Below are 72089 nucleotides of genomic sequence, written 5' to 3' on the forward strand. Positions count from 1 at the left end.
TGGATTTGAGATACAGAAAACAAATAACAAGAATATGAAACCAACAGATTAATATAAGAATTACGTTTCACATTCCAAACTTCAGTAACAAACAAACAATGCTGCTTAAACTGTGAGAATAAATACAAATAAGATAAATATTTCTGTTATAAATACACAGGGCAAAGAGAGACAAGCTGAATGTTTTCTCTCTCAGATTAGAGAGAAGGTGCACAGCAGTTCTCGCATGTGCATTATAATCAATACAAGAGGGTGCCAAACCCAAACAAAGCAAGCAGGCAATTTCAATTCTAAAATACGACAAGAATGTAGATAAATACTAAAATGATGTGGGGATGTGAAACCCATATCTGCTGCTCGATACTGGAGACTTAATAACAAAGTCAGACCAAAACTTTCATTAATAATTTATCACAAACAGAAGTGCTGAGAACAAAACAAATATTTACGAGACACAAACGGATGTGTGTGTGAGACGGATAATTTTATCATTCAACCCACAAGAGTACATGTTGTCTGACCCGGGACAAACTGTAACACCAGAGTCACAAACGATGCGTCTGACGGATAAAATACAGTGAGATTTGACATTTTTTTTACTCAGAAGATCATCTGGAATTATTTTAAAACTGACATAGTAACACACGGCCGATGGAGTGAACGCCGTGTCGTCGATGAACCTTGTGTGTGTGTGTTACTGCTCGTAGAACGTGGGTCCGGGCGAGGCGATGATGTCATCATAAGGCGCGCTCTGCTGCAGCTGGATCGAGTTCTGTTTCTTCAGAACCAGGAAGCAGAAGAAGGTCGTGGCCGCCTGGAAACGAGAGCGTCCTTTACACAACGCCTGGAGACTGAAGAGGGAGGATCTGCTGCTCTGGATCCACACACACACACACACACACACACACACACACACACATATAAAGAGACAGGCACACACACACACAAATAGTCATAGGCACACACACGCACACACAGTCATACACACACAAGCATAGACTCAGGCACACACAGACAGGCACAAATAGACACACACACACACACATACAGACACAAACAAACAGGCAGGCATAAATACACAGACAGTCATAGACATATACACACACAGAGCCACACAAATAGAGACAGGCACAAACAGACACAGACACAGACACAGACACACACACACACACACACACACACACACACACACACACACACACACACACACACACACACACACACACACACACACACACACACCACACACACACACACACACACACACACACACACCACACACACACACACACACACACACACACACACACACACACACACACACTTCAATGTTAAACAGAGCAGAGGACGAGGGCCATGAGAGGTTAACAATATAATAAATAATAATGTGGAGCTGGAGACAGTTTGGTAAAATTCTGAGAAAAACTCAGAAAAAACTAGAATACTTTCACAGATAATGAGTTGAATAATCTCTTGGATTAAAGCGGTACATTTTCAGGGGGAAATAAATCTGAATTCACTAAAGAAACATTTACAAAAGAAAACTTTAACATTTTCTGAGATTATAAAGCTCCAAAGAAATAACTAGATATTCTCTGCAATCAAGTCGTACTTTTCCTAGGAACCAAAAGGCTTCACTTTGTAAGATTGCTTGTTGTTTTTAATGCTATCCCAATCTGTGTTCTTAATACAAGGGCATTTTGTACATAAATATATATATATATATACATTTGAATTATATATACAGCTCTGAAAAAAGAATTAAGATACCACTGCAGCATTATCAGTTTTATTTATAGGTTATATATATATATTTTATATACAACACATATCCATAAAATAGATGTTTTGTTATTTAAAATAGCTAATTCAGAAAGAATACTAGTACAAAAATCCAACTTTCCATATCTTAGCATTTTTAGACTTTAAGACTTAACACCAGTTAAGGCCTTATTCTTTAGAGCAGGGGTGGGGGACCTACGGCCCGCGAGACCATTTGGTACGGCCCTCGAGGTAATTTATAAACACACGCAAACATTTTTTTTTTTACAGAAATCTAGACCGTAAAGAATTAAACAAGCGAGTGCCTGTTTTTCCTGGCCAAGGTCAGGGTCCTTGAACACAACACGAGCCTAACGTGTCATCACGTGGTATATGTCTCGTCTGACAGGGGTGTAGTGACAGGAGCATGCCCCCCGGAGCATGCCCCCCCTAGAGGATGTTAGGTCCCCCCCCCACTTAAATCATGTCCACATGGATAGGAAACTAAATACATATGCACACATCTTGTGTCCATATCTTTCTGTGGTGGGGGTCCTGCCACACCGTGCACGTGCATGCATGCCACACCGTGCACGTGCATGCATGCGCGAGTCATGGTAAGATATCTGGATTGAGAGGTTGCTTTTTCTTTGCACAGCAAGAAAGAAAGGTGAAATGAATGGGCTGTGATTTTAGTATTTTTAAGCAGAGGTCAATAATTTGTACGGCCCTCGGAAGATGTTGAAAATGGCCCTTGAGAGGAAAAAGGTTCCCCACCCCTGATGGGATAGTTGGTGTTACTGGTGTTACTGTGGGATAGTTGGTGTTACTGTTGGTGTTACTGTGGGATAGTTGGTGTTACTGTGGGATAGTTGGTGTTACTGTTGGTGTTACTGTGGGATAGTTAGTGTTACTGTGGGATAGTTGGTGTTACTGTTGGTGTTACTGTGGGATAGTTAGTGTTACTGTGGGATAGTTGGTGTTACTGTGGGATAGTTGGTGTTACTGTGGGATAGTTGGTGTTACTGTTGGTGTTACTGTGGGATAGTTGGTGTTACTGTGGGATAGTTGGTGTTACTGTTGGTGTTACTGTGGGATAGTTAGTGTTACTGTGGGATAGTTGGTGTTACTGTGGGATAGTTGGTGTTACTGTGGGATAGTTGGTGTTACTGTTGGTGTTACTGTGGGATAGTTGGTGTTACTGTGGGATAGTTGGTGTTACTGTGGGATAGTTGGTGTTACTGTGGGATAGTTGGTGTTACTGTTGGTGTTACTGTGGGATAGTTGGTGTTACTGTGGGATAGTTGGTGTTACTGTTGGTGTTACTGTGGGATAGTTAGTGTTACTGTGGGATAGTTGGTGTTACTGTTGGTGTTACTGTGGGATAGTTAGTGTTACTGTGGGATAGTTGGTGTTACTGTGGGATAGTTGGTGTTACTGTGGGATAGTTGGTGTTACTGTGGGATAGTTGGTGTTACTGTGGGATAGTTGGTGTTACGGGCCGTCTCCACGGCAGCGTTAAAAAATCTTGAAACGCTTCTGCCCATTCACTTTGAATGGGGTGACGTCACTTTTTTTCGCTTTCGCCGAAATGCATTGTGGGCAGGCGAGCGGAGATTCTCAGGATTTTCAAGATCCAAAGTTGAACAATGTTCAACTTTTGAAGCTGAGGAGGAAGCGTCAGCCAATCAAATCCCGTGTATGCAAATCTGACAGTTCAAGCTCTAGCCAATCAAACGGCGTGTATGCTGGGAGAGATATCCCGCAGATCATTTCCTCATATTCCAAAAAATGGAGGAGAAATTAGCGGTAGGGAATCACCCGGTGCTTTATGACCAGACCTACCGGGATATAAACCGGAGGAGCCAGGCATGGAGGGAGGTGGCAGAGACAGTGGTATGTTTTCGCCTGTTTTGGGGAGTTTATATCCAGTTTACTTCGGGCTTTTTGGCTTCGTATGTCGCGGGCGGGAGATTCATGTGATTGGTTGATCGCAAAAAAATCCCCAAGCTTCAGATACGCCCACCTCCAAGATTTTTTTAACGCTGCCGTGGAGACGGCCCGTTACTGTGGGATAGTTGGTGTTACTGTGGGATAGTTGGTGTTACTGTGGGATAGTTGGTGTTACTGTGGGATAGTTGGTGTTACTGTGGGATAGTTGGTGTTACTGTGCTTCTAATACCTCAAGTTTATCCTTACCTTTAGTGCGTGGAGGACGTTCTGAGTGCGTCTGGTCAGCTTCTTCTCCTCGAGGTCCTGGCTCTCCAGCAGAGACTGCAGGCACAAAGAGAAGAACACCTTTCAGTCAGTGGAGCCGGGAACACCTCCAGCAAGGCATCATGGGAAATTAAACCTTGCCATCTGGCAAACGCTGATAGATTTGCCTTTTTTACGAGTTCTTAGGTTTGTCGTTCAATTTGCTCCGAGTAACGTGGAAGCATTTTCTTTGTTCAAATGTAAGGACTTTTCAAGGATTTTACAATTCCTTAAAATACAAGGAGCCAACATTAAAACTAACATCTAATCAAGTACAAGATCGGAGTACTTCTACTTTTACTCAAGTACAAGATCTGAGTACTTCTACTTTTACTCAAGAACAAGATCTGAGTACTTCTACATTGACTCAAGTACAAGACCTGAGTACTTCTACTTTGACTCAAGTACAAGATCTGAGTACTTCTACTTTTACTCAAGTACAAGATCTGAGTACTTCTACTTTTACTCAAGTACAAGATCTGAGTACTTCTACTTTGACTCAAGTACAATATCTGAGTACTTCTACTTTGACTCAAGTACAAGATCTGAGTACTTCTACTTTTACTCAATTACAAGATCTGAGTACTTCTACATTGACTCAAGTACAAGACCTGAGTACTTCTACTTTGACTCAAGTACAAGATCTGAGTACTTCTACTTTTACTCAAGAACAAGATCTGAGTACTTCTACTTTTACTCAAGAACAAGATCTGAGTACTTCTACTTTGACTCAAGTACAAGACCTGAGTACTTCTACTTTTACTCAAGAACAAGATCTGAGTACTTCTACTTTTACTCAAGGTGTGATAGGTGGGTCGCGAATGGACGCGATGAACGGGAGATTATTATTATTTTTAATTTTTTGGACGTCAGGTCGGAATCGAACCTGGGTCCTCGCGGGCAGTAGTGGACTGTTACAGCCGGAGACTCGCAACGGCAGTGGACTTTCACAGCGCCGCTGCGCCGGACCCGCCGGAGCCTCGCAACAGCGGGTGTTTGCGGTGGCGGATGCGGTACCGGCGCTGTGAAAGTCCACGGCCCACCTATGCCAGAGCCAGCGGCCCACCGAAGGCAGCAGCCCACCGGGAAAAGTCCCGAATCTCCCGATGGCCAATCCGAGCCTGCTCACACACACACAACTGAAACCAAAATCATTTACAGACATAAATTATGCAAACATCTCACACACTCTCACACACACACACAAGCAATGTGGAGCGGCACCTCACCGCTTCATAAGGAGTTTAACCGTGACACTTTTCGAAATCCCGTTTGAGTCCCCCCACTTTACAAATAGGCCTATGTTTATTATTATTTTTCAACGCAAGCCGTCATCGCCACGGAGGAGCACACAGCCTCTGTGAGCGAGCGAGACAGAGAGCGAGAGAGCATACCTTTATCTATTTAATATAGCCTAGAAATCATTCCAATGTGTACTATAGGACAGTAACAAAAAAACAGTTTGAAAGGGGAGTGATTAGTAAAATATGCATAAATAAAAAGAAAGAATGCAGACTAGGTAACATAAGATAAGAATAAACCAGTTTAAATGATTTGTTATTATCATATTCTAAAGATGTTTGGATTATTGAAAAGTATACAGCTCTCTTTCATCTGAGTGTTGAGAGCTGTTTCCATCAATTCATGTTGTGCTCAAAGTGCTTTTATTTTTTGAAAGTAGCCCTCATCCTAAAAAAGGTTGGAGACCCCTGATATAGAACGATACATTTGACAATTTTAAGCTTGGCCTACCATTTTATTGGAGCGATATGCCTTAACCCCGGACCTTATATGCTCTAAATCCGCACCTTATCAAAATTCATTTATTCATATTTATACACATTGATCTGATATGAGACTTTATTGAAGCCTCGTGCACTCGCTGGTTGGATGCATTTCATTGTCCTCTGTGCAATGCCAATAAAGTTGTATCTAATCTAATATGTTGTGTGTGTTCAGGCACCTGAGTGTGGAGGGAGGAGGACTGAGTCTGCAGGCAGGACGGATGGACAAACATGGAGTCTTCTGAGGGAAGTTCAGGATGAGTGAAGTCCGACATGTTCCCATCCTGACAGACACGAGGAACACACGATGAACCACACAGAGAAACGGTCAAATGGCACCATGAACGAATGAATTTAAATCCTGACTTACTTCTCGGAGCTCAAAGTTATTCTGCCCTTGATTATCAGTCATGTGACCGAGGTCGCTCACATCCGTGTTGTAAGTTGTTTCCTGATCTATCGATGAATCTACGACGGTGATGTCCCTCTGAGCTGTACGTCATCAAATAAAGCAGATTACATTAAAAAAAAAAAGAACAGAGGACAACGCCATTGATAAAAAACAATCAAATTAGATTTGAAGTTCCAACCATCTCTTCCATCCTTGCGCATCACCTCGACCTCCTGATGCACAACTGAGAGTTTCACCTGGAAAATAGTCTTGGCAAAGAGCTGCAAAAGTAAAACTAGATCAGATGGCAGTCATTTCACTTCAAAGGAAATGTTTACTATTTCTTGTTTAATTGGGCCTCCTTAACCAACCTTAACAAATGTCTTCGTAAAACCCACTTTTGCTATAATACGTTTTCTTTAGGGATGCTCCGATCGAACGGCCGCCGATTGATATCGGCCGATACTCACTCTCTGCCGATCGATCGGTGCTCTCTATAAATGCCGATCAGGAGAGCCGATCGCATGACGTAAAATACATGACACTTTTCTCAGTGCGCGGCAAAACAAGCTCGCCAAATTTTAAGGTGTCCGAAAAAGACAATAAAATAGCGGTATGCAACGTGTGTGTGAAGCAGAAATCCTGCAGCTCCGCCCACTGTGACGGACCGGTGAGCGGAGCAGAACACACATTAAAGAGTTAGACCCAACACGCTAAGAGTTAGACCTAACACGCTAAGAGTTAGACCCAACACGCTAAGAGTTAGACCCAACACGCTAAGAGTTAGACCCAACACGCTAAGAGTTAGACCTAACACGCTAAGAGTTAGACCTAACACGCTAAGAGTTAGACCTAACACACTAAGAGTTAGACCTAACACACTAAGAGTTAGACCTAACACGCTAAGAGTTAGACCTAACACGCTAAGAGTTAGACCTAACACACTAAGAGTTAGACCTAACACACTTAGAGTTAGACCTAACACACTTAGAGTTAGACCTAACACGCTAAGAGTTAGACCTAACACGCTAAGAGTTAGACCTAACACACTTAGAGTTAGACCTAACACGCTTAGAGTTAGACCTAACACACTAAGAGTTAGACCTAACACACTTAGAGTTAGACCTAACACACTTAGAGTTAGACCTAACACGCTAAGAGTTAGACCCAACACACTAAGAGTTAGACCTAACACACTAAGAGTTAGACCTAACACACTAAGAGTTAGACTTAACACACTTAGAGTTAGACCTAACACACTTAGAGTTAGACCTAACACACTAAGAGTTAGACCTAACACACTAAGAGTTAGACCCAACACACTAAGAGTTAGACCTAACACACTAAGAGTTAGACCTAACACACTTAGAGTTAGACCTAACACACTAAGAGTTAGACCTAACACACTAAGAGTTAGACCCAACACACTAAGAGTTAGACCTAACACGCTAAGAGTTAGACCTAACACACTAAGAGTTAGACCCAACACACTAAGAGTTAGACCTAACACACTAAGAGTTAGACTTAACACACTAAGAGTTAGACTTAACACACTAAGAGTTAGACCTAACACACTAAGAGTTAGACTTAACACACTTAGAGTTAGACCTAACACACTTAACACACTAAGAGTTAGACCTAACACACTAAGAGTTAGACCTAACACACTAAGAGTTAGACCTAACACACTAAGAGTTAGACCTAACACACTAAGAGTTAGACCTAACACACTTAGAGTTAGACCTAACACACTTAGAGTTAGACCTAACACACTAAGAGTTAGACCTAACACACTAAGAGTTAGACCTAACACACTAAGAGTTAGACCTAACACACTTAGAGTTAGACCTAACACACTAAGAGTTAGACCTAACACACTAAGAGTTAGACCTAACACACTAAGAGTTAGACCTAACACACTAAGAGTTAGACTTAACACACTAAGAGTTAGACTTAACACACTAAGAGTTAGACCTAACACACTAAGAGTTAGACTTAACACACTTAGAGTTAGACCTAACACACTTAACACACTAAGAGTTAGACCTAACACACTAAGAGTTAGACCTAACACACTAAGAGTTAGACCTAACCACACTAAGAGTTAGACCTAACACACTAGAGTTAGACCTAACACACTAAGAGTTAGACCTAACACACTTAGAGTTAGACCTAACACACTTAGAGTTAGACCTAACACACTAAGAGTTAGACCTAACACACTAAGAGTTAGACCTAACACACCTAAGAGTTAGACCTAACACACTTAGAGTTAGACCTAACACACTAAGAGTTAGACCTAACACACTAAGAGTTTAGACCTAACACACTAAGAGTTAGACCTAACACACTTAGAGTTAGACCTAACACACTAAGAGTTAGACCTAACACACTAAGAGTTAGACCTAACACACTAAGAGTTAGACCTAACACACTTAGAGTTAGACCTAACACACTTAGAGTTAGACCTAACACACTAAGAGTTAGACCTAACACACTTAGAGTTAGACCTAACACACTTAGAGTTAGACCTAACACACTTAGAGTTAGACCTAACACACTTAGAGTTAGACGATGACAGGCTGTCAGGAGAGAGAGAGAGGGAGAGAGGAAAAGAGAGCGCGTCCGCTCATTTCTCCCGTGTTATTCTCCAAAGTGAATGTAAACTTGAATAATGTACTTCATTTGAATGTAATAATGATGTTGGTTGTTGTTTGTGGAAGCGCCATTAACTGAGCCCCATTAACTGAGTTTTAAACATCACTTTAAATGGAAGATCCCCATAGGCCCCGCCCACTCGATCGGATCGGCGATCGGCCCCAAAATTGGCGATCGGAGCATCCCTAATTTTCTTACTTCTGCTTTTGTTCAATGACATATCCACTACGCTGCAGAAGTCACTAAACATATATTTCTTTTAGAGATATTACATTTGTAGCTCCATTCTAAACAGCTGAAGTAAGACAGGAAAGGGAAAGAGAGGCAGGTACATGGGGCTCTTGATTGAATTCTCTCATCTTTCCTTTGTTTAGTGTGTTTCATGGGGACTACGTTAGCGGTGTTAGCGTCAACTGGCTTGCACTTTAAAGTTTTTATTTACGTGGACAATGAGATTCATCATTTTAAGAAAACAGGCATGAACAATTCGGTTTGAGAAAACTTCCTGAATCTGATGCAGACTTTTTACTTTAAAGGGGACCTATCATGCAAAATGCACTTTTGTACGTCTTTTCTACATGAATATGTGTCCCCGGTGTTCCAGGGAACTCACCAAGTGTCAGAAACACAACCCTCTCTATTTTCCTCCATACCCAAATCTCTAAAAAAGGGGCTGCAACGGATCTGATAAAAACTGATCCAGATTTGAACACTGTCCTGACGTCAGGACGGTGGCGCTACGGCTATTGGGCCAACTCTCCACCTATCAGGGGAATGTGGGGTTGGGCCACGGCCGGCCATTGCCGCTCGAAAGCGCTGGAGACGCTGTAGTACATATGCCAGGCCTGTAAGTTGCGCTGTAGTCTGCCACAAAAGCAGCGAAGAAGACTTCCCGCCCATAGTTACCATGGTTACCCTTCTGTTTATTCTCCGCTGTGGCTTTTTTTCTCCCTCCCCGAGGCAAGCGTTTGCTCCCGCTGCTTTAATTCAATGCAATCCCTCCCCGTCGAGGCAAGCACTGTAATTCTCTCCGGTTAGTCCACCAGCAGATGACAAACACCCACCTCTCCGCCTCTTCCAAGGAACGAGGGGACCGTGCGGCAGAGTTTCAGTTTCAGTTTGTTTCGCCGGTCAAGATGTCCGTTAAAGTTTCAATCTTCCGGACAAAATTAGAAAAGTGCCGATCAAAGGTCTTCTTTGTTATTTATTGAGCTTTAAAACAAATGAATAACGACTCTATATAATAAAACACGGAGGACGGAGATCTCTTTTTCTCCCCCTCTTCTGACAGCCCAGCAGCTGATCAGAGCACGGCTCCCCTCTCCTGCAGGGGGGCGTGGTCAGCAGAATCAGCCCCGTAGACAGCAAACAGCACATAGAGCGAAATGAGGCATGGCTAAAATGCATGATCTGTTTGGTATTTTGAAAACAGAAACGTATAAATATACCTTATATAGGTATGGCCCTACAATATATCATTTAAATATAGCATGATAGGTCCACTTTAAGTAAACAATTAACAAGGCACATAGATACTGTTATTTTGTATGTATTGATTGTTGTGGTTTTATTTATGTCATGATGTGTGCATATGTATAAATGTGTCTATGGATTGTGTATATATAGGATATACATATTTTTATATATATTTGTATTCTGGATTGTGGGAAACGGTATTTCCATCTCTCTGTCTGTACACACAAACTGAAAGATGGACAATCAAGTTGACTTTGAGATATTGGTGAGACAACATCGCAGGTGTTTGTTCATGTTACCTTCTTTATCTGCGGCGCTGCTACAGTTGAACACAGCTGAGCAAACAGTTTGTCTGCCCTGCCGCTCTCCTTCCACTGCATGAGCTGCAGGGTCGGGGGGGGCCATGTCCAGAGGAGCGATCAGATCTGAGCAGTTTGAGAGCTGCTCTCTGATCGACTCGTTGCTCAGCTCTTTGCTCTGATCCACCACCAGCCTACGTTTCCTCTTCCCCCTCCTCTTCTCAGAGTTTGCTGAAAACAGACAGTAGAGGGTCGAGGATCAAAAAGACCGTTTGCAGAGATGGCAAAAGTACACACGTCCTTTAGGCTGGCGTCACACTGTCCCGAAATTGACACCACATGGACACACGAATATGGAATTGTGAATTTCGCACAAAAAATGTGAACAGTATGTTTTTAACAGTTGATTACCCAGAACTTTAAGTATAATTCAACTGAAAAAACAATTAAAAAAATCAATACATTTATTTTTTTATTATTTAGATTATGTTGTTTTCATAATCGTTGCAAGCCAAAATCATAATTGCGATTAAAATACGATTAATTGAGCAGTCCTACCCACCGTGTGTCTTGTTTCCTTTTCTGCCGATAAATACTAATCTATCCAGGAATAGAGTCCTAAAACCAGGAAGTGAGTCAGCATTTCTCCACTTCCTGTTCCCTCGTCTCAGAGCCAATGGGATCTCTCCATAGGATTTAGGAAAATATCTGAAATAAGGTCTGTGGTTGAGACACATTGAAGAGACGGATCACGTTTTGTTCTACGACATTAAATCCATCAGCAGTGACCCCACTGGTGATTTCTGAAGAGTTGACGTGTCTGAAAAACGATGGTTGTTACCAAGTGGCTGAATAGGACTACAGAAGTTGTCGAGGTCGTTGTACGTCATTACGCCGAACACGTGAACACTCCTCTAAGTTAGTTTGCCCTGTTCTGCTTGAAAGCAAGTACCTGCCTCCTGCAAAGTGTTCAAACAAACGCTTCAACTCGTACCATTTAGAATCTGTGTGTTTGAATATGGATCTGAAGTTGGCGTGACGTTGAAGTCGTGCTGCTGTACTCGCCTGTAGTTCCTTTATAGCATCACGTTAGCATTTTGCTTCTGGACATTAGATTTATGATTCGAACATTATAAAAGTAGACATGTGGAGATTATCTGGCTGAACAGAACGTGCATTTATCAAACAGGTTCGTTTCCACAGATCTTATTTTGAGCTATTTTCCAAAATACTATGTAGAGATCCCATTGCTTTTTGTGGAGGGAACCAGCAGCTTACTTCAGGGTAAAGTAAACCTCTCAAAATGAAAACAAAAGACAGATATTACTAAGTGTTTGTGGGTTTTTGTCGTTGTGGGTAAAGGAGCTTAATAGCAGGTGGTTTCAGGTGTGTGTGCATAAAATATGTGAAGTGCAGGAACACAGCTTGAGAGGTGTGTGATTGTTCCTACGAGTGACTGCCACAGGGTCCAGTGCGAAGCCCTCCTTCTCGTTGGTCAGCAGCGTGGTCTCGTCTTGAGTCGGGGTCACCACCTCTGTCCAATCAGGGTCTAGAAAACACACGGGGTTTGTTTTTTAGTTTGAAAACAACTCAAACACCACTGATGCAGCAGCTGTATCATTTAACAAAACCCCACTGATAAATGCAGCACTTATAATATCGTAGCATAGCATTACACAAATTAAAAAGCACTACACAATACATAGCACTAATAATTATTGAACTATTCAGTACGTGTTAACACAGGGTTCCCACACCTTCTTAAACATTACCTTTCAGGTCCAATGCCTTCAAAATGATGGATCAAATAGTTTTTTGGATGTATTAACTGTCTAATTGTTGAAATAGTATAGTAATAAATAAAATAAATAAAATAAATAAAATAAATAAAATAAATAAAATAAATAAAATAAATAAAATAAAATAAATAAAATAAGATGTTATTTGAACAAAGGCTCAAGCTAACTTGCTGTAACAATTAAATATTTAAAATGAGACCTAGCGTTAATGAAGCACTTCACAACATATCAATTCAAGCCCATTGAATAAGCCATGTCGACTTTCAAGACCTTCATTTGACCCAAACTTCTTAGGATGTCAAGGCCCTGTGGGAGCCATGATGTTAACATGAACGTTATGAGAAGACCAACGTATTTATCGTGACGATGCATCACCTCGTTGATCCTCGAGTGTTGAGATGTGTGTGTTTTCAGGCTCTTCTGGGTTGAGCTCAGACGACTCGGGGTTTTCACTGTTTGTCAGAAAGTCTTCAGAACCGTAAGAAAAAGAGAAAGGATGGTCGATCTTCAATTTGACAGCAAAGGAAAAATCACAGTTAACATATTCAGATTTAGGTTAGGATTATAACGTAATCTGTAGCAGCAGCTTGCTCCAAAGCGTCATGACTGGGTGCAGAGAGAGTCTTTTTATTTTGATGAGATAATGAGAACTGTGTTTCAGATGCTGTTGGGAAAACACTGAATGTACTCTTCCAACATGAGAGTCACATGATAACAAAGGTATCCCAACTGTAGCTGTGAACATGACAGGATGTATGATTACCTAGAAGAGCATCAGGACTGTTTGAGGCATATGATAGCTATGTGATTAACATGATGATTCAGCCTCTATGGAGATAGACATATGACAAGCATGCTCATTTCTGACGTGGAGCTAATCTGAAGTAAACATTGAATACTGCTTTCTATTCCTCCATCTTGTGACTGTGTAACTCCCTCTCTTGGATATCAGCATGTGAAGGACACTGTTCAGGAACTAGTTGATGCTCTGTATGTGATGACTACTTCCATTCTGGAGAGGATCACAGATACATGGATCCTGAGATTGAAGCTCAAGCCAGTGACAAGTGATTATTAACATTTTAAGTATTCAGAAAAAGTCAGAATTTTGAGAAAAAAGTCAGAATTTTGAGATTTTGAGAAAAATGTCAGAATTTTGAGATTTTGAGAAAAATGTCAGAATTTTGACTAAAAAGAAAAAATACATAATGTTTTGATTTTTTAAAAGAATACATAAATTATTTTAAATTTTGAGAAAAAGTCAACATTTTTGAGATTTTCAGAAGAAGAAAAAAACATTTTGAGAAAAAGCTCATGTGTTGTGTCCGTGACAGGATGTATGATTACCTAGACCAGTGGTTCTCAACTGGTCAGGCCTCGGGACCCACTTTTTCCTTAGTCAATAAATCGCGACCCGACATTTTTGAACCACTCAAATCTATTCAACAAAATATCGTGCAGTAATATATATATACACTTTTCAGCATACATTATTAAAGTGAAGTACAGTGCATCCCTTATATCCCTTCACAGAACTAAAGAATGCTTTAAAAAAGGTTTAATGAGATGATGGAATCGAAGCTGAACTGTATAACATGAAAAGGCACCTATGCTGAAAACCCATCCCCAGCAGGGGGTCTGGGGGGATTCTCCCCCAGGAGATTTTTAGAAATACTAACATAAACTACGCATTCTGGTACACTCTGGGAAGAAAATAAATACATCTATTACTACCCGACATATTAATAATATTTTATGCCATTGTTTGTTTTTCACTTTGTTCTGAAGCTGAACTTGCTGCTCCTCACAGAGAGAAGAGCAAAGAGGAGAGAGTCTGTGTGAACTACTTTAAATTGTGGGTAAGGGTAGATAGCCCCCATTGTTCTGTGACCTGTCAATCATCAAACCGGGGGTCATATTTCATTATGTGTTCATTTTTATCTGAAGTTGTACCCATGGATGTATAAAGAATAGTTCTACCGCAAAGTTATTCTCCGTGGGGACTTCCGGCAACACTCTTGATTCTGATTGGCCAGAAGACTCGAAAAAACATCAGCAAAGATGTTTTATTGAGAAGATGATCACTACGTGACAGAAGTTTTCAAAACCGTTTATGGTCTCCGGTACTTCCAGTCCAACGCCTTACTGCATGCTCAGCGTTAGAAAATCGGGCCTTCAAAATAAAAGTTTGACTTTTTTCCCCCCAAAAAAAAGGGAATGTTTTGGGGGTTCTCCACCAGTTGAGAACCACTGACCTAGACTACCTTGTGACTGTGTAACTCCCTCTCTTGGATATCAGCATGTGAAGGACACTGTTCAGGAACTAGTTGATGCTCTGTATGTGATGACTACTTCCATTCTGGAGAGGATCACAAATACATGGATCCTGAGATTGAAGCTCAAGCCGGGGACCAGGGAGATTTTTCCTAACAGATGCCATTTATTCTTTGTGTCACACGTCAGAGGCTGGATCTTCAAAAGACGTGAAAGGCTGCTTCACAGACACTAATCCTAACGGTGCAACTGTGAAATGACCATCGTGACTTCAAATACATCACAGTCATTTATTGCTCCTAAAATGCTGACAAAGTGTAAAAAAACCACTGGGGTAAGGATGCCTTCAAATGAGTGAAGAGCACATTTCATGACATAATAGCTGACTGTTACATTTCACCAGATTAACTGCAAATATATTTCATTTGATTTGCCTTCAATGCCTCCTCATCCATGACATATTCAGGCTCAAGAACAGACTGTGGGGAAATCCTTTTAACCGTGCTAGGACACAATTGGTCTTCAAAGGCTGACCTTGGAGTAATAAGTCCCTGAATTTGGAAAAGCGATCTGGTGAGTTGGGTTTACTCAAGTCCTTTTACATGTGTCAACTTATGACAGTGTATGACTAGTTTGCTGTAAATTGGTATTTCAACATGTACATTTTCTACTTTAAAAGAAAATGCTGTTTTATATCCATATTGTGATGTTTTTACATTTTTTAATTGTTTATTTCCACTCTTTTAATGCCTTGTTTTTTAAGCTGCTGCAACGCAAACATTTTCCAACTTGGGATCTATTGGGAAGTGCATCTTATCTTATCTTGTGAACACGTTTTTACTCATACATTTTAGACTTGAAAATCTCAGAAAATAGAGTTTATTTCTTGTAAAGTCAGATTTTTTTCTTGGAAGATAACTTAATTTGTCTTTTACCTTTTCGCTTAATCTGCTGTTGTTCAGTCTTCTATAATTTTATATATATTTATCTAATTCTGTAAAAAGTGCAGTCTTTTCTGACAGGGTACTTGCTGAATAAGTTATGTAATACCTTTTAAGACCTTTTTTAAGACCCTTTCCATACATTTTAAGACCTCATCGCCACTTCGAGTTTTAACCGGTTACCTTGACGACACACTTTACCTCACATTGACTATATACAGTATTGATTGTCCTTCCTCCTTATAGAGAGGCGAAGTCCCGCCCATCTACTTCCGACCCATGGGACCTTATTTCGGAAAAAGTATGTATTGAAGTCAATGGAGAGAGAAAGATTATCTCTCGATCCCGTTTGAATTGTGCCACAAATTACACATATGATGTTTGTCAATCTTAAAAAATAATTTCCATGTCAGAAAAGTCACAGTTTGTCGTAAAACTGTTGAAATATAAGACTATGAAAAATACTTAACTAGAAAGACTACAAATCCCAGAGTCCCGGTGCCGCATGCTGGCTCTTAGGAACCGACTAACTCCCCTTGTGTGTATGTACAGCTCTCAACATGCCCAGACTTGGAGTGATTTTCACCTCTTTTAATACTTTCCGCCTCATTCTGAAAGAAAGAAGTGAAATGTGCCAACGTGACGGCCGTCTGGGTGTGTGGTGCGAGACGGGAGATGTAGTTCATTGAGCGGTTTCACACCAAAAAAAGTGTTACTTCACAGTTTTACGACATATTTGTATTTTTTTGACTTGCAAAATTATCTTTTAAAATTGACAAACATCATGTGTGTAATTCGTGGCACAATTCAAACGGAATTGAAAGATAACGTTTCTCTCGCCATTGACTTCAATACACATTTGGACGCAAACTTGCATTTCCCCATAACGATGTTGCTTAGCAACCGGCGTAAACGGGCCTTCGCGCGCTATCAAGCAGTGAGCGTGCGATGTCCTGTTCAGATGACGTCAAATCCAACGGGATGCCATAAATGAACTACACAGAATCACACTACGCACCTACGCAATGATTACATTCAGGCAGACTGTAGAATACAACCTCTTTGGACAATTCATATACTTATTGGAAACAAGCTACAAAATGTAATACCTTGGGAAATGCCGTTTCATACTTTTTAATTTTCGCTAAATTGATTGATCAACTTTTAATACTTTTTAAGACCCCGCGGACCCCCTGTTAAAATGAAAATGGTCAAAAGGCCATTATCAACAGTAAAGGAATTCTGCTTTGTTTGTGTGCATGATGTTCTTTAGAGTAATATATGGCAAAGATATATCCTGACCGATTCACAATCATTACCCAGGAAGCCTCCTGCTCTGTCCTCGTCCCCAAAAGCGTCTCCCTGTTGAGAGAAGCCCTGGAAGTCCAGCAGCCCAGCGCTGATGCTCTGGGAATCGTTCCCTACACATCAGAGCACACCAAGGGAGGAAAAGGTACATTTCAAGGTTGTTCATTTTTGTTATTGTCAACAAATCCCCCCCCAAAAAACCTACTCCCACAGTCACTCATATGTTCAAACTTCCCTATCTCAAGCACATTCAATGCAGCAGATGTGAATCTTGGAAGCAGGTCATGAATACATCATTTCATTTCATTTTCTTAAAAAGCTGGGGGCTGTGGTGTTTACTAAACGTCTCTCAGTCAGGGTGTGTAACTTATTCATCTGGGACTCTTTTCAGCTTTGGATTTGGTGTGATGGCAAGGTTTTTGCTGTCAGTTTCTTAACCCTTAGATGCCCGAGTGACTCGACCCTACACTCTTGGTGGGTCAAAAAGGACCCGTATTAGAATAATATGTGTTTTTATGCCATTTTTGGTTAAGAAAAATCACTTGTATAATATTTAGTATTATATTTTGGTTCACACTAGAAATATTTTATATTTAATTTTTCACTATTTATAATTTTAGACATTTTAGACAACGTTTTGAACATATCGATGCAAAGACCTCCGCTATTCTGAGACCCTCACAGTATTCCAGTCCCTTTTCAAAACTCATCTCTTCTCCTCTTGTCTACTCATAGCCCACCCCCCATCAATCCATGCCGGTTGATCAAGTTTGATAGTCCTATACCCCCCACCCTAACCTTCCCTTATATTGTAAAGCGATTTTGAGTCCTTGAAAAGCCCTATAAAAATATAATGTATTATTATTATTATTATTATTATACTGACAGGTTTCAGATCTGGCTGTGTAAAATAATCTTCCTGAGAGGTGTCACTTGTGATGTAGTCTGTGTCCTACAGTGAATGTAGTCCTGACAGCAACAGGTGATAAGAATCAAAGGTTCCCATAGGATCCCATAGGAAATGCATGCGGGTCACTTTTGACCCACTTATGGAAGCTTGGGGTAGAAATACAAAAACTACAATTTCTTAAAATGTATCAAATGTAAATTTAAAATGTGAATGGCATGATATCCAAAACATGTTTTTTGAGGAATAGCTGGAATATGAAATGATAAAAAAAATGTAATTACAAAGATACTTCAAGAAAACCACCTCACCGGGTCACAAAAGACCCACTTATGCATCTAAGGGTTAAGAGACAAACGGCTCATTTATGTGTTTTTAATAGTCTTTGGTCTATAGTAGAGCTCTCTGGCAGAGAAGAATAAGATATATCGAGCTTTCAATTTGGATAATACTTGTAATAATGATCAGCTCATCGTTGGTTTTGTTCTTTAAAAGGATTTGTTCACAATAAACAACAGAATATAATCAGTATTTAATTTCTCTGCTCGACACAACCAAGGCAAATCGTTCTTACCGAAATCTATCAAATTCAGAAAGCCACTTCCAATATCCTCTTTCAACGTGATGTCCTCTGAGCGACACTGGTTCAGTGAGAAGTGGTCGATGTTACTGTTGTCCCCGTGTGAAGAGAGGATAGTGTTAACACAGACAGAACACTCAATCATTAGAAGGTGGTCCAAATATTTAACAAAAGGGTTAGCCCTGTTTCTATCATTCAAAACATGTTATATTGTAACACTGTTGTCTCTGTCACCATCATTGATCCACTTCTTATAACATGACAGGCTATTCTGTATCCTGAGTAAATCAATCATATCCGCTGTATACACACGTCAGGGAGAGGAAACAGTGGCACCTTGGATGTGGCAGCTGGGTATCAAAGTCGGGGAAATCTTCATTCAAGGTGATTGCCTTCAGCGTTGCCTCGAGCCCCTCGTCGGGCAAATCTGTCTGACCTGATGTGTGGAGAGAGAAACACAATATGTACTGCATTTAGAAATACAAGAGAGCAGAACAACACTCAGTGATTTCACCTCTCAAACTCCTTTTTGAGTGCGTGTTATACATTTGTATTTGTATGTGTAAGTCTGTGAAGTGAGAGACTTCCATTGAGCTTACCTCCCAAAATAATAAAATAATAATGTCTACGTCACCCTCTGGTGGTCGTCCTCAATGCGAATGGTGATTATTAACCTGTGTTAACACTCAGTTGCAAGTTATAATGCACATTTTAGTTAAACTGTTTATGTGTTGATTTAACTGTATGATAATTTATCATTTTAACAAAACAGAATAAGCAAAATCTCTAAACAAGAGGATAATAAAAGCACATTTTCTGCCATTTTTGCAAGAAGAAATACTTTAAATGAGTTATAATTTCATGTTTGCGTGTTTCTATTTGTTATTTTTATCAAGGTTAGAATCTTCTTGTGAGCCTCTGGTCTATTTCTTATGTTCAAACTAATAAAAAAGATTATCAAAAGTGTTGCTGATGAATCATCACATCTTTTCCCCTGTTAATATTTCAGAAAGCCACAACCCTTTCAAACCCTGTGGAGCCTAACTGTGTCTTTAAAATGTAACAACCATTGACAGACAAGACAAACAGGATGTGCTACCTGGCCTGAATGCAAATTTAATTTTAACCAGGGCGTCAGTGGAGTCTGCGAGGAGATATTTCGCTTTCTTGGAGTAGATCCTGACCACACCAACGAGCAGGTGACCAGAGGTCCGCAGACCGATCTTCATCTACAAAGACAAACAGATTCAGATTCAGTGTATTACAGTAGTCACAGTATATGGGATGTATTGTTGACTTTCTCTTTTACCTCTGGGGAGATGATGTCTTTGATAGTTGTTTCTAAATTACACTCAAATACTTGGGCCTTTGTGAGTTTCCTTTCCCAGTGTGCTGCAAGCCAGATTTTGGCAAGGGGTCCTCGCTTGGAGGTGAAGAGTTGAGTGTAGAAGATCATGTTGGAGAAGCGAAGTCAGCTGTCACCTGTGAAAAAACACAACAATGATTGTTTATGTTAAATTCGGCAATGTTAATTTAGCTGATATTATATATATATATATATATAGTAGTGGAATTAGCAGTCAGCTGTTTATTCAGCCCCCAGTCCAACGTCCTGTTATCCCGACAACAAAAGCCCACTTCTGTTTATTTTATCTATAACAGAATACCTGTTAATATATCAGCCAAAATAGAAAGTGTTTACTATAGAATAATACAAAACACAGAGGTGGAAGAAGTACTAAGATCGTGCAGTTGAGTAAAAGTAGAAGTATACAGGTCTTGGTACTTGAGTAAAAGTAGAAGTACTCAGATCTGGTACTTGAGTAAAAGTAGAAGTACTCAGATCTTGTACTTGAGTAAAAGTAGAAGTACCAGAGTGTAGGAATACTCTGTTACAGTAAAAGTCCTGCATTCAAAAAGTTCCTCAAGTAAAAGTAGAAAAGTATTCTCATCAAAATATAGTTAAAGTAGCGACAGTAAAAGTAGTCATTGTGCAGATTGGTCCATTTCAGAATAATATATATGATATGTTTTATAATGATTGATCATGAAAGTGTTCTCAAAGCTGGTAAAGGTGCAGCTAGTTTGAATGACTTTGTATACTGCAGGGTAGCTTGTGGATTTACTCCAGGTGGAACTAAAGTCTGATTTAACACTTGATTATCAGGGTTCATACACTTTTTCACCAATGACTTTTCAATGACTTCTCCAGGACCTTTACCTAATTTTCCATGACCAAAAAAATGACTCTTTCTCAGCGGTACCACTGAAAATGGTTTATTTTAACATGGAACAGGAAAATAAGGTCCGCATATGAAACATGTTGTGCCTATCTAAAACAAATCAAATAAGCTTACTAGCTTCTACACGCTAAAGCAACTAAAATCTCTCACCAGCAAAATACCTCCACAGTTAAATGCCATTTTACGTTTCATTACTATACGATACAGTATTTATTATCATTATAGTATTACTATTTCGGCGATTAGATAAAATATAAATGATATTTGATGCAACTTTAGTTACATTTCCATGACTTTTCCAAAACTTTGGGAAAGATATTGTTTTCCATAACTTTTCCAGGGCCTGGAATTAGCATTTTGAATTTCCATGACTTTTCCAGGTTTTTAATGACCGTAAGAGCCCTGGATTATATTTCACATCATTCATCCACATCTGTAAAGTAACTAAAGGTATTACAAATTCCACTTCTTATAATTGTATTCATCACAGACGACCTACATGATAAGTTGTGAAGTAAGTCATTAAAACGTTATCTGTTAAATAAAGCAATATGTCAACAAGTATGTTGTCACTGAACTTAAACTCTAAAACCATCTTGACCGTGGGGCAGAAGGCTTTTGTTTGTATTATAACCAGCGTCGGACTTTCGGTACTATTTTTATAAACTATTGTGGTTTTGTAAAAAAAAATTCAGCTATGTCTTTGCGGTAAAAGTTGGCTAACTAGCATTGCGTTAGCTAGGTGCTATCACTAAGCTAAAAATGCTAAGGGAGGCTAGTGTTTTAGTTGTCGAAATAATGGTGGAAATATTTAAACAATTTACATGTAAAAAGTAAAACTTGCTTATATAATTCAACATGTTTGTACAGCTAGTAGTCCGTTAATTCAGCTTCAACTTACCTTAACTTTGAAACTGCCGCGTTTTGACATCTGACATCTGACATTTGGAACGTGCACATTACCGCGAGGACGTCACGTAAACAAATTTAGAATCTGTCACGTAACCAAGCAGCGACTTCCGGTCAAACAAACAAAAAAAAAGCCACCGAAAGAGATTTATATGTATTTGTATTATTCATATTTTGGTTTGGTGAGGTTAAAACTCGCCCATTTATTTCGATAAATGATGAAGATTAATACATATATTGTTTTATTTTGTATCTCTCAATAACGAACCGTTGACGTTGCGTCACCACGGTTTGAATCTGACGGTTGGCACCGCGGTGAAGTTAGTTTTAGGTTGGATATTCGACGGACATTCGCGGACCAGCAAGGAGCGTCAGTTTCCCCTGCTGCTGGCTGTATTACGACGGGGAGATCTTCTGTGCGAAACGAGGCTTTCACTTAGGGACCATCAACAAATGACTTTTCAATTACACAAGAAAAATGTTGTTTTTAATAAATCGACAGCTTCTCGATCGTGTGAATGTGAAGCAAATTCACTCTAGAGCATACATTTATTGACCACACCTCTTTTTATTGCATTTTAATACTTTAAATATTTTATATTAATATTTTGATGGAAAAATTAGCTTATTTCTTCAATACCTTCCAGGTCATGTGACCTAATCACTCAAACTCAATGCTGGCTCAAAGAACTACACTGGCTGCATAGGACACACCTCTTTTTATTCCATTTTAATACTCTAAATATTTTATATTAATATTTTGATGGGAAAATGAGCTTATTTCTTCAATACCTTCCAGGTCATGTGACCTAATCACTCAAAATCAATGCTGGCGCAAAGAACTACACTGGCTGCATAGGACACACCTCTTTTTATTCAATTTTAATACTCTAAATATTTTATATTAATATTTTGATGAAAAAATTAGCTTATTTCTTCAATACCTTCCAGGTCATGTGACCTAATCACTCAAACTCAATGCTGGCTCAAAGAACTACACTGGCTGCATAGGACACACCTCTTTTTATTCCATTTTAATACTCTAAATATTTTATATTAATATTTTGATGGGAAAATGAGCTTATTTCTTCAATACCTTCCAGGTCATGTGACCTAATCACTCAAACTCAATGCTGGCTCAAAGAACTACACTGGCTGCATAGGACACACCTCTTTTTATTCCATTTTAATACTCTAAATATTTTATATTAATATTTTGATGGGAAAATGAGCTTATTTCTTCAATACCTTCCAGGTCATGTGACCTAATCACTCAAAATCAATGCTGGCGCAAAGAACTACACTGGCTGCATAGGACACACCTCTTTTTATTCAATTTTAATACTCTAAATATTTTATATTAATATTTTGATGAAAAAATTCGCTTATTTCTTCAATACCTTCCAGGTCATGTGACCTAATCACTCAAACTCAATGCTGGCTCAAAGAACTACACTGGCTGCATAGGACACACCTCTTTTTATTCCATTTTAATACTCTAAATATTTTATATTAATATTTTGATGGGAAAATGAGCTTATTTCTTCAATACCTTCCAGGTCATGTGACCTAATCACTCAAAATCAATGCTGGCGCAAAGAACTACACTGGCTGCATAGGACACACCTCTTTTTATTCCATTTTAATACTCTAAATATTTTATATTAATATTTTGATGAAAAAATTAGCTTATTTCTTCAATACCTTCCAGGTCATGTGACCTAATCACTCAAACTCAATGCTGGCTCAAATAACTACACTGGCTGCATAGGACACACCTCTTTTTATTCCATTTTAATACTCTAAATATTTTATATTAATATTTTGATGGGAAAATGAGCTTATTTCTTCAATACCTTCCAGGTCATGTGACCTAATCACTCAAACTCAATGCTGGCTCAAAGAACTACACTGGCTGCATAGGACACACCTCTTTTTATTCCATTTTAATACTCTAAATATTTTATATTAATATTTTGATGGGAAAATGAGCTTATTTCTTCAATACCTTCCAGGTCATGTGACCTAATCACTCAAAATCAATGCTGGCGCAAAGAACTACACTGGCTGCATAGGACACACCTCTTTTTATTCAATTTTAATACTCTAAATATTTTATATTAATATTTTGATGAAAAAATTAGCTTATTTCTTCAATACCTTCCAGGTCATGTGACCTAATCACTCAAACTCAATGCTGGCTCAAAGAACTACACTGGCTGCATAGGACACACCTCTTTTTATTCCATTTTAATACTCTAAATATTTTATATTAATATTTTGATGGGAAAATGAGCTTATTTCTTCAATACCTTCCAGGTCATGTGACCTAATCACTCAAAATCAATGCTGGCGCAAAGAACTACACTGGCTGCATAGGACACACCTCTTTTTATTCCATTTTAATACTCTAAATATTTTATATTAATATTTTGATGAAAAAATTAGCTTATTTCTTCAATTACCTTCCAGTTCATGTGACCTAATCACTCAAACTCAATGCTGGCTCAAATAACTACACTGGCTGCATAGGACACACCTCTTTTTATTCCATTTTAATACTCTAAATATTTTATATTAATATTTTGATGGGAAAATGAGCTTATTTCTTCAATACCTTCCAGGTCATGTGACCTAATCACTCAAACTCAATGCTGGCTCAAAGAACTACACTGGCTGCATAGGACACACCTCTTTTTATTCCATTTTAATACTCTAAATATTTTATATTAATATTTTGATGGGAAAATGAGCTTATTTCTTCAATACCTTCCAGGTCATGTGACCTAATCACTCAAAATCAATGCTGGCGCAAAGAACTACACTGGCTGCATAGGACACACCTCTTTTTATTCCATTTTAATACTCTAAATATTTTATATTAATATTTTGATGAAAAAATTAGCTTATTTCTTCAATACCTTCCAGGTCATGTGACCTAATCACTCAAACTCAATGCTGGCTCAAAGAACTACACTGGCTGCATAGGACACACCTCTTTTTATTCCATTTTAATACTCTAAATATTTTATATTAATATTTTGATGGGAAAATGAGCTTATTTCTTCAATACCTTCCAGGTCATGTGACCTAATCACTCAAACTCAATGCTGGCTCAAAGAACTACACTGGCTGCATAGGACACACCTCTTTTTATTCCATTTTAATACTCTAAATATTTTATATTAATATTTTGATGGGAAAATGAGCTTATTTCTTCAATACCTTCCAGGTCATGTGACCTAATCACTCAAACTCAATGCTGGCTCAAAGAACTACACTGGCTGCATAGGACACACCTCTTTTTATTCCATTTTAATACTCTAAATATTTTATATTAATATTTTGATGGGAAAATGAGCTTATTTCTTCAATACCTTCCAGGTCATGTGACCTAATCACTCAAACTCAATGCTGGCTCAAAGAACTACACTGGCTGCATAGGACACACCTCTTTTTATTCCATTTTAATACTCTAAATATTTTATATTAATATTTTGATGGGAAAATGAGCTTATTTCTTCAATACCTTCCAGGTCATGTGACCTAATCACTCAAAATCAATGCTGGCTCAAAGAACTACACTGGCTGCATAGGACACACCTCTTTTTATTCCATTTTAATACTCTAAATATTTTATATTAATATTTTGATGAAAAAATTAGCTTATTTCTTCAATACCTTCCAGGTCATGTGACCTAATCACTCAACTCAATGCTGGCTCAAAGAACTACACTGGCTGCATAGGACACACCTCTTTTTATTCCATTTTAATACTCTAAATATTTTATATTAATATTTTGATGGGAAAATGAGCTTATTTCTTCAATACCTTCCAGGTCATGTGACCTAATCACTCAAACTCAATGCTGGCTCAAAGAACTACACTGGCTGCATAGGACACACCTCTTTTTATTCCATTTTAATACTCTAAATATTTTATATTAATATTTTGATGGGAAAATGAGCTTATTTCTTCAATACCTTCCAGGTCATGTGACCTAATCACTCAAACTCAATGCTGGCTCAAAGAACTACACTGGCTGCATAGGACACACCTCTTTTTATTCCATTTTAATACTCTAAATATTTTATATTAATATTTTGATGGGAAAATGAGCTTATTTCTTCAATACCTTCCAGGTCATGTGACCTAATCACTCAAACTCAATGCTGGCTCAAAGAACTACACTGGCTGCATAGGACACACCTCTTTTTATTCCATTTTAATACTCTAAATATTTTATATTAATATTTTGATGGGAAAATGAGCTTATTTCTTCAATACCTTCCAGGTCATGTGACCTAATCACTCAAAATCAATGCTGGCGCAAAGAACTACACTGGCTGCATAGGACACACCTCTTTTTATTCAATTTTAATACTCTAAATATTTTATATTAATATTTTGATGAAAAAATTAGCTTATTTCTTCAATACCTTCCAGGTCATGTGACCTAATCACTCAAACTCAATGCTGGCTCAAATAACTACACTGGCTGCATAGGACACACCTCTTTTTATTCCATTTTAATACTCTAAATATTTTATATTAATATTTTGATGGGAAAATGAGCTTATTTCTTCAATACCTTCCAGGTCATGTGACCTAATCACTCAAACTCAATGCTGGCTCAAAGAACTACACTGGCTGCATAGGACACACCTCTTTTTATTCCATTTTAATACTCTAAATATTTTATATTAATATTTTGATGGGAAAATGAGCTTATTTCTTCAATACCTTCCAGGTCATGTGACCTAATCACTCAAACTCAATGCTGGCTCAAAGAACTACACTGGCTGCCAGGATAACAACCTCCATCTCAACTTCAGCAAAACCAAAGAGCTGATTGTGGACTACATGAAGCAGCAGAGAGAGGGTCACGCCCCCATCGCCATCAATGGGACTACGGTGGAGAGAGTCAGCAGCTTCAGGTTCCTTGGGGTCCACATCACTGAGGACCTGACATGGACTCTTCACACCACCACCATCACCAAAAAAGCTCGACAGCGGCTCTTCTTCCTCCGCAGGCTGAGGAGGTTCAACATGGACTCCAGGATACTCTGCAACTTCTACAGGTGCACCATAGAGAGAATCCTGACCTTCTACAGGTGCACCATAGAGAGCATCCTGACTGGCTGCTTCACGGCCTGGTACGGCAGCTGCACTGCCCTCAATCGTAAGGCCTTACAGAGGGGGGTGAAAACTGCACAGAACATCACCAGGACGGAGCTGCCATCCATGGAGGACCTTTACTCCCAGCGGCTCAGGAAGAAAGCCCTCAGGATTATCAACGACCCCCATCACCCCAGCCACAAACTGTTCTGTCTGCTGCCGTCTGGCAGGCGTGACCGCAGCATCCGGACTAAAACCACCAGACTCAGGGACAGTTTCATACCACAGGCAATAAGACTGCTAAACAACTGAACTGCTGAAACAACATCTGTTAAACACCTGAACTGTTGAAACAACATCCATAACATTCATCTGCTACTTAGTAATTATTTATCTATTTATCTAATATATCATTCCAATAGACCGGCTGGTCCTGTGGCTCGTCTTTTTTTTGTAACTAGCTGATGCTCAATCTAATCCTGTTCTTCAAAGTCACTGTCAGACTCAGAATTCTCAGAAATGTGATCCTCACATTCTGAAACACCTTCCTCTTCCTCTACATCATCATCAAATGGTTCTCTCTCTTCCAAAATCATTTGCAAGGCCCTCTGAGCAGAGAATCATTTGGCCATCTTGATCAGTTGTGATAAGACACACACACCCACACACCCACACACCCACACACACACACACACACACACACACACACACACACACACACACACACACACACACACACACACACACACACACACACACACACACACACACACACACACACACTTTCCACACTTGTGTTAGCCCCGAACATCCTGTATCTAATATAAATGTGTAGGGGGGGTGTACAGTGGGTGGTCATTGAAAATGTGTTCTGATATATGTTCTTCACAGAAAATTAGCCAACGCCATTGAGTGTGAGTTTGAACAAATAATGTATCATATCATTTTTCTTTACATAAATAATGAAACACTATACAAGGGTTAATATTAATACATTTTTGTATGGAAAATTCTGTTTATTTTTTCAATAGCTTCTTTGTCATGTGACCGAATGTCACACTCAATATTGTAGAAAGGAAAAAATAGTGGCAAATAAATGAAGTGGGAATTAAAACAAGTATGTATCTGAACTAAAAGTACTACAATTACCTACAAATGTACACAGATGGTTCTAAGAACAAAGAAGAGTGTGTTGGAGTTGGTATATACATCCCAGACTTTAAAATATCTATCTCAAAAAGAGCGTCTGATCAATTATCAGTGTATACAGCAGAAATGCTTGCTGTAATAATAGGATTACAGTGGGTTGAAGAGGTCAGACCAGATAGGGTGGTGATATGCACAGATTCATTGTCCATATTAAAAAGCACAGATTCATTGTCCATATTAAAAAGCATGGTATAGATCTGCAGTTCTGCTGGGTGCCTGCACATGAGGGGGTGAAAGGGAACGAGTGTGCTGATAAATGAGCAAAAAGTGCACTACAAAAGGAAATAACATTACCAGTTCAACTTGGTAAAGGAGAAGGAAAAGCAGTAATTAAGAAGAAAGGGATGGAGATCTGGCAGAAAAGGTGGGAGGAAGACCAGAAAGGCAAAGAGTATCATAAAGTGCAAAAGACAATTACAATTAATATTTATAAAGAAATAAACAGAAGGGAGGAAATCATGATAGCTAGACTCAGACTAAATCACACGGCTTTGAATGGTACGCTGTATACTGTATCATGGGGAAAAGTGACAGTGACAAGTGTGGGAGTTAAAGAAGATGTGGAACATATCTTGTTACATTGTGACATCTTTAAAGCTGAAAGAGAAAAACTAAAGGATAACGTTTTAGAGGCAGAGAATGGAGTGTGGTTGGTATTTTGGGAACAGAAGGAGAGGGAGTAAGAGCTACCAGAAAGGCATTGTTTACCTTCCTGAGTGAAACTGGGGTAGGAAAAATAATTTAACATTAGGTCAGGAAAGATCATAGGTTTTTTATTTTATGTTTTTTGTTGATTTATTTATTTATTTATATATATTTTTTGATTAGATCATAGATACGTCCATGAGTTAAGAGATGGAATGATATGATAATTCACACTCATGTACAGGTGGTGGTATGCACCTTTAAAGTTGTTTGCAATCCGCCAAAAATAGAGAGTAGAAGAAGAAGACATATATGCCATTTTAGAAACCAGATCACATTGTTTGATCTAAAAATGGTGCGCTTCAAAAAAGGCAAGAAAAAGAAAGCTTTAGACCTCTGGCAACAAGCAGGAGGTAGAGATTTCATCACCAGGTCTTTCATTTCTCATGGTTTTAGTGAAGTTAATGTTACACCTGAGCAGTGGTCCTCAGTTACACTTACAGTGTTTAAAAGTAATAAGAAAGAGCATCTTAAGTGGTTGAGGGTCATCTGGGGTGAAGACCGACGCGGAGTCCGGACTGAGGTGCTTCAAGCAGGTACTGTTAAAAAATAACTTTGATGAGCCCCAGAGCAGAGTCCTGCCTCGGATACCCGGCGGATAACCCGCAAAATAGTTGTGTAACGGGCAAAACATACATGTAGGCCTGTATCTAACCACGGGTGCGGGGACAGAAGAAAGAAAAAAATGTAATGCAGGCGAGCAGCGGGTGGGAACAAAAATATGTTGTGGTTTTTCTCTGGAGAAATCCGAAATGAAAATGAAGATTCATTCATAACGTTGTGATTCAAATCATTATTATTAATAACTTACAGCAACATCGCGTGCAATAGACGACGCTGAAGTTGGCTTCCGATTCAGAGCTTCCGATTCGGCAGTTAAGGGGAAAGTTAAGGGAAATTTAATTTACAGCGCTGAGCGAACAATCCTCCGTGTTTCAACCTCTTAAATCGCTGCATAGACGATTTATTTGGACTGGATTATCCCAGAGGGTCTAAACATTCTTTATAACACAGTTTCAGATTTGTGAAACCTTAATTCTATTTGTGAAAATACAAAAAAGAGAGATTTCAGTGCTTTTTTTACATCTCGACCACATTAGACCAGGTCCTGATCTAAAAATCTAAAAATGTTTGGTTTTTGTGACCAGTTAGACTCATTAAGGCCATTGTTTCCCTTCATAAGTGCAACTACGGAAGTGGATTGAAGTCTTTCAGAGCCTGTCACAGTTCCAGATCATACCAGTGTAAAGCTATATGTACATTAGTAATCATAGTTTTTCTATGTCAAAAAAAGTATAAACAGCATGCAACAATATCAAAACTTGCTAAACATGCTCACTTTATTATATTTGTGTTGCAAAGGTCATGCCACAGTCTGATAAGCATAACTTGTTTAAGAATTCAAAATGCAGCCCCCACTTCAATCAATAAAGAATTCCAAATATATATATCATGTGCAGTGCTCATTAGTAGCCGTCATCCCATGCAGTTTAAATATACTAGGACCAGAGCAAGGCAGCGTTACACTGGTGAGTACATGTGAAAGGATTTCAGGAGCCTTTTGCTTTATTTACATTATTTGAGTGGTTTGAGTAAGACTACTTTTTAGAAATTCTAACAATGTATTTTTGAAAATGTATGAAACTAAAAAAAGTCTCCATCCCTGTTAAATAACAAACTAACTTTCTACAAATAAATTCAAGATGTTTTTTAAGATAGACTATATACATGTTCTGAAGCCACTGTGGCCTCAGGATGCTTCCGACACTTGACTTGAAGATAATTGCGTGTAACGGGTCGGTTCGCGGTACTGAGCTGCGAGGGTTCGGGTGGGTGCGGATTTGAAAACTGGACCCATGCAGGACTCTGCCCCAGAGGCTTTTAAGTTGAAGCTTAACCCTTGTGAATCCCTTTTAAAAACGTTACTCTGAAAACACTAACGACAAAAATGTCCGCATCTAAAAATACTGTAATAAAGATATTATAGGCTATGTTAATATTTTTTTTCCACTTTCAATTACTTACATCTTTTAACCCAATTCAGTGCTGATCATAATTATCAAATGTTCATTCATTTGTATTTTTGTCGCTAGGGATCTGAAAGTCACTATTTTGATTACACATACACTTATTAAGAATTGTTTTCCAAAAAACTCACATCTTTACCAAATGTCGTGCCATATTCTTAACACAATCAGAATGCTCGCAAAATTAAACAGTGATATGGACAATACATTTCCTTAGGGAGGCATAAGGGTTAATGTACTTATTTAATTAAATACTACAGCCATCACAGTAGGATGTTAACATAATTGACTGTAGCCTAATTGACCCAAGGATGGCAGATTGCTTAAAGTTGCATTGTAGTCTTAAGATAAGAGATACAGTAATTAAATGAGATTTTTTACTTTTGTAATGTTTGTATTTAGGAAAATATGTCAGTGAAAGAGGGAGAGATGGACAGCACAGTATCAAGAAACAGTCTTCCAGCCCACCTACAGGTGAGGAAGACGAGGACACAAGTCAGGCTGACAGGGAAATGAGTAACGCACAGCCACAGTCTGAGATAGACACAGAAGAGTCAGACCAGCAAAGTACAGAGACAGCCACCGAAATGACAACACAAATGAACAGAAAGGGACAAACAGGCAAGGACAAGAAAGGGCCAGAAAAGGATAAAAACGGGAAAAAAAACAAACGAAAAACAGGGACAGAGCCTGTGGGGAAAGATGAAGATAAGAATGATGAAGAGAAACAGTCTTCCAGCCCACCTACAGGTGAGGAAGACGAGGACACAAGTCAGGATGACAGGGAAATGAGTAACGCACAGCCACAGTCTGAGATAGACACAGAAGAGTCAGACCAGCAAAGTACAGAGACAGCCACCGAAATGACAACACAAATGAACAGAAAGGGACAAACAGGCAAGGACAAGAAAGGGCCAGAAAAGGATAAAAAACGGAAAAAAAACAAACGAAAAACAGGGACAGAGCCTGTGGGGAAAGATGAAGATAAGAATGATGAAGAGAAACAGTCTTCCAGCCCATCTACAGGTGAGGAAGACGAGGACACAAGTCAGGATGACAGGGAAATGAGTAACGCACAGCCACAGTCTGAGATAGACACAGAAGAGTCAGACCAGCAAAGTACAGAGACAGCCACCGAAATGACAACACAAATTAACAGAAAGTGCAAAGCAGGGCCAAAAAAGTTCAACATTGCCATGACAAGAAAACAATGGAACAAAATTAAACCTAAACATGGCAAACAAAAACTCCGTCCCCCCTGGACTGATACATTTTATCAGGAATTTTTGAAAAAGAATCCATGCTGCACACTTGCTTTCAAATACCAGCATGTTAAGACAAAGGATAGCCGTAAAAAGAATTCGCCATTTTTCTGTGCCTCTGCAAAATGCACATTTAATGGATGCAACGCTGTCTACAGTTTCTCAAAAAAGAACAGGCCAAAATCAACGGATACAAAAATATTTTTAAAAGTCATGCGTATTGGTGAAGTTATACACCATAAAAATCAAAGGCGATTTAGACCAGCAAAATACACAAGAAGAGGAACCATTTCCAAAGCCTTAACCAGTGGTGTCAGCAATTATTATTACAATATGTTAAGACAGACACCAGTAGAGGAAATAATGGCTGGTAACATAAGCAGAAGCCTCACCAAAGATGTGTTAAAGACAATATCCTCTGAAGTGAAGAAAAGTGCAAGGCTCCACGATGACATGATGCTTGAACTCATGTTGACTCAAAAAATAATCAAAGAAAGCAGCAGTCATGCATCATCAAAAGGCTATCTTCAGCACCTACAAATAGATCCGTTTGCTGTACATTTATACACAGATGCTGGAATAAAAATTTTGACTGAGCACTTAAAAAAGCCAACACCTACGACTCTCTACCTTGATGCCACAGGCAGCGTGATACAGAAAATTCCTGATCAAAATAAGCGGGTCTTGTACTATGCTTTGGTTTTGCCCGGAATGGGTAAGGATAAGCCTCCCTTGCCTGTCACAGAACTGATCACCAACAGCCATTCCATTCCATCTATTTCCCATTGGCTCATGGAATTTAAAAGAAAGTTGTCTTACACAACAAAAAGAAAGATAGCACAGGTTGAGACAGATTATAGTTGGGCTCTGATAAACAGTGTGCTTCTGTCTTTTAACAGGGAAAATATGTCAGTGTACCTTGACAGAGCATTTGAGATAGTGTCTGGACAAACTGAACTGATTCCTAACTTCACTGTGCTGCATCTGTGCTCTGCTCATATCATGAAGGCTGTGTCACAAGCATTTGGAAAAAAAACTGTAGACAGAGGCACACAGGAATATGCAACATTCTGTTTTGCGTACATCCTGAACTGCACAAGTATGCAGGAAGCCATTGATGTTTTTTATCATATGTGTGTGCTTTTTGATGCAGAGGAGTACACTCATTTGGTGAAACAGAGCAAAATGTACCTTGACAAGTGCATTTTGCAAACTCGGGACGTGAAACTGGAAGAAAGTGGACATGTAATGGGAGAGGAGGAAAGCAAAATGGAAAAAAATGCTCATAGCATTATGGGAAAGTCCCCTTTTACACGAGCTTTTCAAGTCAGGCGGGACCAAGCAGAGTGTGACATTCTCTCTGACGATGCTGTTCGTGTAAAAAACCACTACCTCTGTCCTGGTGTCATTGATGCACTGTTAAAAAACTACATGGGGATCTTCCCATTGTGGAGTGGTTTGTTGCTTGGGGATCTGTCGCGACATAGAAAAGGTACCTCTAAAAACGATGGAAGTCATAAAACCAGGGATACCAACTGCCATGTTGAGCTCTGGTTTGGGTTGGTCAAACACTCCATCCTTTTAAAAAAAAAGTACCTGAGACCAGCAGAGTTCATCTCCAAAATGTATGCCTCAATACAAGGAAGATATGTAGAGCACATTGAGCAACACAATCTGCCAATGCATATTCTGGACAAAAACTTTGGACATCCTAGCAGGCCAGATGATGACCACGAGGAACAGTGGAACAAGCGGGAAAGTTCTGCTGGTCACACCAAGTCCAAGTCCAAGTACTTCAATCCACCAAAAACACTACCCAACCCCAAGAGCCCACCTGCCACAAAGCTGAAGAAAAGAAAAGTGGACCAACAGGAAAAAGATGCACAGGGAAATGTGAGTTTCTCTAAGACTTACTATGTTCAAAGTGTGTAAATTGTTCTCCAGCATTGTAATTGTAACAATGGAATAAGTAAATATTGTCAGAAAGTAAAGCATGGACTAAATTGGTAAAGAGTGAGGTGAAGGACAAAGGACATGAAGTATTATAACCCAAGATGATTAAGTGCATGTTGTAGGGGGAGAATATGAAGATGAAAAATGTAAATGTAAATACAGCATACAAACTTATAACAGAAACTAGATTTCTAAATCAGACTTGAAACTGCAATTACAGTTTCTGTTCCTGAGCAGCCTGTTTAATGTCATTTAGTGAAAACTCTAAAAGGGAAAAAGGTTAAATGCATAAACATGGACAGTTTAATTATATTCTGTGTATGTAGCTTTGATGGTGCATATACAAAAACAAGGCCTTCACCCAAAAATTCAAGATTGTTAACCCTCTGGTATCATTCAAATGCACTACCCTAATTAGTCATTCGGGACAAAAATGTCCAGAGTGATACCGGAGGGTTAAAAGATTCCTCAAGTGTCCATATTAAACAGAATGCATTTATTTCCCCTCAATCCTGACTTGCAGTTGACCTGGCTGTGGAAAAAAAAGGACACCGAGGTGGTCGTGGCAGTGCTCCCCTCACAGATGAAAGGACGCATCTTACTTATCCGCCACTGTGAGCTATGCTCACTTCGACCCCACCAGTGGTTGACAGGGGAGGTACGTGACTACATGTTTCAAGTGTCTGAAGTTTCACTCTACACTGTGTCATTTTCTTTATCTTGCATTTAACGATTTCTGCCAAAAAAATATCTGAAAAAAATGTCTAGATACTTTTGTCAGTCACAAGATTCTCAAAGTTGCAGGAAATGAAAGTTCAGTAAAACTGGGAATATGCATTAATTGGCTAATTGTTATGATCTTTTTTGCAAGGTAATTGAAGGCGTGTTTCATGTTGCTGCCGACAAATTCGGCGTTGTGAACAAAATGTACTTGCTAAATCACTACACAGCAGGTGTCATTTTGTTCGGGGACAGAACTCAGCTAACATCTCACAGTTTACCAAAGGTAATGTGTGTGGTCTGTGTATGTCTATGTGTGTGGTGTGTTGTGTTTGTGCATGGTGATGCTGTAGGGGGAAGTAGGTGTGGATTTGATTTGTGGGCTCACACTCACACATTAGGTACATGGAGTGAAGCATTGGCTGAGAATCCACAGGTCTTAAATAGGAAATTAGCTGAGATTATTTTACTTGATCCTCTCTGAAACTATACTCATTAGTTAAATCACCTGATAAATCTACTTACTATTGAATTTCCATACCAACACTTGTTTTAAGCACAACAAATGAATGGCACAAGAACATAATTGTCAGACTAATGTTGTTGTTATTTTTACCTTAGCCTTCAAGTTTGTTTTAATCCTTTATTTGATGCCATTATAGGTAAACTTTGACAACTATGAAGCTGTCCTGTCCTTTGTACTTGTCAACAACAACCACTGGAAGTTGCTGGTTTGTAATTATTTTTGTTATTGTATTATTTCTGTTAAAGCACAAGACTTACATAGTGAAACCAAAAATCTTTTTTGATGAAAAGTGCTTTTACTTTTTTTGTTCTCTCACAGTACATTCATGCCAAAACCAGCACCGTATTCCTGGTGGATCCAGCTCAAAGCATCAAAGAGCTTGATGACTCCGAACATGCTGCCAAAAGAATACAGTAAATAAAAATTCAATAGATATTTGAAAATTCAAGTAAAAACTATATTTAAACGTAAAAAATGTGTCACATTTAGTTACATTCATACTCACAAACAGCATTGAAAGCATTTTAAACAGTCTGATACAGTCTGTGTTCAGACAGTGATATCTATAGCTGACCCTTATATAAATAAATGGTCATATGGTGAATACAAACAGTATAAATGTCTGTTACATTATCTTTAGGTGCCACATAATTAGAAATATAAAGTGTGTTAACATTATCCTTTCTCAGGGAGTACTTCAAGATGAGGAGGACACGCCACAGCATAACAGACTGGGTGGATGTTAAGTGGAAGGGAGGCGTTATGGGCCACCCACTTCAAAAGGATGGATGTAGCTGTGGTGTCGTTGTTGTGAAGGTGAGCTGAAGATATTCTGTTTTCATCCAGTTAACAAGCAGAGTTTTTAATGTGAAAGACAGTTTAATGCAAGGACGGATTAAAAAATCGGTCAAAGTAGTGGTCGACCGATAAGGGTTTTTTAAAGGCCGATGCTGATTGCCATAATATTTAGCAGGCAGGTTGGCCAATGGACAATATACAGTATAATGCCGATATCATGTTGTTGTTTATTGTATTTTTCACAACTGACAACAATTGGATTATGACACAACATTGCTGAACTTAAATTAACAGTTATTTAACACTAATGTAGTATTCACTTGAACACAGAAAGTTTCATTGACAAAACTTCGCTTCCGAATATCTCAAAATTCCAATAATAGGACCGGTCTATATCAATAATGAAAAGTTTTGGGAGGCATTCTAGTCAAGGGTGGATGTCTTCTATAATGTGTCTCATGTTTTTGTCTGTATCTGTATTACTATACAATAAAGAAGAAAAAACCTCCATAACATAAGTGTTGTTTGTTTAGATGGCAAAGGCAGTCATGGAGTCCTTCCCTCTGATCCCGAATGTGAATTTCGAGTGTTCGAAGAAATACATGAAACAGGAGAGGATAGAACTGGCTCTCGAAATCCTTGAGGCATCAGGTAAATAAATATGAATATATGTATTTCATTTCATTTCAAACCTTTATTTATTCAGGTTGTATCCCATTGAGATCATTGACCTCTTTTTCAAGGGAGACCTGCTATATGTGTATGTATGTATATGTGTGTCTGTATGTATGTATATATATATATATATATATATATATATATATATATATATATATATATATATATATATATATATATGTATGTATGTATGTATATGTATGTATATAGAAGCTGACATACATGTATTGTTATCTTGTTTCAGTCCTTGATGAGCACACTTATTGTGCTATGTGTGCTGCCTTAAGGCCTCCAGGATCTGGATCTCCCATCACAAACTGGGTGAGCTGTTGTGAAGAAAATGTGGAATTGTGATGTCTACATTTATTTTTTAATGTATTCATTTATTTAACAGGGACAGTGCACATTAATTAACATCTCTGTAAATGTGCCAGAGTTAGCCAAGAGGCTATTTTTCATCTGTAGTCCCTGGACAGATTTTAAAAGTCAACCTAAAACACATTTAATTTTAAACAAGTAAATACAATACATTTAAAACATGCAACACACATTACTGGAATACTTAAATAAAACAATTTAAAAGTCAGAACAATAAAACAAAAAAACAAAAACAAAACAAGAGCATGTTAAAACACAGGCAGTGGGTTTTAAGGACCAGATGATTGTGTCAGCTGATTCCTCACTAACACTTGAGTATTAAGACAACTGAATGGTAATCTAAGCTACAAATATATAAATACATTATTTCTTTCACTTCAACAGATTCAGTGTGATGACTGTGAGCGATGGTACCATGCCCAGTGTCTGGCAATGGACAGCAGAGACTTTAAAAAGGCAGAGACAGGATATTGGAAATGTCCTTTGTGCAAGTAATACTTGAAATGTGCTCAATGATGACGATTAGTAAAACATGTGTCCTGTGTAGCCTTGTTTGTATTACTTTCTGATAATCACTGGATCACATGACAGGAAAGCTATAGAAAAAACCCTGAATTTTCCATAGAAATATTAATATTAAATAGAGGATGTAATATTATCCGATATAAAGAGCTGTTTCTATTGTGTACAGACTAGTATTCAATTCAGAAAGTGATTTTGAGTCATTAGATATTGAAGAAATAAGCTAAGCTAAGATAATATGGTAATTTACAATAAAAAGAGGTGTGTCCTATGCAGCCAGTGTAGTTCTTTGACCCAGCATTGATTTTGAGTGATTAGGTCACATGACCTGGAAGGTATTGAAGAAATAAGCTCATTTTTCCATCAAAATATTAATATAAAATATTTAAAGTATTAAAATGGAATAAAAAGAGGTGTGTCCTATGCAGCCAGTGTAGTTCTTTGAGCCAGCATTGAGTTTGAGTGATTAGGTCACATGACCTGGAAGGTATTGAAGAAATAAGCTAATTTTTCCATCAAAATATTAATATAAAATATTTAAAGTATTAAAATGGAATAAAAAGAGGTGTGTCCTATGCAGCCAGTGTAGTTCTTTGAGCCAGCATTGAGTTTGAGTGATTAGGTCACATGACCTGGAAGGTATTGAAGAAATAAGCTAATTTTTTCATCAAAATATTAATATAAAATATTCAGAGTATTAAAATTGAATAAAAAGAGGTGTGTCCTATGCAGCCAGTGTAGTTCTTTGCGCCAGCATTGATTTTGAGTGATTAGGTCACATGACCTGGAAGGTATTGAAGAAATAAGCTCATTTTCCCATCAAAATATTAATATAAAATATTTAGAGTATTAAAATGGAATAAAAAGAGGTGTGTCCTATGCAACCAGTGTAGTTATTTGAGCCAGCATTGATTTTGAGTGATTAGGTCACATGACCTGGAAGGTATTGAAGAAATAAGCTCATTTTCCCATCAAAATATTAATATAAAATATTTAGAGTATTAAAATGGAATAAAAAGAGGTGTGTCCTATGCAGCCAGTGTAGTTCTTTGAGCCAGCATTGAGTTTGAGTGATTAGGTCACATGACCTGGAAGGTATTGAAGAAATAAGCTCATTTTTCCATCAAAATATTAATATAAAATATTTAGAGTATTAAAATGGAATAAAAAGAGGTGTGTCCTATGCAGCCAGTGTAGTTCTTTGAGCCAGCATTGAGTTTGAGTGATTAGGTCACATGACCTGGAAGGTATTGAAGAAATAAGCTAATTTTTCCATCAAAATATTAATATAAAATATTTAAAGTATTAAAATGGAATAAAAAGAGGTGTGTCCTATGCAGCCAGTGTAGTTATTTGAGCCAGCATTGAGTTTGAGTGATTAGGTCACATGACCTGGAAGGTATTGAAGAAATAAGCTAATTTTTTCATCAAAATATTAATATAAAATATTTAGAGTATTAAAATTGAATAAAAAGAGGTGTGTCCTATGCAGCCAGTGTAGTTCTTTGCGCCAGCATTGATTTTGAGTGATTAGGTCACATGACCTGGAAGGTATTGAAGAAATAAGCTCATTTTCCCATCAAAATATTAATATAAAATATTTAGAGTATTAAAATGGAATAAAAAGAGGTGTGTCCTATGCAACCAGTGTAGTTATTTGAGCCAGCATTGATTTTGAGTGATTAGGTCACATGACCTGGAAGGTATTGAAGAAATAAGCTCATTTTCCCAACAAAATATTAATATAAAATATTTAGAGTATTAAAATGGAATAAAAAGAGGTGTGTCCTATGCAGCCAGTGTAGTTCTTTGAGCCAGCATTGAGTTTGAGTGATTAGGTCACATGACCTGGAAGGTATTGAAGAAATAAGCTAATTTTTCCATCAAAATATTAATATAAAATATTTAAAGTATTAAAATGGAATAAAAAGAGGTGTGTCCTATGCAGCCAGTGTAGTTCTTTGAGCCAGCATTGAGTTTGAGTGATTAGGTCACATGACCTGGAAGGTATTGAAGAAATAAGCTAATTTTTTCATCAAAATATTAATATAAAATATTTAGAGTATTAAAATTGAATAAAAAGAGGTGTGTCCTATGCAGCCAGTGTAGTTCTTTGCGCCAGCATTGATTTTGAGTGATTAGGTCACATGACCTGGAAGGTATTGAAGAAATAAGCTCATTTTCCCATCAAAATATTAATATAAAATATTTAGAGTATTAAAATGGAATAAAAAGAGGTGTGTCCTATGCAGCCAGTGTAGTTCTTTGAGCCAGCATTGATTTTGAGTGATTAGGTCACATGACCTGGAAGGTATTGAAGAAATAAGCTAATTTCTCCATCAAAATATTAATATAAAATATTTAAAGTATTAAAATGCAATAAAAAGAGGTGTGTTCAATAAATGTATGCTCTAGAGTGAATTTGCTTCACATTCACACGATCGAGAAGCTGTCGATTTATTAAAAATAACATTTTTCTTGTGTAATTGTAAAAGTCATTTGTTGATGGTCCCTAAGTGAAAGCCTCGTTTCGCAGAGAAGATCTCCCCGTTAAACTGACGCTGCTGGCGGGTCCGGGAAACTGACGCTGCTGGCGGGTCCGCGAATGTCCGTCGAATATCCAACCTAAAACTAACTTCACCGCGGTACGGTTGGCTAGGGGACGTTCTAAACGTAACGTTAGCTAATAACAGTTAGCAACGTTTAAAGTTGCTCTTCTCATAATAACCGTGTCTTGTAACGTTCATTGTTGAATACAGCAAACATAATGTTAACTTTTTTATTTAAATAAGCTGGACGGTCAAATGCTAACTCCATCGTGTAAGAAGCTGTAACAAAAAGAAGAAGAGCTGAAACTGCTTCAAAAAACACAGTTAATGTAAGCTATTGTTTTAAGCTAACCAGCAGTAGTGTAAAGTAACTACGTACATTTACTCAAAACTGTACTTAAGTACAATTTTGAGGCCCTTGTACTTTACTATTTCACTTTTTTGCTAATGTGTACTTCTACTCCACTACAATTCAGAGGTAAATGGTGTACTTTTACTCCACTACATGTATTGAATACCAGTTTAGTTACTTTACAGATGTGGATGAATGATGTGAAATATAATCAACTCTTAAATCAGACTTTAGTTCCACCTGGAGTAAATTCAGAAGCTACCCTGCAGTATACAAAGTCATTCAAACTAGCTGCACCTTTACCAGCTTTGATAACACTTTAATGCATCAATAATGTTAATCAAAACATATATATATGGAGAAGAGCTTTTATCAGGCAACAACAACGTGAACTATTGCTGTGTTAGGGCTTCAACTAATATAAAATTGGAGAGTGTGGGGCCAGGATTGTAGATTTATTGAAAATGTATGAGAATCAGTCTATTTATTATGAAACAAACCTCAGGGGGAAAGAGGTTTTCTAGTAGTTTGGCAGATAGTTGTTCCGCATGGATTTCCTTTTTGATGCAGCAGAGGGCGGTATTAGTACAGTAAGACTACCTGAACACACAGACACATGCAGACAGAGCAACAGCAGGAAGGAACAATGACAGTTTTAATCCTAGTTTCACCTCCTTTAAAACGTGTGTATATAAACTATAGAAGAGGCTTGGTCAGGGGGAAACAATCTATTGGTTATAGGTTTAAAAATATCCTCAATTGAAAAGAAAAGTGTGTTTAAAGATCAAAGATGGGTTCAGGTAACAGTAAAACAGGAACATGTGTTGTCTGGGGATGCAACATGATTGAAAGAGAAGGATGAAAGGAATATAAAAAGGTTAGAAAAGTGTCGAAATAACTATAATTTCACGGGAAGACTAGAGGTAGAGGAATGTGAGAATCTGGTGAGGGGTCTTGTCAAACATCTGGAACAAACTCCCAGAAACCTGCAACTCGGACTACTTTGAAATCCAGGCTGAAGACTTTTCTTTTTGCCGCTGCTTTTAATTGAACTATTCGCAGATCACACTGCACTGTAACTTTTATTCATGTACCTGTTATTCATGTTTTATTATCTTTGCTTTTTAATGTTTCTAATGTGCTCTTAATGTCTTTCATTGTTGTAAAGCACTTTGAATTGCCTTGTGTTGAAAAGTGCTAATATAAATACACTTGCCTTGCCTATTGCAACCTAATAAGAAATCTGCGTAAAATGCAGGTTTAACAAAAGTTATTATATTTAATCTTTGAGACTGTGCTTTGACTGATATTTATTATTGACTAATGACATTGAATAATATCAACAGATATGTGAAATACTGTATCTAATAAGACTTTGGCTTCCTGTCTGTTTTGACTTGACTCAGGTGCAGTGGCTTTAAATTGTCTGCAAAAAAATACTACATCAATTAATCCATTAATAAAATATTCACACATTTTTTAATTGCCTTATTATTTAGGTCCAATAGTTTTAGACCAATATTATAAGAACTAAGAAGTAGATGCATCATACAAAATCACTGGTATGACAGTTTTTTAAATGCAGCCCATCATCCATGTATTACCTGTTTTTGGTATTTATTTCAATGCATTATCATAACTATCTACATTTTGATGAATGCAGGGAGAAGGCGACGTCACGATGAAACTGTCAGACATCACTGGGGACTTCTCAGCAAAAAGGTAGGACGAAAAAGCCTAAACAGTCTTTCTATCTTGCTTTGTTGCTTTGTTGCTTTCTTCCAGAACACAAATAGTCCCGAAGTCTCCGCCAAGGCAGCGATGTCAGGACGATAAATATTATCATGCCAAGAACAATTTGTGTTCTGCGCTAACTGTGAGCCCGGGGTCGTGTAACTGCATAAGAACAGCTGGTGTGGCAGGTCATGATCTGCATTTCAAGAGAGAGCGAGAGCGAAAAGATGAGGATGTGCAACGTTCTGGATATTGCATTATCTTTTGAAGCAGCTCCTAATTGAAGCAGTTCTTTATTTGTCTGCTGTGCTGAATAAACTCCATCTGTGAGGGCAGACAGTGTTTTGGATAATATTGATGATCATGTTGACTGTAAAGTTTCCATCTGTTGGGAGGCAGATGGAAAAAAGCCCACTCTCTCCAGAAGAATCACATAAAGGTCACAGTAATCAAAAACTGGGCAAAGAAAACCGTTTCAGATTTATGGCTTTAGAAACATTCAGATTATATAATGTGTCATATATGAGTTATTATTTGTAGAGTAAAAAGCTTATCCTTGAGACATTTTCTTATTTCATTTGGAAGTTAAGTCAATATTTTATGAACTCCGGACTCCCTGTTCTCTCGGTAGATATCTTTTTCAATTTATATTCAGTTTAGCTCTGAACATATTGAACAGCATGGTACCCAAAGCTTGACTCCAATTGTAGTCGCAGCAGAAACTTGACCTGGTTAGTGAGAACTCTGAGAAATAAATTAAATTAGATATCTGTAGATTGTAGGTTGTTTATTCTGTCCCAACATGGCATCATGCCCCTTCTTTGTTGATTAGTACATTGATTAGTTTTTTTGATGAATATTTCTTTAGTCAATCAGTCATTTCTTCATGCTGATTGACTCATTTCCAAGAAACCTTGAGGACAGCTTTTGGTAAACACAAGATTCAAAGTGATTGTCTGTTGATAAATTCAATTTAAAGGTCACCTATCATGCTATTTGTAGGCAATAGCATAGGTCTCAGATATATACAAATATATAAAAAACATGTCTATGAAGTGTTTTGCTCAAAATACCAAACAGATCACCCATTCTAGCCATGCCTCATATCCCTCTATTTCACTTCCTGTTTCTAAAGTGCTGATTCTGGGTAGAAAGCTTTAAAAAAAGGATCAAAAAGAGGGGCGGAGCTTATGCCTGTTCATGCGGGAAATTCTACCGGCAGATACTGCAGTGATGAAACGCCATATCATGGATTATCAAGGATTATTTCTGAAACAGTATGGAGCTCAAAGGCTTTCTCTCTTGCCGGTTATACCACAAGGTGAGTTCCTTTTTATTTCCTGCTTCTTCACACACATGCTCTCCAGTACAGGTTAGCTCTGAGTGTTAGCGATGCTAATGTAAACACCGACCATATTACGTCCAAAACAGTCGGGCATTGTTTCTGATAGCAATGTTTCTGATAGGGCCGTGGGTCCACATTTCAGATATTACGTCATATCGGACGCAAATCTGGATCAGCTCCGTTGTAGCCCCGTTTTTAGAGATTTGGGTACGGAGGAAAAGAGAGGGTTTTATTTTCTGACGCTGCGTGAGTTCCCTGACACACCGGGGACACATATTTATATAAAAGACATCAAAAAGTGCATTTTGCATGATAGGTCCCCTTTAAAAGTCTGTTGTTTAGTCGACAAAATTGCATTATAATTCCTTTAGTGGAGTTGGACCGCCCTCCTTTGGACTTGATGGTGTCCTGTTGTCAAACAAACGTTTAATAAAGTGAATCTTAATCTGATAAGAAGAAGACCCACTCTTAAAAATATACAGATTTCTGTTTTGTTGTTCTTAGATTTAAGCTCTCCTTCTTATATGTGCATTGTGTAGATGCACATTATCTTCAGAGTGTTGGCACCCCCCCCCCCCTCCCTGCTGTAGCTTTGCTGTCATCATGATTTTGCTCAAAGTACTCCTCCTACAATGCTGGAGCCAAACAACGACGGGGAGAAGCTGCACTCTCAATGAAGGAGTGCAGTGCATTAAATACGTCTTTAACTCTTGGAGAGAGAGTGCTTTCTCAGATTAACATCTCCAATTTAAGGATTCAAACAAACACCTCATTAATTAAGAGGATTGTTCTCTAAATGAATAACAGGGAATGGTAGTGGGATTGGCAGAGAGTTTGTCAAAGATGGGGTTAAACTGCATCATTTGCATATGAAAACAGTTTATATATTGCGATGTATGTTAGCTTATTCAAAGACGTTTCATGTGGAAGTGTGATTCGTATATTGGTCATATCTTATGGTGGGGCCAAGAAGACAAACATCTATGCATCTCATTACTAAAAGTGAAGTATAGTGAAACATGGCTTACGTTTCTGTCACACTTTGACACTTTCACTAAAATGCAGATTGTATTTAAAGCCATGCAGTGTTCAGTGTTCGTGCAGTGTCCGTGCAGTGTCCGTGCAGTGTTCGTGCAGTGTCCGTGCAGTGTCCGTGCAGTGTCCGTGCAGTGTCCGTGCAGTGTTCGTGCAGTGTCCGTGCAGTGTTCGTGCAGTGTCCGTGCAGTGTCCGTGCAGTGTCCGTGCAGTGTCCGTGCAGTGTCCGTGCAGTGTTCGTGCAGTGTCCGTGCAGTGTCCGTGCAGTGTCCGTGCAGTGTCCGTGCAGTGTTCGTGCAGTGTCCGTGCAGTGTCCGTGCAGTGTCCGTGCAGTGTCCGTGCAGTGTTCGTGCAGTGTCCGTGTAGTGTTCGTGCAGTGTTCGTGCAGTGTTCATGCAGTGTTCATGTAGTGTTCATGCATGTTTGTCTCCTCAAACATTACAGCTTTTGTTTTAGAAAGTGACGACCAGTGGCGAGCCGTGAGCTTTATACCTAGGCCCTCTGACCCCCACCAATTCCCTCGAAAAAAAGAAAAAAAAATAGTTATTACGTCACAGCGTATACTTCAGCGGAATATCAAAACAACGGCCCAGGGTGCAAAACGCATCAATGACAGCGACCCTCTACCACACAAAACAACACCTGTGAACCCAATTTGTGTTCTTTGACATTGAAAATGATATTGCATTGTGTTTGTTACTTTCGTTGCAGTTGTATGTCTTAAGTGTAATTTGGCATGCTTTTATTTTGAAGGCGAGTTCACGCTATTGACAGGAAGTTGTTGTTGCTATGGAAACAAGAAAGGTTTCACAGCGGGCGGAACTTGTCATAAAGTCCGCGATAATAAAACCCACCCATTTAGAGGGAAGATATGATTGGTCAATTGTACTGTCATTTGACATTACTCTCTCGTTCAGTTACTATAGCGGACCCTCTGTGAATCGCAGAGAGGGCCAGACGAGCTTCTTTCATGTAACCCTTCACATTCAACAGAGACTGAACAGGCAGATTCGAAGGATTTATTTCTTTGGAAATGTTATTTTAAATACAATTAAATCAAGTTATTTTTCGGTAAAACTAATAAAAAATATAACAAAAATAATATTAAAAATATATACATTTAAAAAAAAATATATTTTTTTTAAATGTTTTTAAATATTATTTTTTAGAATATCTTAGGCCCTCACAGAGGGCCTAGAGGGCCCTGACGGCTCGCCACTGGTGACGACAGATATAAAGTGGTTGCACAGCAGCTCAGGAATTTCAATCCACGATCACACAGGAAGATCGAGCAATAAAGTGAACTCACTCCTTTGTAGAACATTGGATTGGCTTTGAATTGAAACCTGGTGTGCCCGGGAGGTAAAGCCTTCAAAGAAACACTCCCTCAGAGATAATTACATATAGAAGGAACTCCAGGCACGTCGCTTTTGGAGGATCAAATAAACGGGTAGAAATCAAATGTTTTTTCCAAAGTTGTTTTCATTTAATTACTTTTTCTTTAGTAAAAAGAGCTGAATAAGCATTGCTTTTGATACGGCTATCAACAAAAACAGCCTTTTTATTAATATGCACACATGGAGCGCATGGAGCACATGGAGCACACAGTTTCACAGCAAACGGCTCTCTGTGTTCTGTTTTGACTGAAAGCAAGTCGTCTGTCAGAAATCCCAAAAGTTTAATTGATGAAATGTAACAGTAAATGCGCATACATTGGCACAAGAACATATTCTTACAGTACAAGACAAACAATAAGAGCATTATTCCAATATGCATTAAAGATGCATTTAAAGGTCTGTCCTATTATTCAAATATCAACCGTAATAAAGACATTTTATTATTTATTATTATTATTATTATCAATTAGGAAAATATTTACTTGCTTGAAATATGATCACAGCTAGGTAATAACAAACATATTCTGTTATCACCTGGACACCCTGATTGTTCTTAGTTAGCACTGAGTTTAATAGCCACTTTATTATGAGCTTAATTTACTCAAGATGAATCCTAAGGAATATTCTGTGTTTTTCTCAACATTCAAGTCTCATTTTCAGTCACAATGATTGCCTAATTATGAGAATAAATTGACCTCTAGTTTAATTTCTTTGTGAGTTTCCACCTTTACTTTACTTCTTTCCACAAAGTAGTGTGCAAACTCTATTTTGGGGGGGGTTTATCTGGCAGTGCAGTGTTTGCCACAGAATTTGATTCTATTCGGGTGGCCCACGCATCCACCCCCCTCTCCAATCAGAACATACATGCGAGTTCATGTCTACTGTAGACAACGTTCTTGTTGCTCTGTGTTGCGTTGTTAATGAGTGAGACACACCGGAGTTGAGGATCTGTGGGGTTTATTCTCCCAAAAATATAATTTACAATTTACAATTTAGGCATTTAGCAGACGCCTTATTCCAAAGCAACTTACAATGACCAATTACAGGGACGTTCTCCCTGGAGTAACTGAGGGCTAAGTGCCTTACTCAAGGGCACACTAGTGGTGGTGTTCCAGGCGGGATTTGAACTCACAACCTTCCGATCATCAGCACCTCACTATCCATTAGACCACCAAAATAAAAAACAAAACAAAAAAAAGATTATTATATATATATTTTTTTTAGATCCATTTGTGGCGGACGATATTTAATTGTGATAAATAAATCAATGTATGGGAAACACTGCAGTGTAGGAGAACGACCGCAGGCTACAGCAAAGTGGAAATAAGACTCCATCTGAAGCTTTATTTTTAGCATCAAATAATGTGCCCCTGGAGGCTTAAAGCGGCCAACAAGAGAAATGAAATAACTAATTATTCCAAGCAGAAAACAGCAGCTGTCAGTTTGACTCTCTGTAACAATGGACTCACTGGGTTCAAACATCCATATTCCAGCCTATATGGGGGGGGTGATACCTCCATCATTTAGGTTGTTAATACCTCCGCAAATGATCGCCAACATGACTTTTGGTATCTGAAGCATCCTGGTTTCAATTTGTAGTCCTGTTTGTAGTCCGATTAGTATCGACCAATCACATTCAGGCAGGCTTTGGTTGCATGCAGGTAAATAGTCCGTGTGGAAAGAGGAGGAATGTGTTGGCATGAATATAATCTGGGAACCCTTTGGCTAAGATTTATCTTTTCATGCGCTTCATATTTATTTATCTGCCCTCCATATGTAGATATCTTTTTATAGAGCTGAGACTTCGGCTTCAGTCTTGCATCTCCAGTTGTTAATCGGACTGTAAACAATAAGCGGCGCAGAGAGGAGGAAGTCCTGGCCCGAATAATACATGGTTTATCATCAAATGAAATATTATGTCACACTCTTTGCTCCTGCAAAATCCAGTTATATTACTGCACATTCAAATCAAACAGGACACACGCTGACAGAGACGTAGCATCAAGACATTTCACACAAACAATTCTGCAGTAGGGAGGCGTGTGGCGCAGTGGACTAGTGCATTGGTGTTCGGATCAGGGGAGCAGGTTCAAACCCCACTGCAGTCAGCATGTCGTTGTGTCCCTGAGACACTTCACCCCAAATTGCTCCTGTGGGGATTGTCCACAGTAGTGAGTATGTTAGTCGCTTTGGATAAAAGCGTCTAACAAGTAACATGTCATGTCTTTTCTTGAATCTCTGGCAATAAAGGGAATTTTCATTATTGTCTTTAAGAAAGTATTCCATTAAAGGTCCATGCAAGTCTTGTTTTCTTTAAAGTCTTGTGGGCATTCAAACCTGTGAGTGCCCGTTGTTGTTCTGTTGTCCATGTGTATTCCCTCTATCTTTCCAAGCACCTGTCCTCTCTGGTTTGCCCACTAGACGAGTTCAGCCTGTGGTTTGGTGGAGAGCTGGCAGACTGTCACCTCTCTGAAGGGGGAGGCAGTCAGATTGCAGGCGGTCCTTTGGGCTGCGTCCACATGTCCCGGCGCTGAAGACTCAGTGCAGTGCAGAAGCGCCCCGTAGCTCTCCTGCTGTCCGTTAGAGAAGCGCGTGGAGAGACTCACGTCCTTGTTCCGCTGCGAGGCCGATACCAAGCGCTCTTTGGGTTCTAACATCGGACTTCCCCTGTAGATCCTCTTTCGTAACATGGACGTGTCTCCGTAGAGGCACTCGCGAAAGTTAGGTTTACACAGCAGGTAGACCAGAGGGTTGTAGATGGTGGAAGACTTGGCACACACGGCGGCGATGGCGAAGGCCTCAGGAGGAACCAGCGTGGCGTCTCCGAAAGCTGCCCACATGGCCACGATGGCATACGGAGACCAGGCCCCCAGGAAGCCGATACACACTGCTACTGACAGCTGTGGGGAGGAAACACAGTCAGCAACATTCAGTCAACATTCAAAGGTTTTATTGTCATATGCACAAAGCTACAGTGTAGAAATGGCAATGCAATTCTTCTGACCTGAGCTCCTCCAACAATGCAACGTATATAATGAAATACAAAAATACAAAATAAAAAGTAGTGCAAAAAGTCTATAGCACCCTTGCTTCATTTGTCATCAGCTGAATAAATGGCCGTATCGGTTGTCATTGGCCCCTCTCTACCTACTAATGGGCTCAGGCTGTTCATCTATCAGTGTGCTGGGTCATTGTGAGGCAACGATTTCTAGTGGTCTTAGTCATTATCACAGGAGCATAGGTGTAAGTCAGGTTATTGGGTATAAAGACCCCGTTTGGAGGAGTTAAGGTTAGATGGATGGGTCACACAAACACAGGAGTATCATCCAGGAGACTGCTGTTCGTGGACATTGTAAAACCAAAGCAATCTAACCTATTTTTGACTATGTGTGTAAGTTAGTTTGTGTATAAGATACATATCATTCTGTTAAGAGTGATGTAAATAATGTACTTAACTTGCGTTCGTAGCTTAAAGTGGACCTATCATGCTATATTTGAATAATATAGTGTAGGACCATACCTATATAAGGCATATTTATACTTTTTTTTTTTCAAAATACCAAACAGATCATGCATTTTAGCCATGCCTCATTTTGCTCAATTTGACCATTTCTAGCTCTGTTTTAGCAAGGGCAGATTCAGTGAGAACAGCACCATCTAGAGGCCTGGCATATGTACTACAGCGTCTCCAGCGCTTTCGAACGGCAATGGCCGTGGCTGTCTCCTCCTGATTGGTGGAGTTGGCCCAATAGCCGTAGCGCCACCGTCCTGACGTCAGGACAGTGTTCAAATCTGGATCAGTTTTTATCAGATCCGTTGCAGCCCCTTTTTTAGAGATTTGGGTATGGAGGAAAATAGAGAGGGTTGTGTTTTCTGACACTTGGTGAGTTCCCTGGAACACCGGGGACACATATTCATGTATAGAAGACGTACAAAAGTGCATTTTGCATGATAGGTCCCCTTTAAAGTAGAAGCTTTTATTAAAGTAACCAGGTTAGACATATCCGAAGGGCCATCTTATTATTCATAATTGCACAAACACACACACAGTAAGCTGCATATGCAACATTTTACAAAACAAATCAATTACCCAGCTCTGATATCCTGTTTAAATCATGTCAACTGCAGAACCTAAAGCCAGTCATGTTGAAGCGACACACACACACACACACACACACACACACACACACACACACACACACACACACACACACACACACACACACACACACACACACACACACACACACACACACACACACACACACACACACACACACACACACACACGTCAATTCGGTGAGAAGACGGACATTATAACGGCGGCGGCGGGGGGTGTGTGTGTCTACAGAAGGTCCAGTTGTGATAGACACGGTTCGCCACTGTAACCAACACATGCCTGACCCTAACCCTAACCCTAAACCTTACCCTAACCCTAAACCTAAACCTAACCCTAACCAAGTCTTCACCCTAAAATTAATGATTCTCCTCATGGGGACCTCCATTTTGTCCCCATAAGGGAGGTGAGTCCCCACACATGACTGTGTAAACAGATTTAGGTCCCCACAAGTATAGTAATACTAGGCCACACACACACACACACACACACACACACACACACACACACACACACACACACACACACACACACACACACACACACACACACACACACACACACGTCCTCTGACCTTGACAATGAGAGAGTGTGCGTTGGTGGTCCTCGTCTGAGGGGGGGACACATGCTGCTGCACGGCCTGACGCGACCCCCGCACCGTCAGCAGGATGAAGGTGTAGGAGAGGAAGATGACGGTGCAGGGCAGAGCGTAGCAGAACAGGAAGAGGCAGATGATGTAAGACAAAGCTGAGAGCTCGTAGTTTGGTGCTTTCCAGTCGATGCAGCAGGCTGTGCCGTACGGTTCAGCACTGTAACGGCCCCACTGCGCCAGGGGCCCCACGGCAAACACTGAGGCGTAACACCAGACCCCGACCACCAGGAGGCGGGCGTGTGACGACGAGAACTTGTTACCTGACGGACAGGACAGGAGATACAAAAAGACGCTTTGCGGTTATTGTTGTCTTTTCACTTGTAGTTATAGTATCATGATCAATCCCATCTACAATCAGAGACCAATTCAAAACCTGGTTAGTGAGGAATCAGCTCTGCCAACACTGACACAATCTCCTGCTCCTTACAACCCACTGTGTTTTAACATGTTCTTTTTGTGTTTTATTAGATTGTATTTACTTGTATAAAATAAAATGTGTCTTCAGGTTGACTTACAAAATCTGTCCAGGGACTACAGATAAAAAAAATAGCCTCTTGGTTAAGTGTGTGACCCTCTCACCATGGTTGGGGAAGGAGACTTTAAGGCAGCACACTAGGGAGAGGGCTGTGAGGTTGGTCAGGCTGCAGAGACCAAACAGAACTCCACACATGGCATACAGCTGACAGGTGATCTCTCCAAACAGCCACCTGTACACACAGAGGACAAAAGAGAGTTCAAATGGAGACAAGGAGTATAACTAACATACTTTTTCATCAATACAATACTACATCATTATTTTCCTCATCCGATTTATTTTAATTTTTTAAATACAATATCAGTGTAGAGACTAAACTCCCAATAAATAAAGATGCTATGAGGCTAAGTTTGGCTCATTGAACAACAGAAACAGAAAATGTCCGAGCCAGCTCACCGTCTTCGTCACACAGAGAACAGGTGGACCAATAAACCACTCCCAACTGACAATTTCCAGAAGTGATAATCCATTACAAACGTGTGCAATATAAACAAATAATAATAACAATGATTAACTCGCTAAATAATCTTTTTTTGGCTTCTACAATCAGGAGATTTCTTAAGCCCACGGTGACATCTTAAAACTGTTTTGATTTACCTGCAGTACAAAACCCAAATATTTCCATCTTTCACAACAATGGCAGACTCTTCTTTAAAGGGGACCTATCATGCAAAATGCACTTTTGTACGTCTTTTCTACATGAATATGTGTCCCCGGTGTTCCAGGGAACTCACCAAGTGTCAGAAAACACAACCCTCTCTATTTTCCTCCATACCCAAATCTCTAAAAAAGGCGCTGCAACGGATCTGATAAAAACTGATCCAGATTTGAACACTGTCCTGACGTCAGGACGGTGGCGCTACGGCTATTGGGCCAACTCCACCAATCAGGAGGAGACAGCCACGGCCATTGCCGTTCGAAAGCGCTGGAGACGCTGTAGTACATATGCCAGGCCAGTAGGTGGTGCTGTTCTCACATGAATCAGCCCTTGCAAAAACAGAGCTAAAAAATGTCAAATTGAGCAAAATGAGGCATGGCTAAAATGCATGATCTGTTTGGTATTTTGAAAAAAAAAAAGTATAAATATGCCTTATATAGGTATGGTCCTACCCTATATTATTCAAATATAGCATGATAGGTCCACTTTAAAGTGTTCTTTTCAACCGAGTTGGTTTGACAGCCGTAAAACCTTTTGTTATGTTAACTTTTGTTGGCCGCCTTTTCGTTCTCTGTTCCCCCGAACTGGCTTCAATCTTTATTCCATAAAGCATAAACTGTATGTCCAGCTGCAAGGAGGCACAATGCCAAAGCTTCAGGAATAAAACATCTTCTGAGCACAGGCAGAAAAGCTTTTTAATAATTTATATAATTCTTGCCCTTGTAATTACTTTATTTTCTAAGGCCAATTATAATTGATTGTGTTGCTCCACAGAAGGGGTCAATTGCTGTCTATTTGTTTGTGTTTTACCAACGTTGAACAATGCGATTAATTTGATGGTTTTTGCATTTGCCAAACTGAAAGGCTGCAATCAGGGAAGGCTTAGCATCTTTGATAGTAAAATAGTCGCTGATTCCACTTGTTCGAAGACAGAAATGGATGTGCGGTACCTGTGTTTAAACGCTGATGGAATTGCCAATGGGAATAAAGAGAGCGTCATCCCGAGGTCACTGATGGAGAGATTTATGATGAAAAACTCAGCAGGCTTCAAGGTCGACCGCTTGTGATACGCAACAAGCAGCAGGATGCAGTTTCCTACGAGGGACAGTACGCCTGAAAACAGAAAGAGACCGGTCACCTGTGGGATTCATGCAGGATGAGATGGATGATGTTTGTTGTGTGTGTGGACTCACAAAAGACGCCGTAGAGGGAACCCATGATGATGTCGTGCTCCTTGGAGATGGTGGAGGCAAACACAGCAGATGTGTCTGAAGCATTTCCCATCTGAAATGCAGTAAACATCAACATTGAACTGTCAGTCGCCATCATTGGAGAGTCACTGGGGTTTACAGAGTGTTCATTACAGGACAGCAGCAGAAGTTATCTCCCCACCGTATGGTTGACAGCACATCAATATATCTCCAGTTTTGTTGTCAATGCATCTTAAATGCTGTTTATTGTCTGCAGTACATTCAGTGCTTTGATGAACAGTACTTCCAGCCTACGACCGCTGTAGAAATCCTTTTATTATAAGAAAATAATCCCAAGCACAAGATGAGGACAATTCGTATTAAATATAAATACACAAAGCAGGATTGACAGATGGAAAGCATTATAAGGATTGTGCCTTTCAGGATTTACAACAGGAGAAGGAGATGAGAGATTTAGAGCCTGAGAAGAACATGATTAAAATAACATGCACTCAAATTTGATGGTGAGATTGCATATTGACTCCAGCCTTAGAATAACCCTACTGTACTTCATCACTGTACTAAAACTAACCAACAATATTTCTAATGTCATCAAAAGCTTTATTGCTCTTTAAAACTATAACTCCCAGTGTTACAGGTGTTATTGTTGATGAATAAATACCAGCCTGATTTCTGAGTCAGTGTAATAAAAGGCACAAAACAAATCAAACAAAAATATTTTAAGAGAATACAAAATATAATGATTTGCTGAAATTTCTTTTTAAAAACTGACAAAACACTGTCAAAATAAATCACAGTTCAAAGACAGTTCTTCCTCTTCTTCCTGCTCTGTATTTACAACTTCATCGTCTGCAGAAACACGTTACTTTGCCGAGCAGCATGATTCACGACATCCAGAGTTCACATGAGAATCATTACTGCGTTGGAAATTATATAGAGTGGTGCAGAGATGACATATTTTTATAGGCCAACCCTGAAGGTAGCATCACCCTGGTTTCCTCCACAGAAAGCCAATGTTTTTTTCATTGGATTTTGCTTTATTACAGGCAATAAACCCTGTGGCAAACACACTTTATGATACTTACATAATTTTCCCTTTAGTATAATCTTTGCACATAAACAAAACTTTTATAATCTTTGAAGTGTGAATGCAATCTCCAGAAGTATAAAGCTAAGCATAGGCTATAAAGGAAGTACACGCACGGTCACATGACTTCACGTCACCACCGCTAAGCTAAAGGAGGCTAATGTTGGGCTATAAAGGAACTACAGCACGGTCACATGACTTCACGTCGCCACCGCTAAGCTAAAGGTGGCTAATGTTGGGCTATAAAGGAACTACAGCACGGTCACATGACTTCACGTCACCACCGCTAAGCTAAAGGCGGCTAATGTTGGGCTATAAAGGAACTACAGCACGGTACCATGACTTCACGTCACCACCGCTAAGCTAAAGGCGGCTAATGTTGGGCTATAAAGGAACTACAGCACGGTCACATGACTTCACGTCACCACCGCTAAGCTAAAGATGGCTAATGTTGGGCTATAAAGGAACTACAGCACGGTCACATGACTTCACGTCACCACCGCTAAGCTAAAGGCAGCTATGTTCAACGTGATGATGTTTAGCAGCTTAATTTAGTCACTCTTTACCAACCGCCATTTTTTAGACACAAAGAAACTTCTCTAGTGGGGTATTTACTGGCATATTCAAGCGTCTTTGAGTTGTGAAAAGTACTATATAAATAAAATTTATTATTATTATATTTTATGTCGTAGAACAAAGTGTTAAAATCTCTGCAGCTTGTGTTAACCACAGACCTCATTTCAGGCTTCTCCCCAAAAACCTATTCTAAAAACCAATTAACTTCAAGACAAGCGACCCAGAAGTGTTCAAATGATGACTTATTCTCGTTTGTTGGGATTCCAGCACCACTCTATTGTAAAATGTCTTCCCTTGGAAACATTTCTTCCGCTCTGGGTATTTACAGTCCTATCGTCCAACACTCCAGACACATGAAAGTAATAAATCATGAGCAAAGATGAGCAGTTCCTTCTGAGCTGACAGGTGCTTAATACTTTCCTAGAGGTCATAAATTACCCTGACAGATGAATACAGTCTGTTAATATAGACTATATTCAGATGTAAAATGAGGAATAGAGGCCGGTAGCACGGACTCTCAAGGACTCAGTCAGTCAGGTTGAGGCTTCATTACTATGCAGTCAGCACAGCAGTCAGTCGGAGGGGAGGCTCAGGACAGGACCGGTTTTAGTGCCAACAACTCCCCTGTAAGCACAATGAAGAACTCTGTGACCAATAAATCATATTTACTGTCAGATTTGCTAAAGCCCAGTCCACTCAGTTTATTTGGAACACCTATTTATAACAAATGCAGTCTTATTAAGCTAAGACAACAGTCTGCAGTAATATAATAATACTTTTGGTGTTGTTTTTGCATATATTTCATAATTGAATAGTTTTTTTTATTGTTTAATCAAGGGTTAAAAAGAGACTGCATTTGTTTTAGCCAGTTGTGCCTCATATACCGGCAACTGAGAAAGCTCATTGTGTATTAATAACAGATAATCGGATTTCAGAAGACCGTTTTGTGGGTGCATGTTTCCAGACTGATAGCTGTACAAGTAGACCTAGGAATTAAACATTTCCACTACTCAGATCTGTGCACAAGATGTTTTTATCTCATGCAAGCACTTTGACAGAATCCGCCCCGCCTGGAAGATTTAAAGCTTTCATTAATCGGAAAAAGTTTCGCTCAGCTCTGTGCGCAAGGACGCTTCTCTCTCTCTGAAGTTTGCTGGCCTTTCAGCTCCAGTGCCTCCACCGAGCCTGAGTGAGCAGTGTGGGTAGAATCAGCATTGTTTAACAAACAAACGCCTGAGACACATTATATGTGACAACACTATTAAATATGTATTTAGGTCTGCATGACTTTGAAAAAATAACTTTTGGGCTATAAGGACGGTCACATGACTTCACGTCACCACCGCTAAGCTAAAGGTGGCTAATGTTGGGCTGTAAAGGAACTACAGCACGGTCACATGACTTCACGTCACCACCGCTAAGCTAAAGGTGGCTAATGTTGGGCTATAAAATAACTACAGCACGGTCACATGACTTCCCGTCACCACCGCTAAGCTAAAGGTGGCTAATGTTGGGCTGTAAAGGAACTACAGCACGGTCACATGACTTCACGGCACCACCGCTAAGCTAAAGGTGGCTAATGTTGGGCTATAAAGGAACTACAGCACGGTCACATGACTTCACGTCACCACCGCTAAGCTAAAGGTGGCTAATGTTGGGCTAACTACAGCACGGTCACATGACTTCACGTCACCACCGCTAAGCTAAAGGAGGCTAATGTTGGGCTGTAAAGGAACTACAGCACGGTCACATGACTTCACGTCACCACCGCTAAGCTAAAGGTGGCTAATGTTGGGCTGTAAAGGAACTACAGCACGGTCACATGACTTCACGTCACCACCGCTAAGCTAAAGGTGGCTAATGTTGGGCTATAAAGGAACTACAGCACGGTCACATGACTTCACGTCACCACCGCTAAGCTAAAGGTGGCTAATGTTGGGCTATAAAATAACTACAGCACGGTCACATGACTTCCCGTCACCACCGCTAAGCTAAAGGTGGCTAATGTTGGGCTGTAAAGGAACTACAGCACGGTCACATGACTTCACGTCACCACCGCTAAGCTAAAGGTGGCTAATGTTGGGCTATAAAGGAACTACAGCACGGTCACATGACTTCACGTCACCACCGCTAAGCTAAAGGTGGCTAATGTTGGGCTAACTACAGCACGGTCACATGACTTCACGTCACCACCGCTAAGCTAAAGGAGGCTAATGTTGGGCTGTAAAGGAACTACAGCACGGTCACATGACTTCACGTCACCACCGCTAAGCTAAAGGTGGCTAATGTTGGGCTGTAAAGGAACTACAGCACGGTCACATGACTTCACGTCACCACCGCTAAGCTAAAGGTGGCTAATGTTGGGCTATAAAGGAACTACAGCACGGTCACATGACTTCACGTCACCACCGCTAAGCTAAAGGTGGCTAATGTTGGGCTAACTACAGCACGGTCACATGACTTCACGTCACCACCGCTAAGCTAAAGGTCGCTAATATTGGGCTATAAAATAACTACAGCACGGTCACACGACTTCCCGTCACCACCGCTAAGCTAAAGGCGGCTAATGATGGGTGTGATGGCATTAAGTCGTCTAATTTAGACACATTTTTAGCGACCAGCGTTTTTAAGAAACCTCACCAGTGGGCTATTTACTGAAGTATGTTATGTCGTAGAACAAAACTTTAAAATATCTTCAGCTTGTGTTAACCACAAACTTCATTTCAGGCTTCTAAACTAAAACATATAAAAAAAAACAGTGACTTCCAGACGAGGGAACAGGAAGTGCTGAAATGCAGACTCATTTCAAGTTTAGGACTCATTCCTGCACCACTCTATTCCATTTTCCATGACATTTTGCCTAGCTGTGCAGCAATATATTTAGAGTTGTATCTGAGCGTGTTTCTGTGACCTGGGGGACAAATGAAGGCGACCCTCAGCCATGTGAGTGTGAAAGGCGAGCAGAGCTTAACTGTGACAGATTGGAGTGAAAGAAGAGAGCTGTGACTCTGCTGTTTCCATCTCTCTGAGCCCCTCTCAAACACTGCTCTGTCCAGCGCTGATAAACTGGACCCTTTGAAGACAATGACCTCCAGTTGATGATGTGGAGTGATAAACAGAGGTGGACAAATACTCAGATCTTTAATCTCAGTAAAAGTAATAATACCACAGTGTGAAAATACAAGTTAAGTCTGGCATTCAAGTACGAGAACAAAAGTATTCGCATCAAAATGTACTTAAAGTCGTCATCATGCAGAATGGCTATTTTGCTAATGAATGTTAATTAAACACCTGGATTATAATCTAATGAATGTAAACATCATTTTATTTTGGCAGCTGCTAAAGATGGACATGATTTGAGTGACTTTCTATACTGCCAGGTATCTGACTCCATAACAATACATCATAACTCATTTCTCAATTACATTTGTTGGGGTTGATAACATGAACCTGCAAAGTAACCAATCTTATCAAATAAACATAGTGAGTAAATTGTAAAATGTTTTGCTGCCAAATTGTAGTAGAGTAGAAGTATGAAGTAGCATAGCATGGAAATACTCAAGCAAAGTACCTACACAATGTGCTTCAGTATAAATAACTTAATAAGATATACTTTATTGATCCAATTCTTTTGGCAACTCTTGTTTTAATCTCCTCTCTTTTTGTTGCGAGTGGGAGTCAGCTTCTAACAGTATTGACTTTCCACCACTGGTTAGGGCTGTGCGATTATGGCAAAAATCATAATCACGATTATTTGGGTCAATAATTGATATCACGATTATTAAAAGCGATTATCCATTTACTTTGAAAACATCCATTTATTGAAAAAAAAATGTGAACAGTTTGTTTTTAACAGTTGATTACCCTGAACTTTAAGTATAATTCAACTGAAAAACCAATACAAAAAAAAATTATGAAAAAAAAAAATTACATATTTTTGTTTTTTAAATAAAAGATAATAATCGTTTTATTTCGATTACGTTGTTTTCGTAATCGTTGCAAGCCAAAATCGTAATCGAGATTAATATACGATTAATTGCACAGCCCTACCACTGGTGATAAACTAAATATCGCCTGCTTTTCACTTTACGCTCATCATCATTTCATTCGCTCTCATCCTCAGCAGCCATAACCTCCTGGTTCCTTTTCTGTGTAAACTACTGAGGAAGGAAAGTGAATAGATGTTTATCTGCAGTTTGTATGTGTTGTCAGTGTGACAGGCCTCCCTGCAGCGTGTCATACACACTGTGCTGTTCATGTGAAGCCACTGAGAGGAGGCTGTCACTCAGAAGAGGGTGGTGGTCAGAGGAGATGATCAGCCATTTACCGGCCGGACGTCCTCATGCATGAGCTCATTAGCGCTGACATTTACAAAGTCACGTGTCGGCATGCTGTAAAGAAGCAGCAGGTGGCATATAGATTAATCTTTAGCCTTAGTCTGTAAATCTGACCTATATTAATGAAACTCTGATATTCTGGCAATTCATAATTTGCCTAAATCAAGTTTTTTTATTGTGCAATCCAAACAATTTCAATTAAACTGTTGTTTTAAAAAGATGTCTTATTTTTATAAATCGTGTTTTTATGTTCTCAATTGAATGACCAACTGGAGCTGCAACACTAAGTTGATTGCCAGGAAATAACTGCCAACTATTATCAATAATAAATGACAGTTTTGCATGAAAATCTAGAACAATAATCAGCAGAGTAATCAGTAATCAAGTTGCTTTTATGGAAGCTAAACCAAATCAGAGAGAATTGTTTTTCTCACAAAGTACATATAAACTGATGGGTCCGTGTATGACAGTCTCAGACTCTCAAAGCAGTACTGAACAACAATTTCATTATTTGTGCACTTAAACTGTATAACATTAACATTATTCAGGCTATACATTTTAGACGAGTGTTCTTAGTTACAGGGTTCCCGCGGGGTCTTAAAAAGTCTTACATTTGATAATCAGAATTTAAGGCCTTAAAAAGGTCTTATATATGATTAAAAAAATAAGAAAGGTCTTAAATATTATTTAGAAGGTCTTAAAAATGATGTGATTTGAAAGGTACTTCTGTGTTGAGATCGCGTCTAAATGTGTTTTGGGGGAAATGTCCGGGCTGCAAAGTAACCTGTACGGTAAGAGCCTTTCAGTTCCCCCCAACAATCTGTATTGAAATAAATCAACATGGAACCAGTAATCACTAACTTTGTTTCCCCGGCCCCTTATCGGGGAACACCCAGCTAGTAACCTAGCAACCAAGCTTCAGCTAGCGGCAGTCAGAAACTCAGGTATCTTCGAATCTACTTACAAATAAATATGGGGAAGTGTAAGTTCAACCGTATTTGGTTGGAAAACATCGAATTTAGTGCTTGGTTGAAACCAGTGGAGGGGAACGGGTTTGAAGCCCGCTGCACCTTTTGCAAAAACAAATAACGTTTGTTTTGCTAGTGCAGCAGCTCCCGCAACAACATCGGGGGACCTCCGGGTAACGTTTGGGTCTACGTCAACACACACACACACACACACACACACACACACACACACACACACACACACACACACACACACACACACACACACACACACACACACACACTTCTTTTGTCCTTCTCGGTCCATGCACTACGCATTTCAGTGGTTTTGTGTTAGAAAAGAAAGCAACCAATCAGATCTTGTTCTGGGTCTCTGGGTAGAATATCCTTCAACAGGGTATTCTATATCCTTGATAGAATGCCCTGGCTGTTGCACTGAATGAGAGCGTACATTTGGACTGACAGTTTGATCAACCAATCATATATTGATTTGTAGCCAATGGGCGTATTCTTTCAGAGTTCCCCTCGGTTCCAGGGTGCTCTAGAACAGTGGTTCTCAACTGGTGGGTCGCGACCCAAAAGTGGGTCGCGGACCCGTTTCGAGTGGGTCGCGGATGTGTGAGTGAAGAAAAAAAAGTTGAAAAAAAAATGGAATCTTTTTTTTTTTTTTTGGGGGAAAAAGTCAAACTTTTATTTTGAAGAATGCGTAGTTTATGTTAGTATTTCTAAAAATCTCCTGGGGGAGAATCCCCCCAGACCCCCCTGCTGGGTTGGGTTTCAGCATGTGTGCCTTTTTATATAGTTCAGCTTTGATTCCATCATCTCATTAAACCTTGTTTAAAAGCATACTTTAGTTCTGTGAAGGGATATAAGGGACATATACACTCTACTTCACTTTAATTAATATTGTATGCTCAAAAGCGTATATATTACAGCACGATTTTTTGTTGAATAGATTTGAGTGCTTCAAAATGTTGGGTCGCGATGTATTGACCAAGTAAAAAGTGGGTCCCGAGGCCTGACCAGTTGAGAACCACTGCTCTAGAAGGCCCGGTAGTTAACTGGCTCGAGACAGAGGATCTAGATGAATGCCACGAAGCAATTCATGCAGTTTTGTTGTTTTTAACGTTGAAATGCCAAGTGCAACAGGTGAAGATGAAGATGTTGCGGAATTGTTGTGAGTACCTTTTTGAAGACGACAATTCAGTGAAAAGACGGACATTATAACGGCGGCGGCGGGGGGTGTGTGTGTTTACAGAAGGTCCAGTTGTGATAGACACGGTTCGCCACTGTAACCAACACATGCCTAACCCTAACCCTTACCCTAACCCTAACCAAGTCTTCACCCTAAAATTAATGATTCCCCTCATGGGGACCTCCATTTTGTCCCCATAAGGGAGGTGAGTCCCCACACATGACTGTGTAAACAGATTTAGGTCCCCACAAGTATAGTAATGCTAGGCCACACACACACACACACACACACACACACACACACACACACACACACACACACACACACACACACACACACACACACACACACTTTTTGTCTAACACAGTTCTGTGTACTGTTATGCTGTTATGTTCAGTCATCGTTCTTATGTTAAACGTGAATACATTTACTTTGAAAGTAATTATGGGACGTATTTCTTCTTTCATAGCAATTTTCCTTCATACTTTCTTGCCGTGAAATAGGTCTTAAATTCTATTCAAAGTGGTCTTAAAAAGTCTTACATTTGAGTTGGTGAAACCTGCAGGAGCCCTGTAGTTATTATTTCCCCCTATAAGATATGATTTGATTGATGTATTGTCCTCCTCAGTGGCAATGTGACTCTGTGCAGCACAGTACATACAATACAAAGAATAAAACACGCCATTACTACATACAAATATACTTTAGGTGCAACAACAACACGAGGCAGCGAATGCATTTTATGTAGGCTATCATTAGTACATTGTTTACCTTGTGATTGGATGCTTGTTATTTTAAAATAAGCCACATAGAAAGGTTATAAATCACATCCCTGAGGGAGTTGGGAGACCTTTAGTTGGATTAAAATGGAGTTGTTCGTCCTCGCTGAGCCTGACAGTGACTGACAGGGACAAGTGAATGCCACGCAGTACAATATTTACACCGTGACACATGACAAAGAGTGGCCGGAGGCGACTGTTTGAAACATGGCAGGACACGCTGCGAGTGAAACATCTTATATAATCCCCGTGGAGAGTTATCATTTCATAAATGCTCAGGTTAAACTGAAATATTTCAGCTCACCCTTTCTGCTTTCCTTGCACAATATTCTCCAACAGGAGGATTTAGCTTGAAGCAAATTGGGATCAAAATGAAATAAACAATGACGGACCAACTTGAAAGTAGAAAGGGGGATTCAGACGAGTACAATAGAGAAGAGGCGGAGGACTTAGTCATAAGGCAGTGGATGTGGATATGTACTATCTATCATTCGATTCCAAAACGAGTCTGGATTCAAAAGTGATTCTGGATTCTGTCCAGGGAGGTTCTTATTTGAGTTATTGCTTATTCACCACTGTGTGCTAATGAAGGCTATCTGGCAATGAAGCCATGGAAGCAGTGTGTATGACACTATGGAGGTTATATCAGCTGAATGAGGTCATTTTACACATTCATTTATCGTGAACTTGCAAAAAGAAATCAGCCTGATACATAAATACATGGGTAAGCTTAGTTTAGCTGCTTTTATATTTCTCACAGTTGTCAAACAGACACAACTTAACTTGGTTTGTTGTATTGCTATCCATCAACATCTAGCTTTTTCCGATTTTTGCAGAATTTAGAAGAAAATATCTCGATTTTTTTACATGAGTCGACACACCTCCACCAGATGGTTTCAGAGAACGGAGACTCGCTTCATTTGTCATTAAAGTCCTGGATCAAACCATACAAACATTAACACATGTCCTTGAGGTAATCCGTGACTTTTCATACTCCACTGCTCAAAGAACAATCAGAACATCGTGTGTGAGATGCCAAACCATATCTCTATTTTTAATCAGGCTTTCAGATGTTGCTTCCCTCGGGAGGGATCACCGCAAACAATGCAAAATAAATAAATAAATAAAAACAACACTACCACCCGAGTAAGTCGTATTATCATCACCCTGACACAAACGCATTACATAAGCACAGTGTGTGAGGGGGGAGTAAAGCTGTGTGTCACTGAGGGGTAGCTGTGTGTCACTGAGGGGTAGCTGTGTGTCACTGAGGGGTAGCTGTGTGTCACTGAGGGGTAACTGTGTTCCCACGGACAGATGTTTTTCATCCCTTATTTGCCTTTGACCCAGAGGTTTAGATGAAGGTCGTTCTCTTTGTTACATCATGTTTTAGCCTATAGAAACACATCACAATAATAATCAGTCACTATCAACACATAGTGATGTACACATGTGCAGACAAACTCAGTGTGATAAGCAGCCTGAGATCCAGTCCTAAGAACGGTCAATAGAGCGATAACTGCCTTCCTCACTAACGCTCACAGAGAGCCACTAATTGGCTTTCTGTGCCTTCCCAGTCTGCAGAGTCTGACCCCTGACTGAGTGTCCGCCAGTCAACACTACAGATGTTATCCTGTCAGAAAGGACACTTGTAAGATAACCACCGCCAAGACTGAGTTAAGTCGAGCAAGAAATATCAGCAAAACTTGGTCGATTAAACAAATGCATTATCATCACACATCTAGCTTTTTTAATTGTTACTGGAAACAGAAAAGACCCCCTGCTGTGACACTTACCTTCCAGGGAGGAATTGATTGTCCTCAGTTAAACTCATGGAGGCCAGGTGGAGAGCAGGAAACACCGGAGAGGAGACAGAGAGAGAAAAATAGGAGAGAGGGAGGAGTAGTGAGAGAGTCCGATTAAGGTATCATCATCCTCCTAAACACACTTGCACACATCCAGAGAGGTGGACTCACACTGACTCTAATACGGCACATGCACTCATCATCGATGTGGAGATGCACTGAACAAAAAGCCACGGTAACATTGGAAGAGAGAGAGAGAGAGAGAGAGAGAGAGGGAGGGAGAGAGAAAGGGAGAAAGGGAGAAAGTGAGAGGGATCAGCATGATACTGGCCAGCTCCGAGTGTCACATCAAATTCCCCACCCTCTATCCATCACTACTCTACACTGTGTCCTACACTTTGATTTGTTGCCTCCTTTACCCAGGTGAATAACTAAATGTAATCATGCCTGTAAGGTGGGCTTTTCCAAATCACCTTTTTACTCCAGGAATGTCTCCAAACCAGTGTTTCCATCAGCCGGTGTTTACTGAGATTTGACGGGAAAAATCTGTTGAAATCTGACAAATGTAATTATCTCAAGTCAAAATGTCCGGTGAGTTCTCAGTGTATTGAAAATAGGCTGAATGGATGAGCACCAATCCCTCTCATCGATTAAAATAATAGGTTTTGGGTCATGCACATGTCTTTTGACGGGACTTGTTTTATTAGAAATAGCCTGTTTTTCATTAAAAGATAAATCTTCTTCTTAACGAACACGTTGACAGGCACCATTTTTCTCCTTACAGCTCTTTCTGTGCAGCATGGCTCAACACTGACTTTTAGAAATGGTTGTCTGATGGGCACCAGCTTTAGTTCTTAGTACTCGATTTAGACGTCATTTTATCATATCATAAAAAGGTAACCTACATAATGTCCCTATATATCTAATTTAGCGGGATGCAGAGAAGTAGCTGCTATCTATCTGACAGTCACTGCACAATGCTGGAGATCTGCTGACTTAAATAATTAGTTGAAGGAGAATGCTTCCTGTTTTTTTAGCCTAATCTTATTTTCTGCAATATTCAAAAATCCTATTCTTTGTGACGTTAACCTCTGGGTCCAGCTTAAAAAATACGCATCACGGCACTTCTCTATAGAGTGGTGCAGTGACGAGTCCTAAAACCAGGAAGTGAGTTAGCATTTCTCCACTTCCTGTTCCCTCGTCTCAGAGCCAATGGGATCTCTCCATAGGATGTTGGAAAATATCTGGAACTAAGGTCTGTGGTTGAGACACATTGAAGAGACGGATCACGTTTTGTTCTAGGACATTAAATCCATCAGCAGTGACCCCACTGGTGATTTCTGAAGAGTTGACGTGTCTGAAAAACGATGGTTGTTACCAAGTGGCTGAATAGGACTACAGAAGTCGTGGAGGACGTTGTACGTCATTACACCGAACACGTAAACACTCCTCTAAGTTAGTTTGCCCTGTTCTGCTTGAAAGCAAGTACCTGCCTCCTGCTAACTGTTCAAACAAACGCTTCAACTCGTTCCATTTAGAATCTGTATGTTTGAATATGGATCTGAAGTTGGCGTGACGTTGAAGTCGTGCTGCTGGACTCGGCTGTAGTTCCTTTATAGCATAACGTTAGCATTTTGCTTCTGGAGATTAGATTTATGATTATAAAATTATAAAAGTAGTGTAGACATGTGGAGATTATCTGGCTGAACAAAACGTGCATTTATCAAACAGGTTCGTTTTCCACAGACCTTATTTCGAGCTATTTTCCAAAATCCTCTGGAGAAATCCCGTTGCTTTTTTGTCGAGGGAACCAGCAGCTTACTTCCGGGTAAATACGTCCTCCTCTCGATATGCTCCCGTTAAGCTCTGTGGAAGGAGAAGGCTCCCCCAATCTTTGGCCATTCGTTGCCGGAGAAGTTCAACAAACGTACAAGTTTGAGAGTGGAGAAGAAGAATGAAAGTGCATTGAATTGAAATGCTGATCTGGAGACGTTAGCTTTTACTACAGACTCTGTCCTCCAGGCACAATGCAGTTCTGAGGAGTGGGTTGTGTTGGAGGAAGTGAGAGTGTCAAAGACAGACTGTTCTTAATTTAGTTTTTCGAATGAGTTATATTTATTAATGCAACAGATTATGAAGATGATCATAAGAGCGTGAAGCACAGAGAACAGGGGATATTGATCCTATTTAACATTCAGGGGTTTTCTCTCTGAATGATAATGGAGAACATTGCAGGATGTGCCTGTGAAGCTTTAATGTAAAAACTAAAAGTGAGAAATTACATTTGTTATGGTGTGACTCGGATATTAAGCAGCTTATCCTTTTGTTTATTATTCTGCTCAGATGTGTCTTGCTACTCTGCTGCTGCTAATATATGATGATGTTAGTGTGCATTAAGAACCACAAATAGTTTGACGCATGATTTGCAAGGGGAATAAGATCTCTTTATTGTGCTTCATCCTAAAATGAATGTGACAGCCACTAAAGCAACCACCAAGAACTTTCATTTTGTAGTGATTTCTGCGCCCCATGTGGACAAAATGTGTAGTGTTTTCTTCATCTGGCTAGCTCAGGCATGGGCAAACTAAGGCCCACGGGCTATATACGGCCCGTTGGGCTTTTGATTCCGGCCCGCCGAATATTGGTACAAAATTGTCCAAATTATAGTAAAGACCGCATTCATTTTGCCTTTTTCCTGCAATACCCGGCATTTCAGTTGATCCCACTAGATGGCGCACTCTAGACACAATTGACCTTGGCTGGAGTCTGGTCTATTCTATGGCCCCACTCGGCAACCCGGCAAGATCCAAGAACCAAATACGTCACGCTTACATTGGAGGGGGTCGAGATTAACCTGAGCAATAACAGTTTATGGCGAGTACGGCGAATACAAGTTGTAACAAGCAGTAGCGCTGAGCAAAGTGACAAGAACGCAAACACACACTTATTAAAAACACTTATATAAAGTCAGGCAACACTAACCAGGTTTAGTGTGATTCTGTTTATTTTACCTTACTTTAAAGGTGGGGTAGGTAAGTTTGAGAAACCGGCTCAAGATACACTTTTTGTTATATTCCATGGAATGCTCTTAACATCCCGATAGCAATGAATATCTGAAGTGCTTTGACAAATAATCCATTACAAAATATCATCTGTGGAAGCTGTAGTACTGTAAAAAGCACGACCAATCATTTTAGCCGGCCCGGCTAAAATAACTGGATGGCCTACCTGCCTGTCAGCCTTCCATCTGTGCACAAACTTATCTCGTGCCCTCATTGGTCATGTGCGCGTTCGTGTGTGTTGGAGGAGGGGCTCTGTGAGGAAGTGGCAGATTTTTTCCGGCTGTGTATTTTCAAATTCTTGCGCACTCGAGCTGGTTTCTCCAAAATTACCTACCCCACCTTTAATGACCATCCGTTCGCTGTTATTGACCATTGTGAAGAGCGGGCAGACGTTGTCCTGTTGTTTTGTATTATTGCAGCTATCGGATGGAATTAATACATGGGCTACATGTGGCCATCACAAGTCAAATCATAACGAAAACTACGCCGGTAAAATATGCGTTTAGAAAACGGCTTATGCCACAATATGATAGCAACAAGTAGTCAAGATAGTCTGATTTGCTTCGGTTGCTATGCTAACATCACCTGTAGAATGCCAGAGAAACTTTCATAACAGCGTTGTGATGCCAAACAGCGTCAATTCAGACTGAAACACATTCACTTAAGGGGATGGGGGACATTTATCAGCTGCTTGTGTGACAGTCGGACAGTGAATACTTTACAGCGGCCGCTGGCGCGAGTTAACAGTAGAATAAACTCCGGTGGACGAGCAGCACTGCAGCGGGCGGTAATGAAGCTGAATCACATTAATAAACAATGAACCACGGCACTCTGGAGAAAAGTATAAGGTTGGAGAAGTCGTTCTTTAATTTAATCTGGCTTCGTATGATTAAAAACTACCCGACGCAGTCCTCTATTGATGTTGTTGTGAGCGGTGTTGCGGAGAAAATCAGCGACGTAAAACGCTGTGTGGGTCATAAGAAGGCACGTAAATGGTTACGTCATGACGCAAACGATGACGCAATGACGCAATAATTCACCTTTGAACCTAATTCACCTTTGAACCTGCTGCATCTGTAACAATGAGTGGACCAAAGAAAAGAAAAGTCGACATTGAGTGCAGAGTGTTTTAATGAGGAGTGGACAGCTAAATATTTTTTCACCGGTCTGCTCCTGGCCCGGCCCGTCTGACACATTTTAAAACTCATAGTGGCCCCCGAGCAAAAAAGTTTGCCCACCCCTGGGCTAGCTCCTTGTCATGTCCTGGCTCAGGCAGTCACAACTAAAACAGAGACGCCACCATGAATAACGTTTAAACAATATTTTATTAAACAGATTATACCAAATTAAATATATAAATGGGATGTGATAATCAGTAGAGTCAGTGCTGTGTGATGAGCATGAGTGAAGATCGTGTGTGTGGGTGTCAATGTTGTAGAGTGCAAACAAAGCAGTAAACCAAACCAAAGTCTGTCTGTTGGGGCGAGGACTGAGAGGGGAGACTTAGGTACCTTCAGTAGTTTCATCTACTTACAACGAGGCTGAGTCGGGCTGAGTATGCTAAACTAGAGAGAGAATCGCTGGCAAGGGGGCTACAACTACAACAAGATGGACATATTTAACCGTGATTTAATTGTAATACACGTTTCAAAATGATGCCGAAGTAACAACATACTGATACCGGTTAGTAAAAACCATGAATTAATGCTTTGACAAGTCTGCAGACAGACGGCAGGCGAAAAACCTTTTAAAATGCGTGTTTTCTAAATGGAGATTGGCTAAGCTAACGCAGTATATGCTCCGACCGTCCACACTCACAACAACGGCCTATACAGACATAAATAAAGCAGCGACTGTATTCACCATGACACAGGCAGTCTGTGGTTTGTACTTGTTTAACTTTTGTCTAGTTTCTGAACATATATGAGGAGCTGTGAGCTCTGAGTGCTAACAGCTAACGGCTGTGTTGTGTTTCTGGGGTTCTCATTGAAGATCACGTCACGGCTCCGCCTACACTGCGTTACTATAGATACTACCCCAGTTCCTAAACTGTAATGGGAATGCGCCATAAATGGCGCATTTCCACTACACGGCCTCGCTCGGCCTCGCTCGGTATGGCTAGGCCTCGTTAGGACTGGCTCACTTTATGGCGCATTCCCATTACAGTTTAGGAACTGGGGTAGTTACTATAGTAACGCAGTGTAGGCGGAGCCGTGACGTCATCTTCAATGAGAACCCCAGAAACACAACACAGCCGTTAGCTGTTAGCACTCAGAGCTCACAGCTCCTCATATATGTTCAGAAACTAGACAAAAGTTAAACAAGTACAAACCACAGACTGTCTGTGTCATGGCGAATACAGTCGCTGCTTTATTTATGTCTGTATAGGCCGTTGTTGTGAGTGTAGACGGTCGGAGCATATACTGCGTTAGCTTAACCGATCTCCATTTAGAAAACACGCATTTTAAAAGGTTTTTCGCCTGCCGTCTGTCTGCAGACTTGTCAAAGCATTAATTCATGGTTTTTACTAACCGGTATCAGTATGTTGTTACTTCGGCATCATTTTGAAACGTGTATTACAATTAAATCACGGTCAAATATGTCCATCTTGTTGTAGTTGTAGCCCCCTTGCCAGCGATGCTCTCTCTAGTTTAGCATACTCAGCCCGACTCAGCCTCGTTGTCTCTGGCCCTGGACCCACGATTTTATGAGGCCAGAAAAACTGTGAATTAGGACCCGCCGGCCGGTACTAGGCCAAGTGGAAAACGTAACCAAAGACGGGCCGCTGACGTCACAGCCCTCTTAAACCGGGCTGCGCGCTGTAGTGGAAACGCGCCATAATGGACCGCGGCTGACTTGTTTGTCTTCCCATGCTTTACTTAGTTGCGTTCTACCATTATCTGATATGTTTCAAGCAATATTAGAAGATTTGTATTTTAAGGTAATGTTTTCTCTATAGTCCTAAATTGACTTTTCATCCAATTTTAAGCCACATTTTTACTATAAATGTTTTTACATCTTGGATGAAGGATTTTTGTGTTGGGATGTCTGGATCTGAAGTCCTCACAGAAACAATCTGAGCTTACGTTGAAGAAGAAGTGTGCAGGGAGAAACTCCAATTGTTAAAACCAATAAAAACCTCTTGAACCATAAACACTGAATGAACCCTAACCAAAAGACACTCAGGACTGCAACTCCAATAATCCCACGTTACTTCAACACCATCAAACTCTAGATTTTACCATTAGATGACTGCTAATGGTAAAATCTAGAGTTGTTACCATTAGATGACTGCTAATGGTCATCAAATAATTCAGAGACCCCTAGATGCCGACAACTACAGGTTGTGCTTTTAACTGGCTAATGTCCTTCATGTAGCCTATGAACATGTTAACATAGGCTCCTCCATTTTGAGTGTTTTAAATTACTTCCTCTGATGTTGGGGGGAAACGAACCCAGCTGCAGGCATTCAAGCATTTCTGTTGAAGGTCTTGTCTGCTTATATAAAGGCATCAGTATTACATTCAGACTTTTTCATAACCAGTTAAAACTTCCTGAGTAGCTTAAAGAAAATAAGGAGTCATCCTTGGTCACACAGTGAATGCCGTCTTGTTATGAAGCATGTGAGCAGCTCCTGAAGCGCTGAGTCATCCTGCTTTATCGTACCCAGCCCGGCAGTGAGCCTCGCTGCTGACTGACGGTCAGGGAAAGCTGCTTTAGGGAGCGTGGGCTGCTGTCAGGAAGCTGGAAGGAGCAGCGCTGTCATATTAAGACCTTGCGCAGGCGCCTGGTCCTCATAGGGCTCTCGCTCCGACACTTTTAGATGAACTCACACCGCCAGTGGTCTGCCGGAGTGTGAAATCCCCTCAGTGAGAGATGGCAGCAGGAAGGACATCGTCACAACGGGAGGAAATTAAGAGAACATGTTGAACATGAGTGCAATTATCTCCCCTCAGATCACAAGGACTGTCGGCGCGGGACAGACTGAAATATCTTAATGACTGTGGGGACTTTTCCTCTTGCATCAAGGTCAACACTTTCATTTAACCTGCAAAATATCATCTAATCAATGGATTGGCACAACAGCTGTATCGTAATGACTTTCATTTACATTTCTCTAAAGCGTTTTGATTGGTTGCCACGTAAAGTTTTAGAGGAGGGGATTTCAAATGGTGAGACTGTGGGCCTTACCTTATATAAAGCCTAACCCCCCCCCACCCCTACATAGGATGCCTGTAGATGAATAATTATATTATAGAAATTAAACCAATAAAGCCTTTTGCTGTAACTTTTTCCAAATACAAGAAAATGTGTCCTAAGGCCTTTATTATTTTCTGACTGGGAGATTGGGAAAAAACATTAAAAATCCAATTAAACGAAGACATACACGTTAACTCTATTCTACGTGATATTGAATTGATGACTCATGTAATAACTAACGTCATAGTCTCCCGTAATATACATGTATCTTGAAGCCCCCTGGAGAGCCTGTCTCCCGCTTTATTAAACCTCTGATACTGAGCCATCACCAGCTCCATTTTTATGAAAACCTACTTTGATCTGTGATGAAATTCCTGCAGAACTGGCTGTACTTTGTGTTCCAGTCGAGGCAGAGCATCACTGAGCCAGAGCTGCTTCTGTTCAAGGTCTCTTCCCCGTTAAAGACTTTTTACTTGACTTGCTTGCTGATAGGGGGACTGTTATGTTGGGGTTAGATCTGCTCTATGTGAAAGATCCTAAGATTCCTTAACAGAAGCATGTTAGCATGTGCTTAGCATGACAAACAGCAACTAAGAACTGTTGTCCATGCCCTTGAAATGTGCCTTGCATGTCTGTGTCGTGTTTTGTGCACAAATGGGGGCTTTATTTACAGGATTATTATGCATAATCATGCTACTGTTGAATAATGTTGACAGCATCTGCTATGGTAACCTCCTTTAGACTGTATATAGCTTTTCCGTCAATTCATTTAATCCAGCCATCGGAATAATAAGTTATTAATTCGGTGCGTCACCAGAGCTCAGATACATTAACCACGGCTCTCCACTTCCATTCAATTACATTAAAAGGACACCAGGCGACTACAAAACACACACACACACACACACACACACACACACACACACACACACACACACACACACACACACACACCACTCACTCACTCACTCACTCACTCACTCACTCACTCACTCACTCACTCACTCACTCA

At 39.8% G+C, this 72089-nt stretch overlaps 3 protein-coding genes across 3 annotated transcripts; 1 reads left to right on the plus strand and 2 right to left on the minus strand.

Moving 5' to 3' along the window:
- Positions 1-694: 694 nt before the first annotated feature.
- rad21l1 (RAD21 cohesin complex component like 1) lies at positions 695-21664 on the minus strand. Its single transcript, XM_034132984.1, is given in 15 exon segments — positions 695-874; positions 3961-4035; positions 5981-6085; positions 6172-6293; positions 6392-6473; positions 10626-10724; positions 10726-10856; positions 12076-12174; positions 12800-12892; positions 16959-17060; positions 18429-18523; positions 18771-18870; positions 19534-19663; positions 19744-19916; positions 21579-21664. Coding segments are annotated over 14 exon segments (1560 nt in total). The 5' UTR covers positions 19891-19916; positions 21579-21664.
- An 11280-nt stretch (positions 21665-32944) lies between these two features.
- LOC117484563 lies at positions 32945-37733 on the plus strand. Its single transcript, XM_034132988.1, has 9 exons — positions 32945-33801; positions 34385-34519; positions 34733-34867; positions 35244-35312; positions 35426-35520; positions 35797-35923; positions 36439-36556; positions 36828-36904; positions 37346-37733. The coding sequence occupies exons 1-9, from the start codon at positions 33010-33012 to the stop codon at positions 37454-37456; spliced, it is 1659 nt and encodes a 552-aa protein (XP_033988879.1). The 5' UTR covers positions 32945-33009; the 3' UTR covers positions 37457-37733.
- A 10579-nt stretch (positions 37734-48312) lies between these two features.
- LOC117484565 (opsin-5-like) lies at positions 48313-53141 on the minus strand. Its single transcript, XM_034132989.1, has 5 exons — positions 53051-53141; positions 52808-52970; positions 51244-51371; positions 50587-50924; positions 48313-48795 (listed from the first exon to the last, which is right to left on the minus strand). The coding sequence occupies exons 1-5, from the start codon at positions 53139-53141 to the stop codon at positions 48313-48315; spliced, it is 1203 nt and encodes a 400-aa protein (XP_033988880.1).
- Between the last annotated feature and the right edge of the window lie 18948 nt (positions 53142-72089).

This window comes from Trematomus bernacchii, unplaced genomic scaffold (genome assembly GCF_902827165.1).
Source record: "Trematomus bernacchii unplaced genomic scaffold, fTreBer1.1, whole genome shotgun sequence".
NCBI lineage: Eukaryota > Metazoa > Chordata > Actinopteri > Perciformes > Nototheniidae > Trematomus > Trematomus bernacchii.

What these genes read in the sequence shown, in the direction of transcription:
- LOC117484565 (XM_034132989.1), bottom strand. Translation starts at nt 53,141, where the DNA reads ATGGGAAATGCTTCAGACACATCTGCTGTGTTTGCCTCCACCATCTCC. An exon ending in CCATCAGCGTTTAAACACAG is followed by an intron (nt 51,372 to 52,807) that starts GTACCGCACATC and finishes CTGTGTGTACAG; the next exon opens with GTGGCTGTTTGGAGAGATCA. An exon ending in CACACTCTCTCATTGTCAAG is followed by an intron (nt 48,796 to 50,586) that starts GTCAGAGGACGT and finishes TCCTCCCCACAG; the next exon opens with CTGTCAGTAGCAGTGTGTAT.
- LOC117484563 (XM_034132988.1), top strand. Translation starts at nt 33,010, where the DNA reads ATGCAGGAAGCCATTGATGTTTTTTATCATATGTGTGTGCTTTTTGAT. An exon ending in AAAAAGATGCACAGGGAAAT is followed by an intron (nt 33,802 to 34,384) that starts GTGAGTTTCTCT and finishes CCTGACTTGCAG; the next exon opens with TTGACCTGGCTGTGGAAAAA. An exon ending in CATGCTGCCAAAAGAATACA is followed by an intron (nt 35,521 to 35,796) that starts GTAAATAAAAAT and finishes ATCCTTTCTCAG; the next exon opens with GGAGTACTTCAAGATGAGGA.